Below are 72089 nucleotides of genomic sequence, written 5' to 3'. Positions count from 1 at the left end.
CACACTTACCAAGTACACCTTTACCAGAAATCAGCCTGCCCCACTCCACACTTACCAGATCCTTTCTGATACCATCAAAGTTGGCCTTTCTCCAATTTAGAATCTCAACCTGTGGACCAGACCTATCCTCTTGCACGTTTACTTTGAAACTAATGGTATTGTGGTCCCTTGATGCAAAGTGTTTCCCTACACAGACTTCTGTCACCTGCCCTGTCTCATTCCCTAATAGTAGATCCAGTATCGCACATTCTCCCACTGGGACTTCTGCACACTGATGAAGGAAACTTGCCTGAACACATTTGACAACATGACCCTCACAGTACTCGTTGGCTTGTCCAGGTGGGCGTAGACACGGTTCAGTAGGTAGACGATGGCATCCTCAACTCCTAGTCGGGGCTGGTAGGCGAACCGGAGGGGATCTAAATGTGGCCTGACCATAGGCTGGAGCAGCTCCAGAACATTTCCCATCTAGTCATTTTACAGTAGGGGATTCTCAATCAATATATGAAAAGTTAAAATCACCTACTATCACAACCTTATGTTTCTTGCAACAGTCTGCGATTTATCTACAAATGTTCCTCTAAATCCCCTGGACTGGTAGAAAGTTCAAAATTGAAAGCAAAATTCATGATCAGAGTACATGCATGTCACCATATACAACCCTGAGATCCTTTTTTTGTGGGCAGACTTAGCAAATCTATAGAACAGTAACTGTAAACTGTAAGCAAACTGTGCAAATGCAGATATAAATAAATAGCAATAAATAATGAGCATGAAATAACAATAAAACACAGACCTTAAATGGGTGCAGCAATCTGCTTTTGTTCAAGAACCTGATGGTTGAGGGGTAGTAACTGTTCTTGAACCTGGTGGTGTGAGTCCTGAGGCTCTTGCACCTTGTACCTGATGGAGCAGTGGCCTGGTTGGTGAGGATCTTTGATGATGGATGCTGCTTTTCTACGACAACGTTTCACATAGATGTGCTCAATGGTTGGGAGGGTTTTTACCCTTGATATACTGGGATGAATCCACCATATTTTGTAGGATTTTCCACTCTAAGGCATTGATGTTCCCATGCCAGGCTGTAATGCAGCCAGTCAACACTTCCCACCACACTTCTATAGAGGTTTGTCAAGGTTCTTGATGACGTGCCAAACGTCCACAGACTCCTGAGGAAGTAAAGGGCCGTCGTGCTTTCTTCACAATAAAATTTATATGATGGGTCCAGGACAGGTCCTCTGAGCCCCACTAATGTGGCCATACCTTTCTGATTTCTCAGTTCCACCCATAATGTCTCACTAAACAAGTTCTCCCGTCTGTCCTGACAGATCACTGCTGTGAAATTTTCTCTGACTAGAAATACCTTTAATCCCTCCCATTCTGTCACATCTAAAACAGTGTATCCCCAGAATATTGAGCTGCCAGTCCTGACCGTCCTGCAACCAAGTCTCACTAATGGCTACAACATCATAATTCCAAGTGTTGATCTAGGCCCTAAGCTCATCCACCTTTCCTATGATACTTCTTGCATTGAAATATATTCGGCTTAGGACACTAGTTGCACAGTGCTCAATCTTTTGATTCCAGACTCTGTCTGAGGTCTCCACAGCCTTTCCACTAATTGTTCTGGCACTCCAGTTCCTGTCCCCTGCAACTCTAGCCTAAACCCCACAGTGCAGCATTATCAACATTTCCCATTAGGATAATAGTCCTCTTCCAGTTCAGGTGCAAACCATCTATTCTGTACAGGTTCCACTTTCCCTGGAAGAGAGCCAAATATCTTATGCCCTCCCTCCTACACCAACTGCTTAGTCACGAGTTAAATTGCATAATCTTTTTTGTTCTGACCTCACTAGCACGTGGCATGGGTAGCAATCCTGAGATCACAACCCTGGATGTTCTGCCCTTTAACCTAGTACCTAATTCCTAGAACTCCCTTTGCAGAACCTCATCACTCCTTCTACCCATGTCATTGATACCTACATGGACCATGGCATCTGGCTGTCCACCCTTCCAGTTAAGAATGCTGAGGACCCAATCCAAATTGTTGAGGACCCTGACACCCAGGAGACAACATAGCATCCGGGAATCTCGTTCTCACCCACAGAACCTCCTTTCTGTTCCCCTGACTAACAAAGCCCCTATCATATCAGCTCACCACTTCTCCCCCGTTCCCCCCGAGTCACAAAGCCGGACTCACTTGCAGAGATCCAGCCGCTGTGACTTTTCCTTGCTAGGTCATCTCCCCCAACAGCATCTAAAATGCTATTAAGGGGATTGGCCACAGGGGTACTCAGCACTGATCTTCCCCTTCCTGACTGTCACCCAGTTCTCCATATCCTGCAACTTGAGTGTAACTGTAGGGTAATGTAATTGTTGGAAATGTATATAATTCACAACCAACAACATTGAGTTGGGGTTCACTTTAAGAGGCTGGTCTGACGTGACGACGTAATGACATAAAGGAATTTTACCCCGCTTTGTGTTCGGATTTTTGAAGTTCCGTAAATGAGTTTTATTTGTGAAAATCTACATTGGTGCCTTTGACGCTCCAGAATGATTCCAGGATTATTGAACACGTTGGCCAATGCAGTCGCTTTGAAACTGCCGGAGTTTTGGAGCAATATGTTGTCACTTGGTTTGAACAAGCCTAAGCCCAATTCATGCTGCGAGAAATCACCACTGAAAATACCAAATTTTACTTTTTGGTAGCCTCAATTGGAAACTCTGCAGCTGCAAGAGTGGTGAGTCTATAAGACATCCGCCTATACATGCTAAGTACCAACCACTGAAATCTCACCTCTAACAGACAACACTCACAACACGCTGGAGCCAATCCAAATTGTTTTCCAAATTCAATTCCAATCCTTTTACGGACTTTTGGACTATCAGAGTCTGAGCGCGGCAAACAGTTGCTCTCCTTGTCCGGACTCGGCGATGCTAGGCCATCAGAGCTAATGGACCATAAGCCGTCTCTCCTGGGAAATCACAATCCTCCTTTTATTTTAAAAGAAATCTCATGCAGTAAAAGCCTGATCAAGTTCACATAGCCCTCGCTAATGCACCCATGAAGGACAACAGGGAGCTTGCTAAAATGGCTGATGGTCTACACTCAGCCAGGCAGTGATGCATAATTCCTCCCCTTTTCCTTGCCTCAATAAGCCCAATCAGAAAGACTCCAACATAAACACGTGAAACAGACTACTAACTAATGTTGCAAAACAGACTACAGTACTATGCCAGGTCTGTGTTTTTACCATGCTCGCTTTGGTACGAATGCTAGGAAATGCTAACTGTCTTGCAACTTGGACAGTGTCAGCGCCTTGGGACATCAGATGTCTGTGAACTCCGTGGCTTCCAGCTGCCAGGGATGTCTACTGTTCATTATAAGTCAGATCAAGTCACTTGTTATTGTCATTTTGACCGTAACTGCTGGCACAGTACACAGTAAAAACGAGACAATGTTTTTCAGGACCATGGTGTTACATGAACAATACAAAAACTACACTGAACTACGTAAAACAACACAAAACTACACCAGACTACAGACCTACTCAGGACTGCATAAAGTGCACAAAACAGTGCAGGCATTACAATAAATAATAAACAAGACAATAGGCACAGTAGAGGGCAGTAGGTTAGTATCAGGTCAGGCTCTGGGTATTGAGGAATCTGATGATTTGGGGGAAGAAACTGTTACATATCAGGGTGATGCTTCCTGTGCGACACAGGTGCTTAAATTTAAGCGCTGCCAGCATTTCCTATTGATAAGAAGGCAAAGGGTGACAAAACTTCACTGGAGCCCACCAATGCCAGAAGGATTCACACTTACTGGACACAACGGGTGACACAAGTAGACATTACTCTGTGACTACAGACCTCAATGACTACAGACCGGTGGCATTGACCTCCCACATCACGAAGACCCTGGAGAGACTTGTTCTGGAGCTGCTCCGGCCTATGGTCAGGCCACACTTAGATCCCCTCCGGTTCGCCTACCAGCCCCGACTAGGAGTTGAGGATGCCATTGTCTACCTGCTGAACCGTGTCTACGCCCACCTGGACAAGCCAACGAGTACTGTGAGGGTCATATTTTTTAACTTCTCCAGTGCGTTCAACACCATCCGCCCTGCTCTGCTGGGGGAGAAGCTGACAGCAATGCAGGTGGATGCTTTCCTGGTATCATGGATTCTTGATTACCTGACTGGCAGACCACAGTACGTGTGCCTGCAACACTATGTGTCTGACAGAGTGATCAGCAGCACTGGGGCTCCACACGGGACTGTCTTGTCTCCCTTTCTCTTCACCATTTACACCTCGGACTTCAACTACTGCACAGAGTCTTGTCATCTTCAGAAGTTTTCGGATGACTCTGCCATAGTTGGATGCATCAGCAAGGGAGATGAGGCTGAGTACAGGGCTACAGTAGGAAACTTTGTCACATGGTGTGAGTGAATTATCTGCAGCTTAATGTGAAAAAGACAAAGGAGCTGGTGGTAGACCTGAGGAGAGCTAAGGTACCGGTGATGCCTGTTTCCATCCAGGGGGTCAGTGTGGACATGGTGGAGGATTACAAATACCTGGGGATACGAATTGACAATAAACTGGACTGGTCAAAGAACACTGGGGCTGTCTACAGGAAGGGTCAGAGCCGTCTCTATTTCCTGAGGAGACTGAAGTCCTTTAACATCTGCCGGACGATGTTGAGGATGTTCTATGAGTCTGTGGTGGCCAATGCTATCATGTTTGCTGTTGTGTGCTGGGGCAGCAGGCTGAGGGTAGCAGACACCAACAGAATCAACAAACTTATTTGTAAGGCTGGGGATGTTGTGGGGATGGAACTGGACTCTCTCACGGTGGTGTCTGAAAAGAGGATGCTGTCTAAGTTGCATGCCATCTTGGTCAATGTCTCCCATCCACTACATAATGTACTGGTTGGGCACAGGAGTACATTCAGCCAGAGACTCATTCCTCCAAGATACAGCACAGAGCGTCATAGGAAGTCATTCCTGCCTGTGTCCATCAAACTTTACAACTCCTCTCTTGGAGGGTCAGACACCCTGTGCCAATAGGCTGGTCCTGGACTTATTTCATAATTTACTGGCATAATTTACATATTACTATTTAACTATTTATGGTTCTATTACTATTAATTATTTATGGAGCAACTGTAACGAAAACCAATTTCCCCCTGGGATCAATAAAGTATGACTATGAATATGGCTATGACTATGACTATTACACATTGAACCTCTTCTCAGTGGAGATTTCTTATGTGCCTAAGGGCAATCAGTCCATCTTAAGAGCTGCTGGCTTGTGGATGTCAAGGACTTGGGGTCATTATCCTGCTCCCCCAGTAGCTTCCCCACAACGACTCTGTCAAGCGCATGCACCACCATATGTAAGTTTACTTGGTGCTGGGTGAATTCCCAAACCTCACCAAGCCAACATGCTTCACTAGTCACAAAACATCGGGTTGTGCTCCACATTCCCATAACTGGCCTGCCAGTCCATGCCTGCATGTGTAGACTACAACCAGAAAAGCTAGCAACAACCAGAAGTGCCACTGGCCTACCTATCTGAGTTCACAAATGATGTACTACATACCAAGGGGAAAATTAATGCAGTGGCTGATTGCTTGGCACAGCCTTAGAACAGAAGTGCATGATTGGAGAGCAGCCTGTGGGGAGCGCCAGAGGGCAAAAATTAATTGGCATATCTAGGCACTTTGACCATGACTGAAGGTTTGACCATGTTAATGTGGACTTTGTTGGTCCTCTTCACCCCTCCCGTGGTTTCACGCACATCCTTACCATGGTAGTCCGTACAGCTTGGTGGCTAGAAGTCATCCCTCTGGCATCAATGATGGCCACAGACGTGGCTTGGGCATTCGTCAGCACCTGGTTTGCTTGGTTTGGCACTACTTCTGATATTTCCTCTGACCGCTGTACCCAAATCCGTATCAAACCTTCAATAGCCCAGAACCTCAGCATTAGGCTACATCCCCCCCCACAACGTATTGCCTGCAGCCCAAAACCTGGCACCTATGAGCTACTGTGAGCCAGCAGCAGCAGCAGTAGAATTGTACTCAACCACAATTTATAACTTCATAACCCAGCGTATCCCCACTCTAACATTACCACCAAGCCAGGGGATCAACCCTGGTTCATTGAGGAGTGCAGGAGGGCATGCCGAGAACAACACCAGGCGTTCCTCGATGTGAGGCGCCACCCTGGTGCAGCCACAGTACAGGACTACTTGCATACCAAACACCAAAAGCAGCAAGTAATTGACAGAGCTGAGTGGTCCCACAACCAACTGATCAGACCTATGCTCTGTGGTCCTGTCACATCCAGCCGCGACTGGTGGTGGACAACCAAACAGCTCACTGGAGAAGGAGGCTGCACAAACATCCCCCATCCTCAACGATAGAGGAGCCCAGCACATCTGTGCAAAAGATAGGGCTGAGACATTTGCAACAATCTTCAGTCAGAAGTGCCGAGTAGATGATCCAGATCAGCCTCCTTCAGAAATCCCCAGCATCCCAGATGTCACTATTTAGCCAATCTGATTCACTCCATGTGATATCAAGAAATGGCTGAAAGCACTGGATACTGCAAAGGCTCTGGGCCCAGACAAAATCCCGCCAATTGTCCTGAAGACTTGTACTCCAGAAATTGCTTCCCCATTAGCCAAGCTGTTCCAGTACATCTACAACACTGGCATCTACCCGGCAATGTGGAAAATTGCCCAGGTATGTCCTGTACACGAAACAGGACAAGTCCAACCCAGTCAATTACCACTTAATCAACCTACTCTCAATCATCAGCAAAGTAATGAAAGGGGTCATCAACAGTGCTATCATGCAGCACCTACTCGGCAATAACCTGCTTACGAATGCCCAGCTCAGGCCACTCAGCTCCTGACCTCATCACCTCCTTGGTCCAAACATGGAGCAAGGAGCTAAATACCAGAGGTGAGGTGAGAGTGATAGGCTTTGACATCAAGTATGGTATCAAGGTGCCCTAGCTAAAATGGAGTCAATGGGAGTTAGGGGGAAAACTCTCTGCTGGTTGGAATCATACATGACACAAAGGAAGATGGTTGTTGTGGTTGGAGGTCAATCATTTCATCCTCAGGACATCAACTGCAGGAGTTCCTCAGGGAAGTGTCCAGGGACCAATCATCTTCAGCTGCTTCATCAATGACCTTCCCTCCATCATAAGGTCAGAAGTGTGGAGTTTCACAGATGACTGCACAATGTTCTGCACCATTTGTGACTCCTCAGATAGTGAAGCAGTTCATACCCAAATGCAGCAGGACCTGGACAATATCCAGGCTTGGACTAACAAATGGCAAGTAACATCCGAGCCACGCAGGTGTCAGGCAATGGCGATCTCCAACGAGAGAGACTCTAACCTTGACATTCACCTTGACATGCCGTGACATTCAATGGCATCACCATCACTGAATCCCCTACTTTCAACATCCTGGGGGTTACCATTGTCAGGAAACTGAACTTGTCTAGCCGTGGCTACCAGAGCAGGTCAAAGGCTAGGAGTGCTGCGGCATGTAACTTAACTCCTGATGCCCCAAATCCTGTCCACCATCTAGAAGAATCAGGTCAGAAATGTAGTGGAATGCTCACCGCTCGCCTGGCTGAGTGCAACTCCATCAACACTCAAGAAGCTTGATACCATCCAGTACAAGGCAGCCCACTTGATTGGTACCCCTTCCAAAAGCATCCAATCCCTCCAGCATCGATGAACAGTTGCAGCAGAGTGTACTATCTACAAGTTGCTCTGTAACAACACACTAAAGCTTCTAAGGCAGCACCTTCCAGACCCACGACCACTACCATCTAGAAGGATGAGAACATCGGATAGCTGGGAACACCACCACTTGGAAATTCCCTTCCAAATCACTCACCATTCTGACTTGGAAACATATCACCATTTCTTCATTGTAGCTGGATCAAAATCATGGAATTCCCTCCCTAACAGCACTGTGGGTGTACCTACACCTCAAGAACTTCAGCGGTTCAGGAAGGCAACTCATCACCACCTTCTCAAGGGCAACTAGGTATGGGGAATAAATGCTGGCTTAGCTGGCAACGCCCACATCCCGTAAAATGAATAAATTAAAAAAGAAGTCCAATGGCCTACACAGGCGGTTTTACCGCTCCTTAAAGACTGCTCTGAGGGCTTCCCTGACGGTTGAGAGTTGGTATGATCATCTCCTGCATGTCCTGCTGGCACTCAGAACAGCTCCAAAAGATGGCCTGCAGTCATGTACAGCTTAGTTGGTATACCGGCAGCTATTATGAGTGTAAAGTGATTGTATTCCTGACAGCACAACCTCTCAACCTCTCAACCTCTCAACAGTGTTCCACCCTCCTCAGTAAATTCAATTCCTTTGCACCTACCATCATGGCATTACAGAACTCTTGGGTTCCTGTTGACCTACATACTGTCTTGTTTGCTTTCATCTGCTATGATGCCCACCAGCATGCCCTTTGCCCCCTTATGATGGCCCATTCCACATTTTGGAATGGACAGAAAAGACCTTTATCATAGATAAGAGAGGTAAACCTGAATGTGTTTCATTAGGTCACCTTAGACCGATCGGTACATCCTCCAAAATTTGAAAGATTCCACTACCGTGCCTCTGCCGTCATGGTATGACCATGAGCACATCAACACACCTCTGGATGAACCAGAGGCACCTGCTGTTCCTCCACTCATGGTACATAGGAACTGAGCCGGGTGGCTCGTCCGAGCTCTGGACAGGCTCATAATGACAGCTTTAGTGAATTCTACAGGGGGCTGTTTAGGGTAATGTAATTGGTGGAAACATATACATAATTCACAACCACCAACATTGAGTTGAGGTTCACTTTAGGAGGCTGGTCTAATGTAATAATGCAATTATGTAAAGGACATTTACTGCGCATTGTGTTCAGTTTTTTGGAGTTCAATAAATGAGTTATTATGGTTTTTCTTAAACATAAAATGCCTCATTTCATTTTATTTACAAAAACTTACATAACTACCTCTCTATACGTCCTATGTATTATGCCCTCATTCTCCTGAATGATCCAGAGTACATCCAGTTCCAGCTCCAATTCCCTAACGTAGAGTGTTAGAATCTGCAGCTGGATGCACTTCTTGCAGGTGTAGTCATTAAGGGCGCTGGAGGTCTCCCTGTCTTCCCACACTCCCACAGCAGCAGCATTCTAATATGCTTCTTGGCATCATGGACCTTCAGTCTTGTATTCATCATCCTTTTAAATTTTGCCCTCATGTTATACTTTAGCTCATCCCACTGACTGCAACGTTGCCCAGTCATCTACCTGTTCTTCCTGACAGTCTCACTACACACTGCCTAAACTTGCATTCCACCTGTCCCAAATTATAAATGCCACTCCTTGTGTACAAGAGTTACCCCACAAATTCCTCTTAAAACTTTCACCTCTCACCTGAACTCTATGCCCTGAATTTCCTGATTTCCCCAAATGAGTGCATTTACTTTTTCTTACCCTTCATGATTTTGTACACCTCAATAAGATCAGCCCTCGGTCTCCTAAGCTCTAAGGAATGAAGTCCTATCCTGTTCAACCTCTCCCTTATAATCAACATCTTCAAGTCCATTCAGCATCATTGTAAGTCTTTGCTGTGCCCTGTAAAGTTCAATATCTTTCCTATAGCAGGGTGACCAAATCTAAGCACAGTTCTTGTCTGCTTCACCAGATTCTATACAACTGCACCGTGACCTGCCACCTATTATACTGAATGACTAAACCAATAAAGGCCCAATGGCCTCGAGCCTTTATCACCATCCTGTCTACCTTTGACTTATCTACAAATGAAGACGTGTGCTTATCCTCAAGGTTCCACTGTGCTACAACACTGCCCTTCCAACACAACTTGGATTTGACCTTCCAAAATGCAACACCACACCCTTATCTGAATTAAATTTCATTTGCCATACATTGGTGATCCGTTGAATCTAAAATTAGCCTGAATGCTTCTGTTAGTCTTGTGTTCCTTATGGCTTAGTGTCTCTGGTTGGGAAAAAAGAAAGTCAGATAAAGCACCAACCTGTGATTCTTATCCATTGAACTTTATTGGAAAACAGATGTTAGATGAACTGTCAGTTAGCCAGGCAATACACACAAGCAAGGCCAAAGCAGCAGAGAGTGGCCAAAACATGTGGAAACTTACTTCAACTGGAGGTCATCAGGGCTTTGCTGGGGGAAGGGCCTTAGGTTGAGGGCACCATAATCTTGTTTGGCTCCAATTCATACGATGACATTTGACTGGCCTTGTAGATGGATCATTGAGTGTGAAAGATAAGGGCTTGGGACCAGTGCAGGTCATATCAAGTGCAAGTTTCTGCTCTCAAATCTAATCACTCTGAAATACGGTGAAACATTATTAGGTAAATATCTCAGAAAACAACACCATTCTAAACATTCTTTCTTTACTCATTCATATTCTTCCCAACTTGCTCAAATCTTCATTCACTCCCTTCCAAGCAACTTACTTCCTCTTTCACTCTCCAAGATAATCTGACTTCCCTCTCACTTCATTTCTTGCAGTTCGCTGGTCCCTTTGCTCTCTGTTTTCATTGCCATTCTGCCTTCCTTACAGCAGTCTCTTTGCTTCAGTCATATTCATCACCAATCCCTTGCCTTCTGATACATTATGGGATCTGTAAATTGGTAAATAGGTTTATTATTGTGATATGTAGCAAGATAATCTGAAAAACTTGCCTGGCATACTTTTCGTACAGACCAATCCATTACAACAGTGCATTGAGGTAGTACAAGTTAAAAGAATAACAGTGCAGAATAATGTGCTACAGTTACAGAGAAAGCTGCTACTCATTCCATCTTCTTACCATTTTCTTGTTCATTGTCCAGACACTGCCCTTTGCCTCAGTAACCACAGCCTTGTTGTCTACATTTTCTTGGTAAGTTTGCCTTGGTCTTGCTGGGAATGGTTGAAACCATGGGGGTTTGGGTTGTAGATGGCTTTGACAGCGCTGAAGAACATGTATATGTCATTGGTATCAGTGTGTTTCTGAGTTTCTTGCACTCTTTCCCACCTATCATCTGCCCTCAACTTTTTGCTGAAGAATACAAGAACCTATACTCAACATCTCAAAAGCATAGGTTCTCTACCAACATACACCTGCTATAAAATACCATCCACTGACAATAAAGGTTCATAGTATCACCCTTGAAAATTTGTACAATTTCTCAAGAGCCACCTCTCAGAAAAGGTAAACAGTGATGTGAGATATAATATTGTCACCAATACACAGCTTTTGGTTCAAGGAAGAAAAGGTGTTTGACTATCAAGACCTCAGACCTAGCACAAAATGTGATCAACTGGGTGAAACTCTGCCACTCTCTGACCTGGATGAGCTACAATGGGCATCTCAAGGAAATAGAAAGATACCATCAACACAGTCTTCCTAAAATCATCAATTTCATTGGAAGTATAGGTGTTTCCTGAGTAACAAGTGACCTGACATATGGATATCTGACTTCTTGTGACTTCTCCCATGCAGTCTGAAAGCAGTCGTGAAGAAAGGTCTCGACCCGAAACGTTGACTATTCACTCTTATCCATAGATTCTGCCTGGCCTGCTGAGTTCCTCCAGTGTTTTGTGCGTGTTGCTTTGCCTTTCCAGCACCTGCAGACTTTCTCGAGTTTGAAAGCATTTTTCAGTCTTCCATAAATAATTAAAAATGTTCTCCTTTGTTAAGAATAACCTTTGAAGTAACCCTGTAGAATTCTGCCCAATATCTGTAGTTTTGTCCTCGAACACGCAGTAACAGATAAAAGTGACTGCTTTTATCCTTCATTTGTCACTAGATGTTTTACTCCCTTTTATTTGGAAAATGCTCAAAACACGCACAAATTATTCGCTATCAATTTCCACTACATTCTGCTACTCTTCAATCATATCTACATTTCCCATAAAGATTCGTGGATAAAGGAACAGCAGCTCCAAGCTTCAGCCGATAATAGTCAAGTAGAGATAGCTTGTACTGAAAAAAGTCAAAACAATTTTGGTAAATTAAACCTTCCTTGTTTTTGTTCTGAACACTATCATAGATGAGAGATATTAAAGGACCATAATTTATCATTTTGATTGCAAATGAGTGTGTCAAGAATTAATAGAAAGGTGCCATGCACAACAAATTCTTGAGAGAAGACTTCCACTTGAGAGTAAATGAGGGAGACTATCCCTTTATAATGAGTATTATAAAATGCATGTCAAATCAGATTATTTACTACATCAATGCCATTTTTATCAGCTGTTGAAGTAATTTGGAAAAAGATAATTTTTATTTAGTCTGTGTGTTTCCAATAGTTCAGTGTTCCACACATTGAATAAGTGATGTGCACAGACTAGGCCAGACCCCAATTCTGGCAGCTAGTAGTGTTATAGCTTCAAGCAAAAACAGCAAAAGCCAGAAAAATTCAGCAGGACTTGGGGCATCTGTGGAAAGAAAAACAGTCAATGTTGAATGAAGAGTGGTGTATACAAAACATTGACTGAATTTCAATCTCCATGGCTGCTGCCTGCCCTGCTGAAATCTTCCAACATTTTCTGTTTTAGTTTCAGATTTACAGCTCCTGCTGGTTTTTCCTTTTTTTTTCCACAACTGACTTGAGGTATATCAGAAGCAAGGTTCTGTCAAAGGTTAGTCCATGCCCTTGACTGTTTTGCAGTGATCCTAGTTTTACCTTTAAGGATGGTGTTGACTAGTCTTGGCTGAGGTTCCTTCTTTCTTGCAACTGTTAACACTACAGTTTTACATTTGCCAGGCACATTGTAGTGATCAGTTCAAGAGATAGAACATAGAACAGTACAGCACAGTGCAGGCCCTTTGGCCCACAATATTGTGCTGACCCTCAAACCCTGCCTCCCATAAAACCCCCTACCTTAAATTCCTCCATATACCTGTCTAGTAGTCTCTGAAATTTCACTAGTGTATCTGCCTCCACCACTGACACAGGCAGTCCATTCTACACACCAACCACTCTCTGAGTGAAAAACCTTCCTCTAATATCCCCCTTGGACTTCCCGCTTCTTACCTTAAAGCCATGTCCTCTTGTATTGAGCAGTGGTGCCCTAGGGAAGAGGTGCTGACTGTCCACTCTATCTATTCCTCTTAATATCTTGTATGCCTCTATCATGTCTCCTCTCATCCTCCTTCTCTCCAAAGAGTAAAGCCCTAGCTCCCTTAATCTCTGATCATAATCCATACTCTCTAAACCAGGCAGCATCCTGGTAAATCTCCTCTGTACCCTTTCCATTGCTTCCACATCCTTCCTATAGTGAGGCAACCAGAACTGGACACAGTACCCCAAGTGTGACCTAACCAGAGTTTTATAGAGCTGCATCATTACCTCGTGACTCTTAAACTCTATCCCTCGACTTATGAAAGCTAACACCCCATAAGCTTTCTAAACTACCCTATCTACCTGTGAGGCAACTTTCAGGGATCTGTGGACATGTACCCCGAGATCCCTCTGCTCCTCCACACTACCAAGTATCCTGCCATTTACTTTGTACTCTGCCTTGGAGTTTGTCCTTCCAAAGTGTACCACCTCACACTTCTCCAGGTTGAACTCCATCTGCCACTTCTCAGCCCACTTCTGCATCCTATCTATGTCTCTCTGCAATCTTCGATAATCATCTACAATATCCACAACACCACCAATCTTTGTGTCATCTGCAAACTTGCCAACCCACCCTTCTACCCCCACATCCAGGTTGTTAATAAAAATCACGAAAAGTAGAGGTCCCAGAACAGATCCTTGTGGGACACCACTAGTCACAACTCTCCAATCTGAATGTACTCCCTCCACCATGACCCTCTGCTTTCTGCAGGCAAGCCAATTCTGAATCCACCTGGCCAAACCTCCCTGGATCCCATGTCTTCTGACTTTCTGAATAAGCCTACTATGTGGAACCTTGTCAAATGCCTTACTAAAATCCATGTAGATCACCTCCACTGCACTACCTTCATCTATATGCCTGGTCACCTCCTCAAAGAACTCTATCAGACTTGTTAGACACAATATGCTCTTCTCAAAGCCGTGCTGACAGTCCCTGATCAGACCATGACTCTCTAAATGCCCATAGATCCTATCTCTAAGAATATTTTCCAACAGCTTTCCCACCACAGATGTAAGGCTCACTGGTCTATAATTACCCAGACTATCCCTACATAAAGGTCCTAGCCAGAGGCACAGCAATCTCTTCCCCCGCCTCGTGGAGCAGCCTTGGGAATATTCCGTCGGGTCCCAGGGACTTATCCGTCTTAATGTATCACCTCCTCACCCTTAAATTCACTTCCAAAATTTATTTGTGTGTTGTATGGCTACTCCACTATTGTGCTGTCAGAACCCAAACCAAATACAATACTATTACATAAAGAATACTGAAAAGTATATTTCCCCCCATAGCATTGGTGAATTTTGTCTTCTTTCTACGTAATGCACACCCCAAAAAATGACACAGTGTATTCTCACTGTGATCTGTGGGTTTGACACTAATTCAGTGTGGTGATCTCTATGTCTTCATTGATGCTTTTAGGCTTTTTTTAAAGATTTCCAGGCTTGTCCCAAAAATGTATTTGATCGTAATTAATGACAATATTGCTGCCAAAAGGGAAAGAGTAAGATTGCTTTTGTATAATTACAAGAACATGCACTGATTCAGTTTTAGCCCTTTAATACACCACTTCTCAATATATTGAATAAAAATCTGTCTTGGCAGCAATTTTTGCCTCTTCTGGAGGCTTTGTGTTTTGCTTGGAAGAGCAGCTTCTGGTTGCTTATGATCTTATAGGACATTTCATTTGGTCATATCCATGATCAGACATGTCTGGTTGCAGGCTTTATGAGTCACACGATATGCCCAAAGATCATACAATTCGTTCTGTGTCTACTGCCAATCACGGTCCAGAGATATATAATATACAATGGTATTAATTATTTATTTCAGGATGTCAATATAAGAAGCTAAGAAAAAGTAGCTTATGCTCTGAAAGCAGGACATGAGGGCCCTCAAGTCAATGCTAATTTTTAGTACCATGGCTGATCCTGTGCCTCAAGCTTGTTTCTCTTGGTGTCCAAAAATCTATTGATCTCAACCTTGAATATACTCAGTCACTGAGCAAGCACGGTTCACAGAAGCAAAGAATTCCAGTGATTTGAGTAAATAGACTGCAAAGGATCTCTGCTGTGGAGGGTGTGATAAACCATTCGCCCAACAATTTATTGCTTTGTTGCTGTGCATTTCAAGTGAGCCAGGAAAAGCACAGCATTCATTCAAGAACAGTCGCCATGGGTGTTTTTAGCATCCTTGTTGGCCCAGAGGTGCTATAGCCAATTCTAATACTCATTTTGCACCCTTGATCAAAGTCAGCAAACACTCAAAGGACATGGTTCTGCAAGTTTATACTCCTGCAGGAAAAGCAATGACATTGCGTCCAGAAACAAAAAGGTGGACGGGAAGACCTTACATTCAGAAAGCACTGACCACAAGCCAGTCTTAGACCTATCCTTATTCACATGTCAGCAAACAACTTCAAAGAAGAGTAATATTTAGTTTAAAGCCCCAAGCAAATGAAACCAGGGGTAGTTGTATTTTATCAGATTGTTTTGAATAGTCTTAAAGTAATTAACACTGCAAAACTCTGAAGTTCACTTGCTGTTAGAAACTAATAATAATAAATGAACTAGAATTAGGCAATAAAGCCAGTAATCTCACAAATGACTTGTACTTCAAGAGCATCTACAACACTAATATATTCTATGCTCATGCATAATTCTACACATGTACTTTTTTCCCTTTCCCTTCAATGTTCTTCCTTTGCCTTTTCTTTGTCTGAAGTGGTAATGTTTGCTGCCAAACTGACTTCATTCAAATGATCATTGATAATGTGTGAACCCAGACAATGAATATTAAGTTAGGTATCTCTCCCTAGAGACCATCATTATGGAAACATGCATCTGACCTCACATGATAGTCAGAAATATATTTTCCAGTCACTGGGAAATGATCAAAAGCCAAATCCCAATGTGCAATGAAGTAAATCAGGATGAGTATTATTCAAAGCAAAATGTTTTCTATCACAGGATAAAGTGACAAATGGTCGAAGACTGAGTGGCAAATAATTTAAATCCATATAGGACTATAAGACACAGGAGCAAAATTAGGCCATTCAGCCCATCCAGTCTGCTCTGCCATTCCTTCATGGCTGATCCTGGATCCCACTCAACCCCATACACCTGCCTTCTCACCATATCCTTTGATGCCCTGACTGATCAGGAAACTATCAACGCCCTACCTCCCCCCCGGTACCCCATCCATTATTTATTTTTATACATACATTCTTTCTCTCACTCTCCTTTTTCTCCCTCTGTTCCTCTGACTATACCCCTTGCTCATCCTCTGGGTTTCCCCACCCCCCTTGTCTTTCTCCCCGGACCTCTTGTCCCATGATCCTCTCATATCCCCTTTGCCAATCACCTGTCCAGTTCTTAGCTCCATTCCTCCCCCTCCTGTCTTCTCCTATTATTTTCGATCTCCCCCTCCCCTTCCCACTTTCAAATCTCTTACTAACTCTTCCTTCAGTTAGTCCTGACGAAGGGTCTCGGCCTGAAACGTCGACTGTACCTCTTCCTAGAGATGCTGCCTGGCCTGCTGCATTCACCAGCAACTTTGATGTGTGTTGCAGGAAACTATCAACTTCTGCATTAAGTATACCCACGGACTTATCTTCACCACAGTCTGTGGCAGAGCAGTTGACAGATGCACCACTCTCTGGCTAAAAAAATTCCTCCTTACCTCTGCTCTAAAAGGTCACTGCTCAATTTTGAGTTTGTGTCCTCTAGTTCTGGATACCCCCACCATAGGAAGCATCCTCTCCACATCCACCTTATCTAGTCCTTTCAACATTCAGTAGGCTTCAATGAGATTCCCCCAGTAGGCTTCTAAATTCCAATGATTACAGGCCCAAAGCTGCCAAACACTCCTCATATGTTAACCTCTTCATTACTGGAATCATCCTCGTGAATCTCCTCTGGATTCTATCCAATAACAACACATCCATTCTGAGCTATGGGGCCCAAAACTGTTGACAATACTCTAAGTACAACCTGACCAGTGTCTTATAAAGCCTCAGCATTATCTCCTTCCTATCTCATTATATTCTATTCCCCTTGAAATAAATACCAAAATTGCACTTGCCATCTTTACCACAGACTCAACCAGTAAATTAACCTTCCGGGAGTCTTGCACTAGGACTCCCAAGTCTCTCTGCACCTCTGATGTTCGAAACTTCTCCCATATAGATAAAAGTCTGCACTCCTGTTCCTTTTACCAAAATGCATTATCATACATTCCCAACACTGTATTCTATCTGCCACTTTTTCACCTGTTTTTAAGTCCTGTTGCAATTGCATTGCTTCCTCAACACTACCTACCCTTCCACCTATCTTCATATCATCTGCAAACTTTGCCATAAAGCCATCAATTCCACTATCTAAATAACTGACAAACAATGTGAAAATGAGTGGGCCCAATACTGACCCCTGAGGAACACCACTAGTCACTGCCAGCTAACTAGAGAATGCCCTCTTTACTCCTACTCACTGCTGCTTGCCTGTTAGCCATTCCTCTATCCATGCCAGTACCTTTCCTGTAACGCCATGGGTTTTTATCTTGTTAAGTGGCCTCACGTGTGTCACCTTATCAAATGCTTTCTGAAAATCCAAGTAATCTCCTCTGTCCACCCTGCTTGTTACTACCTCTAACAGATTTGTCAGGCAAGATTTCTTTTTACAGAAACCATGCTGACTTTGACTTATTTTATCATTAGTCTCCAAGTACCCCGAAACCTCGTTCTTAATAATAGACTGCAACACTTTCCCAACCACTGGGGTTAGGTTAACTGGCCTATAATCTCCTTTCTTTTGCCTTTCTTCCTTCTTAAAGAGTGAAATGATATTTGCAATCTTCCAGTCCTCTGGATCAAGCGAGACTCAAGTGATTCTTGAAAGGTCATGATTAATATATCTGTTATCTCTTCAGCAACCTCTCTCAGGACTTTGGGGTGTAGTCCATCTGGTCCAGCTGACATATCCACCTTAAGACCTTTGAGGTTGCCTAACACTTTTTCCTTTGTAATAGCAATGATACTCACTCCTGCTCCCTGACACTCACGGACCTCTGGCATGCAGCTTGTGTCTTCCACAATGAAGACTGATGCAAAGTACCCATTAAATTCAACTGCCATTTTTTGGCTCCCTCATTACTACCTCACCAACATCATTTTCCAGTGGTCCGATATAAACTCTCATCTCCCTTTTTATATAACTGAAAATGCTTCCAGTATTCTGCTGTATGTTATTGGCTAGTTTGCTCTCACATTTCATATTTTCCCTTCGTATAGCTTTTTTTAGTTGCCTTTTGTTGGATTTTAAAAGTTTCCCAATCTTCCCACTTCCCACTTACTTTTGCTATTTTATATGCCCTTTCCTTGGCTTTTATGCAGTCCCTAACTTCCCTTGTCAGCCACAGTTGCCTACTCCTGCCATTTGAGAACTTCTGCTGTGGGACATATATATTCTGCGCCTTGAGAACTATTCCCAGAAACATCAGCCATATCTGCTCTGCCATCATCCCCGCCAGTATCCTCCTCCAGTCCAGCTGGGCAAGCTCCTCTCTTATGTAATTGCCTTTATTCTATTGCGATACTGATACATGTGACTTATGCTTCTCTCTCTCAAACTGCAGTATGAACTCAATCATATTATGCCTCCTAATGGTTCTTTTACATTAAGCTCCTTAATAAGATCTGGGTTATTACACAACACCCAACCTAAGATAGCCTTTTCCTGAGTAGGCTCATGCATAAACTGCTCTAAAAAGCCCTCTCATAGGCATTCAACAAATCCCTGTCTTGTGATCCAACACCAACCTAATTTTCCAAATCCCCTTGCATATTGAAGTCCCCCATTACAATTGTTTTCTTATCCTTATTACATGCCTTTTCCAGCTTCCTTTGCGATACAACCCCATATCTTCCACATCTTGGCTGCTATTTGGAGGCCCATATATGATTCACGTAATGGTATTTTTACCCTTACAGTTTCTTAACTTCACCCACAAAGATTTGACATTCTCTGACCCTATGTCACCTATTTCAAAAGATGTAGTTCCATTTCTTACCAACAGAGCTGCACCACCACCTATGCCTCCCTGCCTGTCCTTTTGATACAAAGTATATCCTTTGATGTTAAACTCCCAATTATAGCCTTCTTTCAGCCACGACTCAGTGATGCCCACACGGTCATACCAACAAATCTTCGACTGTGCTCTTTTTCTAGATGTTGCCTGGCTTGCTGAGTTCCTCCAGCATTTTGTGTGTGTTGCTCGGATTTCCAGCATCCTCAAATTTTCTATTGTTTGTGAAGAGACCTTACATGTAAGTTTGTTAGTCCAGAGTTGATTTTACAAAGATACCATCAGAAAACTCACTCCATCTGTAGAAACATAGAATCTGCAGTATTTTCCTGAACCAACATATGGGAATATTGTACATCAAAAAAAATTGTTAGGGAGGGTCTTACTTTTATTAGCACTCTCTGTCATTCTGTTTTTGTGAGTTCACACTCCAAATGATCAGAGAAAACTCTTTCTATTTCTCTAAAGCCTGGTAAACTCCTAATCCTAAATTTGATGTATATCTGGCTATTTTTCCAATCGATGATGAAATGTGTTTGATGAAGATAACTTTCAACCATACTCTACAACAATTTGGTTCTTGAATCATCTGGCAAAACTAATCACCACTACAGTTTAGCATCACTATGACCACTCTGATCACTTTGCTCTAAAATGTACTTTGTCTTTATTTCTTGTAATTGTGTTTTCTTTTCTTGTAAAATTATGGATAATGCATGCTTAATTTATGTTTTTCTTGCAAGTGCCCTTATATGATGCTATGCACCTGTGATGCTGCTGTAAGCAGGATTTTCATTACAGTTGTGCATATATGTACCGGATAATATACAATAAACTTGATTTTGCTGTCATTGATTTTTAAAATTAGTCTAGCAGCCACTGCTTGTTGAAACTGCCCTTCAGTAAATTGGATTAGACACTTCTGTTGTAAACCTCCCTGGCATGTCTAAGAAAATAGGTCTATTATCTATTTCACAGACACACAGACACACACACACACACACACACACACACACACACACACAGAAACATTGTCAATGATGTTAACATATAATTACAGAAAAATTAGATATATTTAGGATTTTCATTCAGATTCTCTTATTTAAGCCTTGCCCACCTCACAATAGCAGCTTCTTGCAGAAATCATCACTGCTTTAGTGTCACTAGGAAAAGTCAGTCTCCATGGCAACTGCAGAATAGATATAGGAAAGGCTGTCTAGAAGAAAGACCAGGAGGTGGTGGGGGTGGGGGGGTGTGCGGTGTTTCCATATCATCAGTGTGTCTGACCACTTTTTCTCTCTACCCACAATCACATACATTAATCTAATTCCTTTCTCGCAGTTGACCCATGCTAATGTAAACCACAGGTTTATCGCTCCAGCAGATATCACAACATTGACTTTCCACTCAGAGATCTCTAGAAAGGCAGGAATAGTGGATGGGATATCTAGTGATGCCCTATCAGAAATGACAAGCGATAAAAACTGACGCAGAGTGAACAATACATTTGTGGAGCAGGTGGGGACCATTTTCTGGCAATCTGTTCCTTCTGTTACTACAAGAGAAAAACACAATTGTAAGGCACTCCTTTCAAATCCAGTTCCATCATTTCTCTTGGTAATCATGACCTGGATGGGATGGTTTAATTAATAGTACATCTGTCATAAGGAAAACATCAGGATGTGCTGGCATGTATTGTCATTTGAAGCAAATGATCTAACTTCCTATAGGGTAGAATTTCAGCAGGGTATGGTCATCAGCATAATTTCTATTGTAAGAAGAGGCATAGTAAATTTTTTCACAAAAAATACAAGAGATTGTGTGAGAGAGTTGCTGTAAATCTGGAGAAACACATGGAAAATGCTGGTAGAACTCAGCAAGTAAGGCTGCATCTATGGAGAGGAATGAACAGTTGACGTTTGGAGCTGAGATTCTGCAATGAAATAGAAAGGAAGGGGGCAGAAGCTAAAAATAAGATGAGGGGAGGAGAAAGAATACAAGCTAGGAGGTGTTAGGAGAATTCAGATGAGGGGTAAGGTGTTGGGTGGGAGAGTGGGATGAAGTACAAAGCTGTAAAGTGGTGGGTAGAAGAGGTAAATTGCTGCGGAAGAAGGAATCTAATAGGAGAGGATAGTGGACCATGGATGGAAAGGAAGGAGGAAGGGAACCAGAGGGCAATGATGATAGACGGGTGAGGAGAAGAGTAAGATGATAACCAAAATGGGGAATGGTAAAAGAGAGAATGGAGAAGAGGGGAGTAATTACTGAAGTTAGAAAAACAAAGCAACATTTTCTTCAATTTGCATGTAATGTTGTTTATCATCAATATCAATGATCTGGATGATAATGTGGTTAACTAAATCAGCAAATTTGTAGATGTCACTCAAGATTGTGGGTTGTAGTGGACAGCGAGGAACACTGTCAGAGCTTGCAGTGGGATCTGGACTAGAAGGCAAAATGGGCTGAAAAATGGCAGATGGAATTTAATGCAGACAAGTGTGAGGTGTTGCAGTTTGTTACAGTCACCACTGTAGGTCTTACACGATGAATGGGAGGGTACTCGGCAGTCCAGTAGATCAAAAGGATCTGTGAATACAGGTCCATAATTCATTGAAAGTGGCTTCACAGGAGTATAGGGTCATAAAGAAAGATTTTCTACGAGTCTGTTTGCTGTTGTGTGCTGGGGCAGCAGGCTGAGGGTAGAAGACACCAACAGAATCAACAAACTCATTCGTAAGGCCAGTGATGTGGTGGGGATGGAACTGGACTCTCTGACGGTGGTGTCTGAAAAGAGGATGCTGTCCAAGTTGCATGCTATCTTGGACAATGTCTCCCATCCACTACATAATGTACTGGGTGGGCACAGGAGTACATTCAACCAGAGACTCATTCCACCGAGATGTAACACAGAGCGTCATAGGAAGTCATTCCTGCCTGTGGCCATCAAACTTTACAACTCCTCCTTTGGAGGGTCAGATACTCTGAGCCAATAGGCTGGTCCTGGACTTATTTCCTGGCATAATTTACACATTACTATTTAACTATTTATGGTTTTATTACTACTTATTATTTATGGTGTAACTGTAACGAAAACCAATTTCCCCCGGGATCAATAAAGTATGACTATGACTATTTTGGCACATTGGCCTCCATAGATCAATGTAGTGAGTGCAGGATATGGGATGTTATGTTGTTTGTGAGGCCTAATTTGTAGTATTGTGTGCAGTTTTGGTCACCTACCTACAGGAAAGATGCACAATATGAGTTTGAAAGAGTACATGGAAAATTTACATAGATGTTGCCAGGACTGGAGGTTAGAACTTTATTCAATAGAATGTAGAAGACTGAGAGGAGATTTGATAGAGATGTAAATGCAAGCAGCCTTTTTCCACAGAAGTTGGGTTGGACTACAGCTAGAGAGCATGGGTTAAGGGTGAAAGGTGAAAAATTTAAGGGGAACATGAGGGGAAACTTCTTCATTCAGGATTGTGAAGAGTGTAGAACAAGGTGCCAGGGCAGGTCATGAGCTTGACTTCAACATTTAAGAGAAGTTTGGATATGTACATGAATGGGAGGGATATGATCCTGAAGTAGGTTGTTGGGAATAGGCAGAGTAAATAATTTGGCATGGACTAGATGGGCTGAAAGGCCTTTTTCTGTGCTGTGCTTTTCTGTAGCTCTTTAACTCTATAACAAATTTGCAAGGCTTTAGTATCTTTTCAAAATCATTAAATTGTTTTTGGCATATTTGATTTAAATATTGCATGTCAAATAAATTTACATACTAATAAGAATACAAACAAAAATTTGAAGAAATATAGAAACCATTTCCAAGGTATTCATTACGCTTTTAACTCATAATGAAGTATAATGGTTACATACAGGCATAATCTTATTAAATGACAAAATAGCCCTCAAGAGGCCATGTGACTTAATCTTGCTCATGATTTATGTGCTTGAAAGCAACATGTGGTTTGCAACTATTGTTCATTGAGTATCATTCATAGGTCAATATAAGAGTTCTGGCTTTCTCTCTTCGAATGTGGAGACATAATCTGACAGCTCTAAAAGACTTAAAAAATTGTTAAGTTTCAAAGAAAGCTTCCAGTTAACAATGCATTTATACAAATTGTGGACACGTGGCCAAGTGGTTAAGGCACTGGACTAGCGACCTGAAGGTCGTGAGTTTGAGCTCCAGCCGAGGCAACGTGTTGTGTCCTTGAGCAAAGCATTTAATCACACATTGCTCTGCGATGACACTGGTGCCAAGCTGTATGGGTCCTAATGCCCCTGGACAACATTGGTGTCATGGAGAGGGGAGACTTGCAGCATGGGTAACTGCTTGTCTTCCATACAACCTTGCCCAGGCCTGTGCCCTGGAGAGTGAAGACTTTTCAGGCGCGGAAGATCCATGGTCTCGCAAGACTAACGGATGCCTTATACAAATTGTGAAGAATGTCAGTACTTGAATGTCTCTGTCCCTCCCTTTGGAGTGTGTCCAGCAAAAACTAATGATATGGAAACCACACTGAAAATGAACTGAATATAGGATTTCATACCTTCCTAGTGTATACAATGCATAAATTTTTCTCAGGCTTTCATCCAGGTACAGGTGTCAATTTTAACCAATGTTTCAATGACAAACTTTGCCGTCAAGGAGGGTATATACACCACCGGATTAAACATGCCTAAGCATCATCCCTAATAAAGATCACAGAGTTTGTCATCGAAATGTGATTAAAATTGACACCTAATCCCGGCAGGAAGCCCAAGAAGAGCATATGAGCTGAATATAGTTTGCTTTTAGGTTAAGTGCAACAATATTTCTAAATAAATCTTCTAAAGGTTAAGACATGGAGTGAAGTGTTTACCTTTTATCAATTAGTGTAATACTTCAGCAGAAGGTTAACACCTCTAACACAACAGCTTCCCTGAAAACTAACCTTCACCAGCAACATAATTTATGTGCTCACGCTTTCAGAGACAGTGTCATAAATATTGCCTCTAAATCTGATAAAGAGCCTAAACCTGCTGCCAGCAATGAGCCTCTGCACACCTTAAAAGTAAGTACAAATTTCCGTGATGCAGAACTACCCTTCCAAGCTTGCTATCCAAAACAATCTGGATCCTAAAAGGATTTCATGTTTTGTATTTGCTTATGAGATAGAAGACTATTCAGCCCACTGAGTGTATACCGACTCTCACAGCAATACCATCATTTATTTTCTTCTACCTATTTTCCTGTTATCTATTCTTGTCAACTGCACAAAATCGCTATTGTGCCAGCATCCTTGCTTTCTTAGAAGGTTAATGAGGTTTGGCTTTTCAGTGAATACGCTGATAAACTTCTCCAGGGGCGCTGTTTAAAGTATCCTCACTGGTTGCAGCATGGTCTAGATGCATATTCAAATGTGCAGAAACCAAAAAAAGCTGCAGAAAGTGGAGTACTCAGCGCAATACATCATAGGCACATCCCTCTTTACCGCTGGTAGTATCTACATGAAGAGTTGCCTCAAGCAGGCAACATCTATCATCAAAAACCCCTATCATCCAGGCCATGCTATCTTCTCACAGCTACCATGAGGTGGAAGGTACAGAAGCCTGAAGTCCCACATCACCAGGTTTAAGAATATCTACATTTATTTCTTGATCCAACTTGCACAATCCTAATCACTACCTCAAGATAGAAACACTATGAGCAATTTATATGACAATGGACATTGCTTTCTTCACTTTTGCTTTGATTATGCTTTTTCTTGTATAATTTTGCATAATTTGTTTTGTTAATTTATGAATTGATTGAAAATATTCAAGCAAAACATAAATTGCTTGTGGCACTACAGTATTTAATATTTCAATAATATTTGAGTAATATTGTAACTATATTGTTTAAATAAGCATTCTTTGTTGTTAACATAATTCATGATGGGTTTTACTGTATGTACAAAGTACGTGAATGGTATACATCATGACGCCACCACGTCTTAAGTGACCACCTCACATATGGAGTAAACACATTTTCTCAGGCTCCTGTTTCTCCTGATTTGTTTCTGGAATTCAGAAAGTAATAGTGGGGACGAGGAAGTCTTAAAACCAACCTCAGATGATCTTTTGAGGTACAGCATTTTTTTTTCTTCAAAAGGGGAGAGAGGGATGTTTAAGTTTAAAAAATGCACAGCTCATGTTTCTTTGCAAGGTGAGAGAGAAACAGTCATGTTAAAAAAGGCAGAAGATGGACAAAATTCACTGTTTCATGAACAATAAGTATCAGGTGATAATACTAAGTTTTAAAAAAGCAGAACTGGCTGGCAACATCAGAAAGATAGATGTGTTTGATTGCACAACAGATTACTGGGTGATGTAGACTAAATGAACTGAGCTGTATCTCAAAACAAAAAGAATAGCTGATAAGAAATGAGTGCCAGTGTGTTAAGTATGATAGGTGGAAAAGCATACAGTTTGCTTAGAAGTTTAACTGCTCCAACTAAATCAGCTGAAGTGAACTTTGCTAAAATCATTATTGTAATGTAGGAACATATGGAACCAAAACTATCATTGATTGCAGAAGGCTTTAGGTTTCATAAGTGTAATCAAAAAGAAGAGCCGTCCATTTCAGCTTCATGGCTAAATTGAAAAAGTTCTCTGAGCATTGTCAATTTGGTGATGCACTGAGATATTGATTACTTTGTGTAGTCTTACAAGAAAGCATTCAAAATGGCACTAACAGAGGCACAATTCACACTTAAAACATCAGCTGAAATTGCTGTATCAATGGAAACAGCAGCCAGAGTTGCAGTCAAGAATGAAGGAGAACATGAACAAAATTGAAACATAAAAACAGAAACTTGCCTGGGCAAACAAATTGTGTTAACATTGTAGCTGGGATCCACAGACACCAGACCAATGTAGGTTTAAAGGTGAAACTTGCAGAGAATGCAACAAAGTAGGACAAATACAAGGAACATGACAAGCTGTCAAGAATAGATGGACTGCAGAGGGAACAGAAAAAGATAAAAATTCAAGTTGCCGTTTCAAAAGAAGCATTAATCTGTATGCTGTTGATGAAATACCTGATAATAATGACTAAATAGCCTTGAGATTTACAATGTTCAAGCTTGCAAGAGACAAGCAATATGGTTAACACCTGAAGCGAACAGCAAATTACTTCAAATTGAATTGGACACTGGCTCAGCTGTTTCAGCCATTCCACAAGATGAGTTTGAGTGGTATTTCAAAGATACTGAACTAAAGTCTGAAGAAATACTACAAAGAACTTACAGTAGAGGAAGGATAACTCCTGCGGAAATGACATTCGTTACAGTGAAATACAACAACTAACAAGCCACGCTGAGCTTTTATGTGGTAAAAACAGAAGGGTCAGCATCTTGGGGCTGTGATTGGTTGAGGCAACTACAACTTGACTGGAGATCCATCCACCATTTGCATGCCACATCCCTTGCAGAAGAGCCAACTGAAAGCAAGTTGAGAAAGGTACTCAGATGTGTTCAAGGGTGGCACTAGGAAATATTCCAATTGGAAAAGGAGGATATATTTGCAAACCTTCCAGCAAAGTTTCAGCAAAAATTTCAGTAAAGTGGGCTTAGCTGAGGCTAACCTACAGATGGAGATGGAAGAAGATTCCAAAATGTTTCTCACCATAAACGTTTATAATGGTTTCTTTCATCATTATCATAGGCTTACGTTTGGAGTGGCAACTGATCTTGCACTTTGGCAGAAAACTGCAAGGCTGCCCAAGCACTTAATGTTACCTATTTGACATTATTGCCACTGCTGAGGATGACAAGGAGCATCTCCACAATCGCAAGACTGTGTTAAAAAGATGAGAAGAATATGGGATGAGAGTATAATGCATCAAATGTGAATTCTATGAAGCAAGCATCACTTACTATGGTCACACCATTGATGCATAGGAACTACAGGGGTCTGCTAAAAATCAAGCAGTGGTGGATGCCTCAAGGCCAAACAACGTGCCACATTTGTGGTGCATTTTAGGATCTGTCAATTACTATAACAGGTTCCTGCCAAACATGGCTACTGTTATCTGCCCCAGGAACTCTTTACTACAGATCAGGAAGAAATGGCAATGGCAGTGTGAGGTGCCTTTCCAAAAAAACAAAGGAAATGGTGACATCTGACACTGTACTCACATTTTATTGCCCAGTGAAGCTTGCCTATGATGCCTCATTTTATGGTATAGGTGCAGTAATGTTGCACGTTATGAGTGAGGGAAGTGAATGCCCCTTAGCCTTAATGAAGCAGAGAAAAATTACTCTGCAGATTGACAGAGAGACCTTGGGTCTATTTGGGGTGCAAAACATTTCAACCAGTCATTTTACTGATCAACAACAATTACTGTCCATTTTCAACCCACAGAAGGGTGTTCCACTAACAGTAGCAGCTTGAATGCAGAGAGGAACTCTGTTTCTTGGGGGACGCAATTACAAGATTGAACTCAAGAAGACAACTAATCATGGAAATGCTGATGGTTTGTCTAGTGTACCCTTGGAAAAGGAAAACACCTGAAAAATTTACAAAACAGAACTTCCCTCTTGATGTTTTCTCCCTGACGTATATCAACAGTCTCCACATTCCAGCAGAGATGATTAAAAGGGAAACCAGAAAAGACCCCACTCTGTCTCAGTTCTACGTGGTAACCCAAAATGGCTGGAAAATGCAGTGGACATTCCAGTTCCCCCATCTTCACCAACAGCAGGATGAACTTGCCCTTGACGGAGGTTGCGATATGCACGGATTGAGAGTTGTCACAACATCCGAGCCAAGAGTGCTGGAGGAGCTACCTGCTGGCCAGCTTGAAACTTTATCTGGTGACCTGGGATAGATTAATAGATCGGGCAGCTTGCCACACACTGTTCAAGAAGCCAACCCATCCAGAAGATGCCCAAAGCAGCGCCTCTCAATCCCTGGGAATGGCCAGCATTGCCCTGGCAGAGGATTCATGTGGATTTTGCCAGACCATTCATGGGCACAAATTTCTTGGTAGTAGTGGATGCAGCTACAACGTGGCCATAAATGTGCCCAATAGCCTCCACTACCACCCTTACACTGTTGCTGCATTGAGAAGCCTCTTCTCAATTACTGGTGTTCCAGAACACTTAGTCAGTGACAATCAACCACAGTTTGTTGTGTCATTCAGTCATTGCAGAAAATGAATGGGATAAGACATATTTCAGCTGCACTGTACCACCATCTACAAGTGGCTTGGTGGAAAGATCTGTCCAGAGTCTAAAGAACATATTGCAATCAATGTTAGCTGAACACATTTCAGGGACACTGAATTAGAAGCTCACCAATTTCCTCCTTGCATATCACAATGCAGCACACTCCACACCCACTAGCTATGCTGTTCCTGGGTTGACTCTTGCATTCACGCTGGGATCTCCTCAAAGCCAATCTCAGAAAGAGTATGCAGTACAAGCAGCTGGGACAGACTGAGGGCTGCTCGAACAAGGAAGTTTGATGTTTCACTCTTGGACAACCAGTCCTGGCAAGGGACTACAGAGGTGATCAAACAGAACTGGACCACTCCCCTACTCAGTAGAGTTTGTGTCTAATGTCAGTTGAAGTTGCCACATTGATCAGTTGATGAGGGCAAAGTCAATTGCTTGAGAAGGAAGGTGTCCAGAGCTGTAAGAAGCACTTCCCGCAGTCCCAGAGGCAATTTCTACAGCCACCATGGAGGAGGCCGCAAAACCTGAGATTGTTTCACAGCCACATGTCTGATCTGCCAAGCAGAGTGATCCCTCTGTTAGCAAAGACATTATCCCACAAGAGTAAGAAACTTTCAACAACGTTTAAATCTTTTGGCCAGAATGGGACAGTTTAAAATTCACTATGCTGTGGAAATCTATATACTAGCTGTATTATATAGTGTTCTGTATATGTAAGATGACTAGAGAGCAATGCCTTACATATTTGAGTTGAGATGCATTCTGTATTGAGTTTGAGTTTATAGCTAAGCATGGAGGAGTGTAGTATATTCAATATTTCAGTGATATTGCAAATACTTTGTTTGATTAAGCATTCTTTGTTTACATAATTCATTATGGGTTATATGTATGAATGACATATGTCATTACGCCACCAGGTCACATGTGAGCTCCTCACTCAAGTAAAATGCAGCAGATACATTTTCCTGTGCTCCTATGTTTTTGTTTCGCTAAGTTTCTGGAGTTACAAAACATCACTGTAGTTTAGTAGTAAGCATGTTGTTACTACAGCTTGGGGCGTCGGAGTTTGGAGTTCAATTCCGGCACCATCTATACGTCCTTCCCATGGAGTGTGTGGGTTGTTCCCAGATACTCTAGCTTCCTCCCACAGTTTAAAGGTTCATTGCTCATTGTAGGCTAGGCTAGGTTTAATTGGAGTTGTCAGGAGTTGCTGGGGTGGTGTGGCTCTAAGCGACAGAAGGGGCTACTCTACACTGTGTTGATAAATTAGTAAATAAATATTGTACGGCTGATGCTATGTACCAAAGATTCTGCAGCAGTTGTTCCTCATTGGACCAAAGCATACATGTATATATATGACAATAAACTCATCTTTGACTTTGAAATCAACTCTACCTTGATTCTTTTATCGCTTGCTTACACCAGCAATTAGGCACAAAAGCTAACTGACCTACGGATAATGGACTCCACTTATTTAGGTAAACCTTGGGATATAACTTAATTTTGTTGGCTTTTTTTTCTACAGTTAAATATTTATCTGTCTGAATCCTAAGATTTCCTATTTTTTCAGTTTTCTTACATATCTAAATAATTGGAGATAGAAACAGAAAATGCTGAGAATACTCAGGAGGTCAGACATCATCTGCAGAGAGAGACCTAGAGTTAACATTTCGTGTATGCTTCCTTGTCAGAATTATGAATGAGAGAAAGCAAGCTAGTCCAGTGAAAGAGAGTTGGGGAGAAAAAAGAGAATATTTCTGACAGGATGAGAACAAACGTATTAATGAGGTAGTGAAAGGTAGCTTTTTTTCAAATTCAGGCTATACTACTAGAGAGAGAAGAAAGAGATAGAGGAAAATAAACAGGGTATTGAAGATATATAAACCAGATAGAATAGATGTGGTGGTGATGAAGGAAAGTTAAAAAAGTACAGCACAAGGCTTGATCAAAGAATGAATGACAGGATTCGTGAAGTTATTGGATGGAAGTGTCCTGGAAATAGCAGAGTACAAGAAGTGGCAGGAAACCTGTGATGAGGCTAAGTCAGTGGAACGATGAGATCAGAAGGGAAACTTCTGTAGAAATGAAAAGGTTGCCAAGAGATGAAGGGATAAGACCATGAAACATTATCTGTGGGAATTAAAATGCTGTGTTAAGAGATTGGGATAATAAGTGTGTTTGAAATATTCAGATAATGCAAGAGTTTTTGTTTCACTGTATATTCCTGAGAAATAGACATTGCTGACAGCCCATCATTTATTGACCATCCCATCCCAAATTGCTCACTGAATTGGATGGTTTTCTGGGTACTTTCAGAAGGCAGTCCTGAGACAACAATATGTGTGACTCTGGAACCATACAGTATATACAATAGGTCACAATGATAAGGACTAGATGCTACCTTCCCTTAACAGGCACAATATTAAATATTTAAACCACTTCACTAATGATCAGAGACACAAGTTCAAATTCTACGGTGACAGTAGGGAAATTTAAATAAATATCAAATTGATTAAGCAGTAATGGTAAATATTAACATTTCTTGTGGTAGAAATTCACTCTGGTCCAGTGATGTCCCTTTGGGAAAGAAGTAGACTATATGACAGTAAGAACATAAGGCATAGGAGCAGAATTAGATAATTCAGCCTATCAAGTCAACTCCAGCATTTGAATGTTGCTGATTTATTTTCCCTCTCAACTCCATTCTTCTATCTTCTCACCATAACCCTTGACACCCTGAATTATAAAAAATTTATCAACCTCCTCTTCAAATATATCCAATGACATATCCTGCACATTCATCTGTGGCAATGAAGTTCAACAGATTCACCACCCACTGGCTAAAGAAATTCCTCCTCATCTCTGTTCTAAAGGGAAGTCCTTCTACACTGAAGCTGTGCCCTCTGGTCCTGGACTTCTCCACTATAGAAAATATCCACTTCATGTCCACTCTATATAGGCCTTTCAATATTCAACAGATTTCATTGAGATTTCCCCTCATTCGTCTAAACTCGTGTGAGCACAGGGCCAGAGACACCAAACACTCCTCATGTGTTAACCTTTCCATTCCTGAGATCAATCTTGTGAAACTTCTCTGGATGCTTTCAAATGCCAGCAAATTCTTTCTCAGATGTAAGTCCCAAATTGCTCACAATACTCTGTGGCGTCTGACAAATGCCCTATAAAGCCTTAGCATTGCATTATTGTTTCTATATTATAGTCCTCTCGAAATTAATGCTAGCATTGCATTTCCCTTTCTTACTACCAAACCAACCTGTAAGTAAACATTTAGGGAATTCTGTACTAGAACTTCTGAATTTTCTCTCTGTGAAGAAAGTAGTCTATGCCTTTATTTGTTCTACCACAGTGCTTAACCATACACTTCCCTACACTGTATTCCACCTGTTAATGTTTTTCCCATTCTCTTAATGCATCCGATTCCCTCTGCAGACACCGGCTTCTTCAATACTGCATGCCCCTCCATCTACCTTTGTAGCAACTGCAAACTTGACTAATACACCATCAATTCTGTCATCCAGATCATTAACATATAACAAGAAAAGTAGCAGTCCCAATATCGACCCCAAGGCACTGGCATTTCCGTTCCTTTATTTCCACTCTTTGCCTCCTGCCAGTCAGCCGATCTTCTGTCCATTCTAATGCTTTTCCTTTAATACTATGGTTTTTATCTTGTTTAGCAGCCTCATGTGTGGTACTTTGTCAAAGGCCTTCTGCAAATCCAAATAAACAACATCCTCTATCAGGCAAGGTTACACCTTAAGGAAACATAGAACAGTACAGCCCCTTTGGCCCATGATGTTGTGCTGGCCCACTAAACCTACTTCAAGTTCAATCTAGCTCTTCCCTCCCACAAGGCCCTCCATTTTTCTCTCATACATGTGCTTATCTAAGTGTCTGTTAACCGTTTCTAAGGTGTCTGCCTCTACCACAACCTTTGGCTGCATATTCCACGCACCTGCGTATAAAAAGCTTACCTTTTTAAAAAACCTATCTTATATGCACCTCTGTAAAAAGCCAATCTCTGAAATCTTCCCCATAGTTTTCTCCAGACACCTTAAAATTAAGTCCCCTCATATTAGCTATTTGCACCTTGGGGAAAAAATGGTGCTGGCTGTACACTCTGTCTATGCTTCTTATCATCTTGTACAACTCTATCAAGTACCCTCTTATCTTTTTTTCCCAACAAAGAGAAAAGCCCTAGCTCCCTCAGCCTGTCATCATAAGAGATGCTCTCCAATCCAGGCAACATCCTGGCAAATATATCTGCACCCTCTCTGAAGATTCTACATCCCGCCATGTTGACTTCAGCCTATTTTATCATGTGCCTACAAATAACCAAAACCTCATCCTTAAAAATAGACTTTAACATTTTGTCAACCAATAGAGTCAAGATAATTGGTCTATAATGTCCTGTCTTTTGCTTCCCTCCCCTCTTGAAGAACCCACCAGAATCATTCCAGAAATCAATGATCCTTGAAAGATCACTACTTGAGTGGAGCACCAACACAAAGGTTGTGTACAAGAAGGGCCAGAGTCGCCTCTATTTCCTGAAGAGACTGAAGTCCTTTGGGGGAATGGGTCTCTTCTTAACATGTTCTACCAGTCTTTTGTCACCAGTACAATCTTCCATGCTGTGGTGTGCTGGGGCAATGGCATCAACACAGGTGAAGCCAACAGGCTCATTAAACTGATCAGAAAGGCTGGCTCTGTTACAGGAGTCAAACTAGACATACTGGAGGCTGTGGAAGAACAAAGGAAATTCTGGCAACTTTGAACAATGTTTTTCACCCTCTGCATGCCACTTCGACTGTGCTGAGGAGCACTTTTAGTAATAGACAAAGACAACTGTGCTGCTCCAAAGAGCACTGTACTCGCAACCATTATTAGGCTCTATAATGAGTTAACCTATAGCCGGGGAAGTGCCGACTCCCTCCTGTTAGACTATTTGAGGTAACCTATTTTTTTTATTCTTTCTTACTTCTCTTCTAATATTTGTATATCTGTGTGCTTGTAATGCTACTGTAATTTCCTTTGGGATCAATGAAGTTTCTATCTCTCTGTGTATTGCCTCTACAATCTCTTCATCTACCTCTTTCAGATCTCTAGGATGTCGTTCATCTGGTCCAGGTAAATCATCGACCTTCAAACCTTTCAACTTCCCAATCACCTCTCCTTAATAATAGCAACTACACACACTTCTGCCCCAGCACTTAAATTTCTGACAAGCTGCTGGTGTTTTCCACAGTGAAGACTGATGAAAAGTACTTACTCAGATCGTCCACCACTTCTTTGTTCCCCCATTACTACTTCTATAGCATTATTTTCTAGTGGTTCAATGCCTGCTCTTTCTTCCCTTTGTGTATCTGAAAAAAAATTAGTATCCTCTTTTACACTATTGGCTAACTTTCCTTTAGATTTCATCTTTTCTCTCCTTCTTGCTTGTTTAGTTGCCTTCTGCTGGTTTTTAAGAACTTCCCAATCCTCTAGCTTCCCACTAAATTTTGCTATATTGTTTGCTTTAATCATATCTTTGATTTCCTTTGTTAGCCACAGTTGCCTCATTCTGTCTTTAGAATGCTTTAATCTACTTTGGGATGAGCCAGTCATCTACCCTCTGCATTGCTGTCAGAAACTCCTGCTATTGCTGCTCTGTCATCATCCCTGCTACTGTCATTTCCAATTAACTTTAGTCAGCTCCTCTCTAATGCCTCTGTAAGTGTCTTTACTCCACTGTAATAATCTGATTTTACCCTTGCCCTCTCAGACTGCAGGGTGAGTTCTATCTTATTATGTTCACTGCCTCCTGAGGTTTCCTTTATCTTAAGCTACCTAATCAAATCTGATTCAGTACACAACTCTCAATCCAGAATTGCCTTTTCCTTTGTGGGCTCAACCACAAGCTGCACTAAAAATCTATCTCATAGACACTCTACAAATTCCTTCTCTTGAGATCCAGCTCCAACCAGATATTCCCAATAGGTCTGCATGTTCAATGATGCATATCCATGACCATCGTAACATTCCTCTTGTTACATGCCTTTTCTAAATCCTGTTGTAATTTGTACCTCACATCCTGGCTATTGTTTTGAAGCCTGTATATAACTCCCATCCACCTTTTTACCCTTGCATTTCCTTCATTCTATCCACGAGGATTTTATATCTTCAGATCCTTTGCCACTACTTTCTAAGAATTTGATTTTATTTTTTTGTCAGCAGAGCCACCGCACCCTTACTGCTCACCTGTCTGTCCTTTCAATATGATTTGTATCCTTGGATGTTTAGCTCCCAGCTATGATATTCTTTCAGCCATGACTTGGTGATGCTCACTCCATCATATCTGCTAATTTCTAACGATGCTTCATGATCTACTTTGTTACATATATTGTGTGCATTTAAACATACGCCTTCAGACCTGTATTTACCACCTTTTTAAATTTTTTCTTTATGTTACCTGAAGTTAAATTCTTATTCCTTTGTAATAATTTTGCATACTATACAAATTATATTGTACTTACACAGCCTGACCTTCAGATCAACAATTATCTAGAGAAAAGAAAGGCCAATTCATTCTAGTCTTGCCTGTGACACGATTATCCAGTGAATGAATGAAGAGAGGCACAGTAGCATAATGGTTAGCACAATGTTTTCCTACTGCTGCCTGTAAGGAGTTTGTATGTTCACCCCGTGACCACATGGATTTCCTCCGGGTACTCTGATTTCCTCCCACATTCCAAAGACGTACTGGCTGGTAAGTTAATTGGTCATTGCAAATAGTCCCGTGACTAGGCTTGGGTTAAATTGGAGGATTACTGGGCGGTGTGGCTCGAAGGCATTGTATGTCAATAAATAAAAAAGGTGCAGCCGAATTGGAATTGTGGATCAATAAGTAAAGTTGATGCGTAAAACCAAAAGGAAACAAAGGTTTTAGTAATAGACGAGTGTTGAGTGGACAGAGGTGGAGAGTTGAACATGAAGTCTGATTTCCACCTAACACCAGAACTGAAACGTTCCCAAGATTAGCAAAATACTCAGATCTCAGAATGAAATATACTGCTTTCTGACTTTGCTCATAAACTATTTCCTACATTGATTTGAAAAGTTTGCAGGTTCTTCAAGAAAAAAATCATTTCTGACAAGGCTAATAAATTGTACACAGAACTTCATCACATAAATTTCAACATGAGAGCTCCATGGAAGTACTGATGTGGATTCTCAAAGGAAGAATTTAGTCCTTGCATTGCATGAGATTGAAGAAGTGCTTGAAGTTGCAAATAATGTTCAAATGCATCCTGGTTTGAAAGTAACTGATCAATATGTGTAATTAAAGCACAGTTTTCTTTCCCCAAACCCTCAAGGTATAGTTAACCTTGGTTACTATTGCTGATTAGACCCCAGATACCACTTTGATACAGAGATAATGCTAAATCTCTGTACAATACTTTCACTACAGTCTGTCTCTTAGGTTTCCTTTGAATCGTGCATGAATTTAGTTTTAACCTCAGGGCTTTTCAATGAATGTTAATGGCAATTAACAGTACTTCAAAATATCAGCGCTGGCTTAGTACATGTCCTTGAACTATTAAAGTCTTCGATATTCTTTAAATAAGAAAGTCAGCACCATTAAAATCCAGTTTGCAATTTGAATATACGTTCCAACCCCTAATCCCATTCTACCTCCACTGTTGAATACATATTTGAAAAGGCAAAAGAATGTCAGTATGGGAGAATAATCCAATGCATCAAACTCCATCTCTCAGGTATTCTATCTGTATCAAACTACATTTAGAACAGTCGTAATCCATCTACTGTCTACCACTATATCAGATACTTTATCTCAAAAATCTCAGAACTCTTGAATAAAATTCAATGCATCGTTAGTTTTAAATGTAATATGTAATAGCATTAACTTATTGATTTTTGTTTCAAAAATTAATTCTACATACTTCCATTGTACCTCCAATACAAATGCAAAGGTTGAGTGCATCTCTGGATATGTGCTGGAAACTCCATGGTATTTGCCAGCAAGGAAAAATGTCTTAAAAATGATCTGTGGATACAATTAATAGGTGGAATGAAGACAGTTGAAATTAAACTGAAAAAATTGAGAGTTATATAAAGGAATAAGGACACAAGAATGGCAAAGGAAAGAGAAAGGTGTTTTCTCATTGAATGGATATTGCAGGAAGTAGGCCAGTTTGAGGATTTTGCACTGAGTTGAAAATGAGGATTATACAACTACAGTTGTTACACCCTTGACTAAGGTCAATGCGTTTGTTCCCCTTTATAGATGGCCTGAATAACTACCAAACTGTCTTGTGATTCTTGAAGTATTAATTTTCTTCAGTTAGCTTATCAGTCAATAACTGCCTTTAGAAAATAAGAGTAGAGCTGACTGCATCATGTAAATAGGGCATGTTCATACTTCATACAGGCTCATACGTCAGCCATAGTGATTGTAGCAGGGGGCGGGATCCAGTTCTCCTACTGTTTTTCACAAGAACACAAGGATACAAGTAAATAGGAACAGGAGTTAACTACTTGGCTCTTGGCTCCTCTATCTTGCCCTGCAACTCAATATGGCTGATCTACACTGATTTCAACACCCTTTATATACCAGTTATATATTCAAATTGCATAGTCCTCAATCTTTCAAAAATGTATCTACCTCCACCTTAAACACCTCTAATGATCTAGCTCCACAAACTTCTGGGATAGAGAATTCCAAAGTTTCACCATCCTCTGTGAAAATAAGCTTCATGCACTTTCATTTTAAATGACCAGCCCTTGTGAATCTATTCCCTTGTTTGAGACTCTTTCACTAATGAAATCATCTCAATATCTACCTTGTTAATGTCCCCTCTAGGATTCATATGCCTTAATGAGATCAGCCCTCATTCCTCTAAACTTCAAAGAGAACTAAACATGTTTAGCCCCTCTTAATAGGTGATTATCTTCTTGATAATCTTCACATCCCAGGAGTTAGCCTGCACATTCTACTTTGAACTGTTTCCATTGTTACTATATTGTTTATTTAAATAAAGGGACCAAAACTATGTGCAGTATTCCAAGTGTGACCTCAACAATACCATTCGTTATTGTAATGAAACTTCCCTATTTCCCTTTTGGCCAACATAACCCCAAACAAAGCCTTCATGTGCAGCCTCTCTCCGTTTAGAAAATGATATCTCTTTTGATACCCTGTACCTCGCTCATTCCCACAATGAACCCCAATTTTTTAAGTTTTTGAGGGGACAATAAATCTAGCCATATTCTATTGCAAGATACAGTATCCGAATCATAATTATAGGTCCACCCACCTATTTCTATGTCATTGGCAAACTTGTACGGCTTATATTTTGACCTCCCTTCCAGGTTGTTACTTTGGAACCACAAATCTCCTAATTTCTGTGACCCTGGATGGAAATTGGAGGATACTTATCTGATTACCAAGCTGATTGGACCTTGAACTACTAGCTTCAATACATCATGATCTGTTGATAGTTCTAACAACATTATTTGCCTTTACCAACAGCAACACTAAAGATCTTACAGAGAGTACACCACCAAAGATTCTGGAATCTAATGCAGTGTTGCTAAGCCCTCAGAATTGCCCAAGTCTTGCCCTGAACCAAGAGTACAACCCTGTGAGTGATCTAGTTCAAAATGCAACTGATTTTTTTCTTTAAATGTATGTATTTTTTCATATCCATGCATTTATTAGTTATAAACCAATTGGAAAATTGAAGTTCTGTGTGTGGCCGTGGTTGATGGTAGTGAAAGTCATTAAAGTGAAGTTCCCACAATCCATCCAATAAGAGTTGTAAACCCAACAGCAAGTCACAATGAGCAGAATCTTTGGAGAAGGAATTCTGTTAGGAGTTGCTTTATAGTTGTGTTGCCAGGTACTCCCAGCTGTTTTTAAACTATCCTGGATTTGATAGATTAACAAAACTTGCTCTCTGGAATTGAGAGCCAGGGATTCTTTATCTTTTCCTTTGAATGAGATGTTAAACTAAAATCTTAAATGCTGACTTGGAACTGGCAGTGAATCGGGTTTGGGCAAATCCCCAGAGAGGTGAGAGGAAGGGAAAGACAATGTATAAAATATCCCATCTGTTGAGAATATGAATGAAATTGTCCACTCACACAACACCTTACTTCTTGATTTGTCATTCTTAATATGGAAATAGCTAAAGGCTAGGAGAAACTGGATCATTAACCCAGCTTTGCTCTTCATGTTTGCACAGATACAGTGTACTTCTGCATTTACTTTCATATTGAATTCTGCTTTGCATTTCTTCCAAAGAATTGATGCTGCAGACTGTGTGCTGCAAAACAAAGCATATTTCTCTTTGTATTCCTGTACATCAGAAATACATATTCTAAGTTAAAGGCTAGTTATTTTAGCAAGGACAGGGTCAGCAATTTTAAATTCCTCATTGGTATCATTTCAGAGGATCTGTCCTGGGTTCTGCACATGTGCCGTTATGAAGAAAGCACAGCAGTGCCTCTACTTTCTTAGAAACTTATAAAAGTTTGGTATGTCATCTAAAACTTTGACAAGCTTCTGTAGATGTGTGGTGGAGAGTGTATTGACTGGCTGCATCACAGCCTGCTATGGAAACACCAATGCCTTTGAACAGAAAAGCCTACTTAAAGTTGTGGATATGGTCCAGTCCTCCCCACCAACGAGCACATCTAGATGGAGCGCTGTTGCAGGAAAGCAGCATCCATCATCAAGGACCCCTACAATCCAGGCCATGCTCTCATCATGGAGAAGGTACAGGAGCCTTAGGACCCACACCAACAGCTCAGGAATAGTTATTACCCTCTTAACCATCAGGTTCTTGAACCAGAGGGGTTAATTTCACTCAGCTTTACTCTCCTCATCGTTGAACTGTTCCCACAACCTATAGACTCACTTTCAAGGACTCTTCACCTCATGATATCAATGTTTATTGTTTTTTTTTTGCAGTTTGTTCTTTTTCCACATTGGTTGTTTGTCCATTCTGTTGGCTGTGTTTTTTCATTGATTTTATTGTGTTTCTTGTATTTACTGTGAATACCTGCAAGAAAATGAATCTTGAATCTTGTATATGTACTTTGATAATAAATTTACTTTGAACTTTGTACTTTGAAGGAACAGAGAGCACTAAGAAGATTGTCTATTTGGAAGTGAAATGAATTGGATTCATCACTTTAAATAATGAAAAAGAAATAAAATAAAGAAAGAAACTTAAAGGAGAATCTTGCAGAATTAAATTGATCCAAATTTTTCTGTTCAAAATGAGGAAAGTTGTAGAATAAATGGAAAGCATGTAATTCTCTAAGAACAAAGGGATAAACCTGGTCAGCTTATAATGGATTTCTAATAGTTGGACACCCAACTCAAATGTCATATGCAGACTCAGAATAAATATGTCAGATTTGGTAACACTGTCAGCATTCTACTTCGTAATTTTGTCCGCTCATTTGCATGAATCCTGCCAGCTCTCTTAGGTATTACCACCACCTTCATGAGGCATGTGTGTTATCTCCTGCCAGACTGGTGGTCTGCTCAAGTGCAGAGGTCCATTGGAGTATGTTAACAGGTCAGTAGAAAGGTTCTCTTCTCAGCATAGTATGTATTTGGTGAGAATGGATAGAACAGAAATGGTGAGAATCTATCAAAAAGGGCCAAAAGCATTGCAATTGAAAGATTTTTAAAGAATTTTTAGTCCACCCTCTCTAACTGAACAGGCTCTTTGCTGTGAGCCATTCTGCAGCATACCAACCTGATGAGTCCAGTTCAATTAATATCACTTTGATCACTTTTGACTTGTTCCACTTTAGAAAGCTCTGTCCTGTACATTCTAAAGCAAGTTAGTGTCAACACAGTGAGAACTTAATTATAATCAAATTAATGTCCAGGTGTCAATTTACAAGCAACACTATAAGTTGTACTATAAAGTAAGCACTTAAACTCAGTTCCTACAAGGAGATTTAATGTGAGGAAAAGCACTATGCATCTCTAATAAATAACCACTAATTTAAATTCAATCAAAATGAAAAGGCTATAGCACTATTAACACAATTAAACAGGAATTAATTAACATCAAAATGATTCAAACTGACTTTGGCTTCCATCTGAGACTCCTTTCAGGTTTAGCATCAAGGATTTCAATGGAGGAGAATTATGTATTAAATAGAGCAGCCTGCTTGTGACCACATTAGCATATTGCTGTTGTCAAAGAGTGCTACAGGAAAGGAAGACGAAATTCATTTTCCTTTTTAACCTGTTTTTCTCTTGGTATTGTTGGCTATCACCAAAATACAGTTCTTTGAGTGTTCGTTTGGATAACAGTGTCATATCCAATTCACCTCTTACTGTATCTGATTCCATACACCCTTCTTTGAACATATGTACATCACGGAGCATTATTTGGTTTCATACTTGATGTACTTTTTGCAAAGAAAATTAAAAACAATGAAAATCATTTTAAAAAATCATTCATCTACTCAAAGGATCTGATAAAGTTTCATGAGATCAACACTTCATGCAGTTTTAATCCATGTGTCTTATACCCAATGATAATCCATCCATTGTTTTATTGACATGCATTGGGATGGGGGTCTTGTTTGGCCCCCCACACTTCTTTAATGCCTTTCATTTGTCCCTCGTCTACTTCGAGTGCGGTCCTGGATTTAGTCTGTCCTGATGAAGTGTCTTGGCCCGAAACACCGACTGTTTACTCTTTTCCATAAACGTTACCTGGCCTGCTGAGTTCCCCCAGCATTTTGTGTGCATTACTTTGATTTCTAGCATCTGCAGATTTTCTCTTGTTTGTGTTCTGGATTTAGTCTGACCCACTTTTACTTGGTATGTAAAATGTCTATATCAGCTTCGTATGCAAAGCAAGCACTGATAGCCTACCTTACCTGTCTTTGTAAGGGTAGAGTGCACCATTACAATGCATTAAACAGTTCCTTGATACACCTGAGTGTTATGCATTGGGAAAGCCTGTCTACCAGGAGCCACATTCAAGCCTGGCCAGCAGATCTTCTTCTGCAAAAGGTCATTTGTAAACCAATTAAGTTTCTATGTCAATCCAATTAGTTCATGGCTGCCATTGATAGTGACAGCAACAGGTTTTCATTACAACTTTATTTAATCAACAGTAAGCTCCGCAGCTTTCAAATCATTGATCTAGAACTCTTTATTGCTAGATCAGCACCAGAACCACTATGCTACAGTACCCCCTACAGGAGATGGCTACATTGCCAGTAAGTCTACTTGCCCAAATGTAACAAACATCATGTATTTGGTAAAAGATCAATAATGAACTATCTTGACAACTGGATATGCCAGCTGGTTTAAAGCTGTTCATTATAGTTGCAAGGTCTATAAGAACTCTCTCCCACTGTGCCTAATTGCTTTGCTCCCCACAGATCTCCATCTGAAGGAATATCACATCATTACTCTTTGAGTTATCTGTGTATCAAACCTCTCTTTGAAAAAGCAGATGTTAACTGCAGACGGTAATGCTTGCTAAAGTGGCAGGAGAAATTTTAATAATAACTTTAGAAAGAATGTATACTTGAAGGGAAATTGCACTGTTGTAGGGAACAAGCTGAAGTGTGGTGTTAATTGGAACAGCTTTTTTAAAGAGCTTGGAGAGTCATCATCAGCTGAAGGCTTCCGTGCTGTGGAATTCTGTGTTTTCTGTGTTGTGATGAAATGAGATGAAACAGAACTGCTGCCTATTTCTTCCTCCCGAGATGCTACCTAATCACTGAGTATATAAAATATTTTGTATTTTAATTTTAGGTTTCAACAATGTTTTTCTTTTGGAACAATGGGGCCAGGGCAATTAAGGTAACCTGACTTTATAATAAATGATTAAAAAAAAAACATGCAGTGGGTGAAAGAGATCTGTGGGAAACAGTTAAAGATTTCGGGTTAATGTTTCATCGGAATCTTAGAAAGACCAGATTTTTATTTGCCTTGTAGCTTTTACCAGTCCTAATAAATAATCGCATGTCTGAAGTGTAGATCGGCTCCACAAATGCTATCGGATCGGCTGAACAGTTGCAGCATTTTCTATTTACATTTCACATTGCTGGGATTTATTGGGTTTCTCTCTAATATTGTTGTAGTCAGAGCTTTGTGGTTACAAACAGTTTTTAGCAAAATATTAAAATGCAATGTTTGATCTACAGGTTGATAGTTAATTAACTTAAGGTCACTGCTGATTTTGAGAAGGGGGTGGGAATTACTAGAACATGGAGAAATCAATGTTCATGTCAGCAGTTTGGAGGTAACCTAGACTGAATATGAGGTGTTGCTGCTCCAACCTGAGAATGGCCTTATCATGAGAGTAGAGGAGGCCATGGACTGAGTTGTCGGAATGGGATTGAGTATTTGATGTTTTCTACAATTGACTAGTCTGCTGTTACTAGTTTATTACTTTCCTGCTGAGAACTTACTTACTTACTGCTCGTTACACCGCTGGCGTTTTGGGCAGCAATGCAGGTCCTCCATTTCTGGTACTGTTCAGGGCTTCCTTCATCGAGTCAGCAGCTTCCTCTGCTTTCACTACAGTCAGCATTGCAGATCCTGGGTGGATACTCAGGAACACCATCACACTCAGATGTAGAAAGATGCTTTACTGCTGTTTGTGTAACAATTTTGTTTCACCAGTCAGGGTTGTTAGCCCTGAGCTGAACTCTGGAACCTTGATGACTGGTGGATCGCTCTTAGTCTGGTCACAACCCTTTGACCTTGGTGACTCTACCAAGAGCCGAAGCTTAAACCCCTGATCCAACCAATGTAGCTCTCAAGATCATTAAGGCATGCAAGCCTCTAAACCATGACAAGGTTGTGGTCCTCTTGGAGTTTCCTGCTGAGAAGGTTGGCTGTAATCTTGACAAAAGGTTTCAGCTCTTGTGCAGTAACCTCAGATACTTAGGACATCAGTATCTATAGAAAGTACCCTATCTGTGATGGAAGATTTTGGCCTGCCACAGTTTTATTCACTGTTCTTCCTCCCTATAGTGAAGATATTTATTGTCTGTGGACATTTTTTGTATTGATACAAGCTCCACCATGGCACCAAGTGATTATGTTTTACATGTGAGAGAGACAGAGAGTGTTTGTAGATTGCTCAATTATAAGAGGAATTAGTACTCTGTCTTGAACCTCTAGGAATAGTCACTGCATTTGCTAATCACGTGGACATCTGTAAATAGTAGTTGTATTATGTGGTATATTGCATATACAGTTGAGATGCATTCTCTTTTGAGTTGGAGTTTATAGATAACAGGGAGGAGTATTGTGTATTTAATAATTCAGTAATATCTGTGTAATATTGCAAATATATTGTTTGAGTGCATATAAATTAATTGTTAAATAATTCATTATAGGTTATATGTAAAAACAAGTAAATTCTGTTGTGTTCCTTGCATTTACTGTGATTGCTCACAAGAATGAATCTCAAGGTTGTATATTGTGACATATATGTACTCTAATAATATTTACTTTGAACTTTGAACATTGAAGCTGAACTTTGAAGCTTGATGACCACAAGCTGTCCTCCTGGCCATGACAACAACATTCCCCAAAAGGGGACCCTCATTATGATTTTCCCATTCTGATCTGCCTTTCTCATGCAACCCTTCTTTCTTCTGCAACTCCCTGTAACCAGCTGTGATTCTGAACATACCAGCACTGTTCAAGTGTTTCCTTAATTAGCAAAAACGTATCCTTTATCATACAGAGGTATGTGCCACTGGTGTGGCAGCTGCAGACATTACCATTGACTCAGTCAGTCCTCACCAACAATGATTGGTAATGGAGTGTTGCCAGTATTGTCACTACTGAGCTGCCCAACAGATGACCATTTTAGCAGATAAGTGATATAATAAAACATGGAGAAGGGCTTTGCCTGTGATGGACTGAACATCTATCATGAAAGATCCTCACTATCCAGGCCATGCCATCTTCTTGCAGCCACCAGCAGGCTGGAAATGCAGAGACCTGAAGTCTCATGACACCAAGTTCAAGAACATCAACTTTAATTCAACTATTCAGTTCTTGAACCAACCAGGAAAACCCTAATCACTGCAGTTTAACAACACAATGAACACTTTGACCACTTTGCACTAATATGGATTTGGTGTGGGGTTTTTTTTGTTCCAATTGGGGTTTCTTGTACAAAATTGTGTATAATTTATGTCTAATATATGTTTTTGTGAATGCTGTTTAGATGATACTACCAAATGTCCCTTTGCTGCTTCTGCAAGTAAGCTTTTCATTGCACCTATGTATGCATGTACTTCTGAATTTGACAATGAACTTATCTTTGACTTTAACCTTAATATAACAAGATAAGTATTACCACTATCTTGGGGTTATTTAAAAGTGGCCAACAAATGTTGATCTTGCATGGTGGAAGTCCGAATATTGTTATGATACAGAGGAAGCCACGCAACTTGTTGTTCATGCCAGATTCTTACAGAGAACTTATTCCATCTCATGACCTTCATGTGGTAATCACCTTCTCTCTCTCTTGAAAGCCCTGTTTGACTCTATCCTTACAGGCACTAAGTTTATGATGATCATCACCATTTGCTCAAGACAGGTATTTTCTCACAGTGTGGGAATAACTTTTACCCTCTCCATTAAAAACTATCCTTCTATCAAAGCACCATCAACTTATGAGAGAATTAAAGAAAAACAAATACAGCATCTTTCTACTTCCCTGCTAACCATGCTGTTGTCTTTATGTAAGATTGCTAATTTGGTATCAAACTGTCGGCAGTTTTGTCCTGCAGTCCCAACTCACTGGGGACTGGGTTGACTAATAACAAAATTAAAAAGCACTACACTTGCAGAATAGTCATGATTATGATGAATAAATCTGTGTACACTGCTGTTTCATAATCAAAATGTCTTGAATTCCATTCACTGGCATAATTCATAAACTATATAAAATAGTGGAAAAGCTGATGAAGCAGGCAACCTCAACAATTCATGCAGAGAAACGCCAAACAAGTAAACCATTTATTATATAAAATTGGCAGCAGTGAGAAATCTTCCAATTAGAAAGCAGCAATAAATTTCTAACTTCTGTGCTATTGTCTGTGAGAAGCCACAGCTTGCAATCTGTGAATGTTTAAAACATTACTTTTTCTGCAAGGCAGCTAAGAAGTAGGTCAGTAGCCAATGGAGAGAAGAAAATAATTGGATGCTGGAAGCCAAGAAGTAACTAGATCTGGAAGAGATATATAAAATGTGCAAAGTCCTTAGGTGGGAAACAAAGCTGCGGTGGTACTGTACCTTGGATTAAGGTGGTTTATGTACATGCTCATGGGAGTGGATCAGCTTTTGTCTCTATGTTATTACCATCACCACAGCTGTCAATTCTCTCAGCATTTCTCCACAGCTTCAGGCAAGCCATTCAATAGCCTCTTGCATCCCCTGCACCCACCATGAGTTACACTTCCTGCACCTACACTGTTGCTTTGACCAGCTGCTTCTCTCCTAGAATGTCAAAAGCAATAACTCTGTTCAAGAGCCAAACTTGGCCATAAAGCAGAGAGTTATTGAGCATGGAAGGAGTTAAAGATAAAAATTAGCTTTATTTGTCACATGTATATCGAGACATTCAAACTTACGGCAAAATGCATTATTTGCATCAATGACCAACATTGTTCAAATATTCAGTGGCCACTTTATTAGGTACAGGGGTGAAACCCAGTGTTGTTATCTGTTACTGTAGCCCATCCACTTCAAGGTTTGATGTGTTGTGCATTCAAAGATGTTCTTCTGCACACCACTGTTGTAAGGCATGGCTATTTGACTTATTGTTGCCTTTCCGTCAGCTTGAACCCAGTCTGGTCATTCCCCTCTGACCTCTCTCATTAAAAAGGCATTTTTGCCCATGGAATGGTCACTCACTGTATGTTTTCTGTTTAGTTTTTGTATCATTTTCTGTAAACTGACTGTGCATGAAAATCCCAGGAGATCGGCAGATTCTGAGGTGCTCAAACCACCATGTCTGGCACCAATAATCATTTCACAGTCAAAGTCACTTAGATCACATTTCTTCCCCATTCCAATATTTGGTCTGAAAAACAACTGACCTTCTTGACCATGTCTGCATGTTTTTATGCATTAAGTTGCTGCCACATGAATGGTTGATTAGATATTTGCATTATCAAGCTGGTGTAGAAGTGTTCCTAATAAAGTGGCCACTGAGTGAAGCATACCCTTCACCCTACCAAATCCTTGCCAACCATCAAGCATCTACTACACTAATCCAAAACTAATCACATTTTTATAATCCATGCATTCCCATCAACTGCCCCCAGATCCTAGCACTCTCCTACAGAATAGTGGGAATCTATAATGGGCAATTAATTTACCAGCCTATCTTTGGTATGCAAGCACAAAAAGAGAAATAATGTATGAGATAATGAAAAGGCAACGTGACTTCATTAGACATGTGATTAGGAAAGAGGAGTTAGAATGCACAGAAATTATGGGAAAGATTGAAGAGAAGAAAGCAAGAGGAAGGCAAAGACAAATGATGATGGAGACAGCAGCCAGGGAACTGGAAATGAATACCAATGAATTGATCCACTTGACCCGAAACAGGAGTGTGTGGGCCATGGCAGTCAAAGTTGAACTGGACATGGCACCTGAAGATGATGATGAAGATGATCTTTGGTATGTAGGATGAAACCAATACACCTGGATAAAATACAGGAAGAACATGAAAACTCCACACAGACAGGATCAAAGGTTAGGAATGAACCCAGATCACTGGAGATCTCAGACAGCAGCTCTGCCTGCAGTGTCACTGTGCTGCCTGTGGCAGTACTTGACAGCAAACTTTATCTTGTCTAATTCTGAATAGGAATGAATATACTCTGCATTTGTGCTGGGATCTTTGCCCATGTTCTGAGATTTGTCTTACTGATTATAGGGATTAATAAGCCTTGATTAAATCAGAAGTTCACAGCCGCTGCAAACTGAGCAATGGGGAGGGATTAACTTTTAAAATCCTATCCATGAGTTTCAGGGGAAAGAACAATCCATCTACTGCTTTGATACCATCAATTTAGTAACCTTTATTTCCTTCTCAAAAACCACACGTATTTCTACTTTGCTCTGGAGTATACTGATGGGATCTGCATATAGAAGAGCTAAGATCAACATTGTGCATTAACCTGTGGTTCTAAGTGGGGAGTTTTTGAGTTGCTGGGACCTGTTTGGAGAATTTGACTGAGCATATAGATGTGTGGTGGTGCAGATTTAATTTCCTTAATTTCCCTTTAATTTTCTTCCCTCTCATCCTGATAAATGAGCCATACATAACAAATTTTCCATTGGTTCCAAGTAATCTAATACTCTCCCGTACCTGTCCCAGGTAGGTCATTCTTTATGTCACAGAGAGGACCATAACATCTCAGACATAATGGGCCCATCAAACACTGGACACCAAACTGGAAGTCCATTTGTCAAGCTGGATTAGATCTAGAAATATCTACGTAGATCTATCCGGAGGATAGTTCTACCCTCTCAGGCCACACTACACCAGATAATACCTCTACATTACACAAGATTGATGGTCTAGCACAAAAACAGAAACTTCTGAAAATACTCAGGCCACATTATTGGGAAGAGAAATAGGTCAACGCTTCATGTTGAAGAGCTTTCTGTTGCTTGGTGTTATATCTCTTGTGTTTCAGTCTCCTGAATGGAGAATCTCCCTTTAAAAAGTCCTTCCTTGAAAAGTCTTCACCAGCATCATATTCCCCTCTCTTCTAATCTAGAGCAACTTCACCACTGCTTGCAATGGGACCCCTGAAAAGGCATTTGAAAGGACTGCAGGTAGAATGATATGGCAGGTTAAAGTGTAGCTTTTCTGCTAATCTGTCAGTGAAAGAAAATTAAGCGTAACATATATTAAACAGAGTGAAATAAATCACGAATAGCAATAGTGCAGAGAAAGAACATTGTTATGGTGCCCAAAGAATCACCTCCTCTTGCACGATTATTTTGCCCTTTCACTACTCTTACATCCATCTCCACCATCTTTCCCAGTCTCTGCACCTTTCTCCCAATCTCTCTCTCCCTCCCTCTGTGAATTTCTATATCTATCCATTTGCCTACTTCCTTTATTTTGTTCAGACCATCCTCTGTGTCTTCCTGCTCCCCTCCCTCCTCTCTTTCTTATTCTTCCATCAAATGATGTCTTGACACATAGATTCATTACGACTGAATAAGTAAAACTCTGTCTCTAAAACCGTTTTCCACAAATGCTTTCTACTGCATTTTTGAGAATTGTTTTTCTGTAATTCCATTCATTCGGTGTATTTTGTACTGCTCTCGTAGTTGTCCTATAAGTTTCATCAACTTCCAGAACTCTATCCTGTAACATTTTGTCCTTGTCCAGACAATGAACATTTCAGGCCAATGACTTCTCATTGGGTCAGATCAGGTTATTGATCTGAAACAGTAGGTCTCTCTCCCCATTGATGCTGCTTGACCTGCCAAGTAATCCCAGAAATCTCTGTGCACCTTCCAGACTTCCAGAATTATCTGAACTTATTTTTGTAGTGGGCTCAGGGATAGGGACAGCTGATGATGCATCATGTAGACAGCGTTCCAGTTATGATCAAATGCATAAATAGCGATAAAGACGCTTTATACCTCTGGCAGACTTCACGGCCCACAGTGAGCCCTCTCCAGGGGAGGAGTAACCTTCACAGAATTGTGAAGAACAGGTACACATCCTCAATGTGCTCAGGGAGGGGATCTGATGGAAGATGGTTCTGAAGACATATCCCACCAGATATTAACACACAAACACAAAACCCTGCACCTTGATATATCTATAAACATGCAGCTGAATGAGCCTATCTTCACAGATCACTAAAGTTGCATTCACTAAAAAAAACATTCTGTACCAGTTCTGGATTCCATAAAGCAACAGTAAGAGCAAAGTACCATACGTGGAAGGTATCAGTTGAGGCATACTAGATGTAGCTTGTGGGTTGGTGTTTGAGAGTGACAGTAACCTTGATTTTGACGTGGGGAGCAGTTGCAGACACTTGCAGTAGTTCACGCTGGAGGATTTCTTGGAAAACAAATGTGAGTAAAACCACTTTGTGGAAGAATAACAAAACTAACACTTGTTATCAAAATGGAGAGTCTCAGAGTGCATTTGGAAAAAAAGAATTATGGGAGCGGAATAAGCTGTATGAAGTGTACCTAATGGAATGGCCACAGGAGCAGAGTCGGTGTGGTCTTTTGCTGCAGTAGCCCATCCACTTCAAGATTCAATGTATTGTGCATTCAGAGATGCTTTTCAGCACACCACTGTTGTAATGTGTGGTTATTTGATTTAATGTTGCCTTCCTGTCAACTTGAGCCGGTCTGGCCATTCTCCTTTGATCTCTCTTATGAACAAAGCATTTTTGCCCAAAGAACTGCTGCTGACTGGATTTATGTTTGTTTTTGTATTTGCACAATTTTCTGTGAATTCTAGAGACTGTAATGCAAGAAAATCCCAGGAGATAAACAGTTTCTGAGATACTCAACCTTCCCCATCTGGCACCAACAATCATTTCATGGTCAAAGGCACTTAGATCACATTTCTTCCCCATTCTGAACTGAATTTCTTGACCCTATCTGCATGATTTTATGTATTGAGTTGCTGTCATATGATTGGCTGTTTAGATATTTGCATTAACGTGCAGGTGTACTTAATAATGTGGCCAATGAGTATATAGTAAAAACATGCAATAATGCATTATTTTGTTGTAAGCAGTTAATATTTCAGTGAGAATATAATTTCTGAAGTTCGACTGCTTATTTAGTACCAAGTGAAAGCTGAACGATATTTTAAGCCTTGAAAACTTGTGCTTTCCTGAATCCTTCCTCTTTACATTTCTCCCACATGAACTGTTGGCATGAAACTGGATGGATGGATAATAGGAAAATATGTTGAGTCCCACCTCATTAGTCAGAGACTTGACTCCTTTTTGTTTTGTTACTTACTTCTCACCTGCTGATGTGAAACCACTTTTCCTTTTGAGAGATTCCTATTAGCACTCTGACCAGGAAACTTTGAGGGGGAACTAGCTGAAGCTATTTGGAAGTCTGATGATTGGTCTCCCAGTTTCAGCCAGTTTAGTTGAGATTTAGTTTCCGGAGAGCTGTAGAGCAGTCTGTCAGGGACTATTGGATAAATGTGCCTAACTATTTAAATAATATTGTTATCAAGCCCTCACCATGAGCAAAAATCTTCTGTAAATGGACAGCAGAAGTCATTATTTGGACCAATGCAGCTGAAATTCTCACTGGAAACACATTTTGGGTGGTGCACTGTTTGAGTTGAACACCAGAAAAACAGTTTTCAGTTATGAGAAAATCTAATACAAATAAAGAATATGTCATACTTAAAGTTAGCATTAACTCACTCAGAAGCATGAGCACAATTGCTTAACATCAATTCAACATAATTTCCCGTAGTCCAAAAATTTTTCGTGCTTTGGTAATATGCAGAGATGAATTTCCAGGCAAGTAGGCTAGAAGACACTTGGAAACAAAATACAAGGATAGGAAATTTAGAACTAAAAATGAAGATGACGGGCTGAAAACAGGAAATAATGGAGAATTATGGGTAGGATAAGCAAGATAAATATTCCAGCTTTAAGTAAAAAAAAATGTTTTATTTATAAGCAGTTAATATTGCGGTAGGACCACATTTTCTGGTGAGTGAGTGGATTTTACTGTAAAATTACTATTTGTTTAATGTCAAGTGAAAGCTGAAGAAGGATAGTGAGTTTAGGAAGACTGACGTCTCCTTCAACCCGTTCGCAATTTGGGAAAATATGAAATATCAGTTTACTTGCCACTGCAGCAGTTGACCTACACAAATCAATCCTGACTTAGTCACCTATGAATCAGCGATCACACTCTACTGAAATACAACACAGCTTGGATCCCTTATGTCTTTTATATCCTTCTAAAAATACCATGCTGACTTAATTCGGGAAAATAACACAACAGCGTGACTACGCTTGTGGATTAGACCCTGAAGGGACTAAATCTAATTTATAATTTAGTCTCAGGCAATGCATCCAAGTTCTCAGTAAAGCTTTTATGACACTTAAGGTTTAGCAGTGCTCTTCAGAAATTACTAGCACAAAATTTTAAATTAACTGTAAATAAACTAAATGTACCGTAGTTAATAACAGTCCTGCTTCCCCATAATTCTCATCCCCTTTCCACCCATGAACACTTTTATTCCAATTTAATTTTATTGAGAATCTTTAATTTCATATCCAATGTTCAATTCATCATACATGATCTAAAATAGTAAAGGAAGACTGTTTAACTATGTAGGATATTGTAGTCAGATCTGGACACCTATAATTTTATTTATTCAGTGATACTGAAGGCCTTTCTGGCCTTTCAATCCCAGCGACCCACCGGCTTAAACCTAACCTAATCATGGGACAATTCACAACGACCAATTAACCTACTAACTTGTACATCTTTGGACTGTGGGAGGAAGCAGAAGCATCCAGAGGAAATAGGCACGCACATAGGAAGAAATGTACAAACTTGCTTACAGATGGTGCCGGAACTGAACTCCAGCCCCGCCCCCCCACCACCACCCCAGCTGTAAGAGAGTCCTACTAACTGCTACACTTCAACCCATTTGATTTGTGTTAAGACTTTCTAATGTTAAGTGAAGTTGACAATGACCAAAGTACTGTGGCCTCATGTGGAAAGTTTGAAGTAGTATGAGGGACAGTCTTGTTTTATTTTGTTGGATTTATAATGCTGAACCTCCGATGTAAATGCAAAGCATTTATTGTCATATGCGGTAGCAACTTCAGGGTCTCAGTGCATGTGTATCTAAATGTTGAAGTATTCCAGCTGGCCAAACTTTCCTCATTCACATTCAGATTTATTTCTCACAGGTACATGGAAACGTATAGTGAAATGTTAACAACCAGCACACCCACGTGTATGCTGGGAGCAGCCTGCAAGTGTCTCCACATGTTCCAGCACCAACATAGCATGCCCACCATGTTCACCACAGCAGCAGCGCACACAACAAACAGAGCACAGCAAGCCAGAATACAACAGTAAAAGCAGCCCCACTCCTCCCTACCACACACCCATCCGCACAAATATACAGTCCTCCAATCCCGGGATGAGCTACCTTCAGCCTCCAACCTCCAACGGACTCTGACTCATACACATCGGGTTTTCGGCTTCCCTAGTGGACTGGCAAAGATTCACAGTCGCCCACACCTATATCTTCCCACCCCGTATAAGGAGGTCATTCGTTCCATCGAATCTATGCCAGTTCTCACAATATTCCCGTCAGTCTCATTTCCCAACTTTTCACTGTATTCCTATTCCATCTCAACTGCATATCAACCTCTCCCTCCCTCAGTTCCTGTCATCTAGTACAGTTAAGGGCACTGATTCAATGAAGAGTGGAGAAGACATTATAAAGAACAACCGCAGAATGCACCTAAAATGAGGTTCCAAACTGGTGAGCTTGTAGTCAGGACTATATGTGAGTTAATAACAAAAACAACAAGCAATAGATGGTCTAATATATTCCATAGCAATGTCTAGCAGTCCTACCACATCATGTTGGGAATGGAGATAGACAATTAAACTACTAACAAGTAGAGGAGTTACTAAACACATCACCATCCCCCACCATGGTAGAACCCATTCTGCTATGTGGAGTGGACAATTCATCTCATCCTCACTAGTCAATGTGATTCACCTCAATTGATCTCAAAAGATGTCTGAGTGCATGCGATAAAAAAGATGTCTACTGGACCAGACAAATCCCACTGCAATGCTGAAGAATACAGCACGTTGCACCTAATGGCCTCTGTAGTCAATCTGTTCTCGTGTGACTCCAACACTGATATCAACCCAACAGCATAGCCTAGCACATCATGTTCACAAAATGTAGGAGAAATCCGAACATTCGCTTTATTCTAAGTTATTAACTAAAAAATATTATCACTGTTGCTATCAAGAGGCTTTCATGCTTCAATAACCTGCTCTCATATGTTCTGTTTGGCGTCCACTCCATACCTTCACAATCTTGAACGTTACATGAACAAGAGTTGAATTCCAAGGGTGAGATATGAGTGATTGACTGAGTCTTGATAGCATTTGGCCAACAGGCATCAAACTGAAAATACTACCTGCTGGAGAGATATTTCCAGGTCAATCCTCCCACAGCCCTAGGACAATGTTGCTGGAGTTCACTGGGATAGCATCTCAGATTTAATTATCAACTGCTGCTTCATCCATGACCTTCCTTCTATCATAAGGCCAGAAGTGAGGATATTTGCTGATGACTTCATAATGTTAAATTCCATATGTGAATTCTCAGCAAATGAAGCAGTCCATGCCTACGTGCTGCAAGACCTGGACAACAAGCAAGCTTGGTATCATGATAAAAGGCATGTAACACAGTTGCAAGTACCAAACAATGATCACCTCCAACAGGAGAAACTAACCAAATATTTAAAAAGAAAATTTTGGAATTACTCAGCAAGCCAAGCACAATGGAGAAAAGTTAACATTTCTGATCAATGTGCTTCCACCAGAACTGTTGATGAGATGTCAAGGGTCTGAAGTATTTGGTTATGTTGGATCTCGGGAAAGATCCCACTTTCCACAGTTGGATGTATAGCGCTGCTGGATGAAAGGGATGGTCAATAGTTTCTGGAAGTATGTGATGAATTTAGGGATGCATATTACACATTTTGCTTACTTTCATAGGAGAGGATATAGAATATAAAAGTTGAGACATCATGGTGCAATGTTAAAACATAGTGGCTAAACTACAGTTGGAGCATTTTGTGTAACTCTGGTTGCTACACTTTAAGAAGATGTAAATGTGCTGGAGGGATTACAAAAGAAATTACACATTGGTGCCTGGATTGGAGGACTTCAATTATTGGGAAAGATTGGATATGCTGGGCTTGTTTTCCTTGGAGGAAAGGACACTGAGGGATGATCTGATAGAAATATACAAAATTACAAGAGATGTAGATAGGGTAGGTAGTCAGAAAAAGTTTTCCCATGTTAGAGGTATCAAAAATAAGAGGGCTAGGGTTTAAAGTGAAAGGAAGCTGTCTTAAAGGGGATTTGAGGGATTTTTTTTCACAGAGAGTAGTTGATATCTGGAACACTGCCAAATGAGGAGATGGAATCAAATACAACCATTGCATTTAAGAAACATTTAAACAAACACTTAAGTATGTAAGGCATAGAAGGATATGGAGCCAATGAGGGTAAAAACTTCAGCATAGATGTGATAGGTGAAACACCCATTTCGGTGCTAAATATCACTATGACTGTGACACTAAAATTTACCATAAAATAACAGTGAGTGTAAGCAAAAATAAAAAAGGGCAAGAAATATTATGAAAAGCAATGTCTTTGTGCATTATATGAAAGAATTTATTCTAATTGCCAATCACAAATGTTTTAACATTTATATTGTTAGAGTGATTTTGGGAGTTAGCATACTTAAGTTTAGCAAAATGACTTTGCCTACCAGACTTCACTACTGAATATGTATTGTGTATTGAATTTAACATAGACCGTAGAACATAGAATAGTACAGCACAGTACAGGGCCTTCGGCCCACAATGTTGTGCCGAACCTCAAACCCTGCCTCCCATATAACCCCCCACCTTAAATTCCTCCATATACCCATCTAGTAGTCTCTTAAACTTCACAAGTGTATCTGCCTCCACCACTGACTCAGGCAGTGCATTCCATGCACCAACCACTCTCTGAGTAAAAAACCTTCCTCTAATATCCCCCTTGAACTTCCCACCCCTTACCTTAAAGCCATGTCCTCTTGTATTGAGCAGTGGTGCCCTGGGGAAGAGGCGCTGGCTATCCACTCTATCTATTCCTCTTATTATCTTGTACACATCTATCATGTCTCCTCGCATCCTCCTTCTCTCCAAAGCTCCCTTAATCTCTGATCATAATGCATACTCTCTAAACCAGGCAGCATCCTGGTAAATCTCCTCTGTACTCTTTCCAATACTTCCGCATCCTTCCTATAGCGAGGTGACGAGAACTGGACACAGTACTCCAATTGTGGCTTAACCAGAGTTTTATAGGGCTGCATCATTACATCATGACCCTTAAACTCTATCCCTCGATTTATGAAAGCTAACACCCCATAAGCTTTCTTAACTACCCTATCCACCTGTGAGGCAACTTTCAGGGATCTGTGGACATGTACCCCGAGATCCCTCTGCTCCTCCACACTGCCAACTATCCTGCCATTTACTTTGTACTCTGCCTTGGAGTTTGTCCTTCCAAAGTGTACAACCTCACACTTCTCCGGGTTGAACTCCAACTGCCACTTCTCAGCCCACTTCTGCATCCTATCAATGTCTCTCTGCAATCTTCGACAATCCTCTACACTATCTACAACACCACCAACCTTTGTGTCATCTGCAAACTTGCCAACCCACCCCTCTACCCCCACATCCAGGTCGTTTATAAAAATCACGAACAGTAGAGGACCCAGAACAGATCCTTGTGGGACACCACTAGTCACAATCCTCCAGTCTGAATGAACTCCGTCCACCATGACCCTCTGCCTTCTGCAGGCAAGCCAATTCTGAATCCACCTGGCCAAACTTCCCTGGATCCCATGCCTTCTGACTTTCTGAATAAGCCTACTGTGTGGAACCTTGTCAAATGCCTTACTAAAATCCATATAGATCACATCCACTGCACTACCCTCATTTATATGCCTGGTCACCTCCTCAAAGAACTCTATCAGGCTTGGTAGACACAATCTGTCCTTCACAAAGCCATGCTGACAGTCCCTGATCAGACCATGATTCTCTAAATGCCTATAGATCCTATCTCTAAGAATCTTTTCCAACAGCTTTCCCACCACAGACATAAGGCTCACTGGTCTATAATTACCCGGACTATCCCTACTACCTTTTTTGAACAAGGGGACAATATTTGCCTCCCTCCAATCCTCCAGTACCATTCCCGTGGACAACGAGGATATAAAGATCCTAGCCAGAGGCTCAGCAATCTCTTCCCTCGCCTCATGGAGAAGCCTGGGGAATATTCCGTCAGGTCCCGGGGACTTATCCGTCTTAACATATATTAACAACTCCAACACCTCCTCTCCCTTAATATCAACATGCTCCAGAACATCAACCTCATTCATATTGTCCTCACCATCATCAAGTTCCCTCACATTGGTGAATACCGAAGAGAAGTATTCATTGAGGACATCGCTCACTTCCACAGCCTCCAAGCACATCTTCCTACCTTCATCTCTAATTGGTCCTACCTTCTCTCCTGTCATCCTTTTGTTCTTCACGTAATTGAAGAATGCCTTGGGGTTTTCCTTTACCCTACTTGCCAAGGCCTTCTCATGCCCCCTTTTTGCTCTTCTCAGCCCCTTCTTAAGCTTCTTTCTTGTTTCCCTATATTCCTCAATAGACCCATCTGATCCTTGCTTCCTAAACCTCTTGTATGCTGCCTTCTTCCACCTGACTAGATTTTCCACCTCACTTGTCACCTATTGTTCCTTCACCCTACCATTCTTTATCTTCCTCACTGGGACAAATTTATCCCTAACATCCTGCAAGAGATCTCAAACATCGACCGCATGTCCATAATACATTTCCCTGCAAAAACATCATCCCAATTCACACCCGCAAGTTCTAGCCTAATAGCCTCATAATTTGCCCTTCCCCAATTAAAAATTTTCCTGTCCTCTCTGATTCTATCCTTTTCCATGATAATGCTAAAGGCCAGGGAGTGGTGGTCATTCTTCCCCAAATGCTCACCCACTGAGAGATCTGTGACCTGACCCTGACTAGATCTAGTATGGCATTCCCCCTAGTCAGCCTGTCCACGTACTGTGACAGGAATCCATCCTGGACACACTTAACAAACTCTGCCCCATCTAAACCCTTGGAACTAATCAGGTGCCAATCAATATTAGGGAAGTTCAAGTCACCCATGTTAACAACCCTGTTATTTTTGCAGTTTTCCAAAATCTGCCTCCCAATCTGCTCCTCTGTATCTCTGCTGCTACCAGGGGGCCTATAGAATGCCCCTAATAGAGTAACTGCTCCCTTCCTGTTCCTGACTTCAACCCATACTGACTCAAAAGAGGATCCTGCTACATTACCCACCCTTTCTGTAGCTGTAATAGTATCCCTGACCAGTAATGCCACCCCTCCTCCACTTTCCCCCCCTCTCTATCCCTTTTAAAGCACTGAAATCCAGGAATATTGAGAATCCATTCCTGCCATGGTGCCAGCCAAGTCTCTGTAATGGCCACTACATCATAATTCCATGTATGTATCCAAGCTCTCAGTTCATCACCTTTGTTCCTGATGCTTCTTGCATTGAGGTACACACATTTCAGACCTACTACCTTACTACCTTTTCACTGTTTATTCTTCTTCTCTTTCCTAAAAGCCTCTGTATATGTTAGATCTGGCTTTACTCCATGCACTTCTTTCACTGCTCTATCGCTCTGGGTCCCATCCCCCTTGCAAATTAGTTTAAACCCTCCCGAACCATGCTAGCAAACCTACCTGCAAGGATATTGCTCCCCCTCGAGTTCAGGTGCAACCCATCCAATCTGTACAGGTCCCACCTTCCCCAGAAGAGATCCCAATGATCCAAAAATCTGAAACCCTGCTCCCTGCACCAACTCCTCAGCCACGCATTCAACTGCCATCTCCTCCAATTCTTACCATCACTGTCACATAGCACTGGCAGCAATCCTGAGAATGCTATGCTTGAGGTCCTGTTCTTCAGCCTTCTGCCTAGTTCCCGAATCTCCCAAATTTGGAGTGCAGCTCTGTACAATGGGTTCCTAAAAGCCATGAATCCCAGACCAGACAATGCTGATTAAAATTCATTTGGCTGTCTGTGGTGTGGGTGCGAATCAAAAGGTGTGAAAGTTGTATGTAGTTTCAAAGGAAAATTATCCATACATTGTAAATATGGAATTGTCCTTTGATGTTCAGCACATAAAATATTAAGCCCCACGCTGGGCTAGCAAGTCCTTTCAACCAATAGCATCTCCATATGATGCCTGCTGAGTCTCGTTTTGTCGAATAAAGAAGCTGCTTCCTACCCACCAGTACTTCTTTCCGGTGATTTTATTCACGCAACAATATGAACGTATCATATGAATTTTGACCTGGAATATGCTATTAGTCGAATAAGATTGCTCTACTATTTAATTTAATCATGGCTGATCTAACCACAACCACTATTCATCTATTTTTTTTAGAGGGCAGCACTTAACTTTCAATGAGTATCCATGGATTTAGCAAGTATATGGACAGAGGCTACTGAGCACGTGCAGAGAGTTCAGCAGACAAGCAAATTCTGTCTTAATGTCACTTTCACTCGAGGAGGGTACTGGCCATTCGTGCAAGTCCTAACTGGAGTGTTAAAGCCCCCAATGCCATTAGTTAAAAGGGTCCACTCTACTTGCCCAATGATCGATGTTTCTCAGTCAACTGGGAAACTTTGAACTGTAGGCAGGTGGGTCCTCTATGAAAACTTTGGTAATCTTTTTTCATCCTCTCTACCAATAGTCCTCTCTCATGACTCCTTGCACCCAAATGCATGTCTGACACTTCTTCCATCCGTCATATCCTTTCTCCACCCGCTCATATTGCCCTTTCTTCAATGTTACTCTTTTCTTGATCCCAGTCATGGTCCTCTTTATCTTCCTGCTACCTGGTCCTCTTGTAGTAACTCCTCCCCACCCTCCCCCCCACACAGAAATACCCAACTGGAACCTTGACTGAAGGAAGGCCTCTGGTGCGTATTTGTGCAGGACGACTGGCTCCATAATCAATAATGCATTGGCTGCCACACTAGTCCCTGTTCTTTCTGTCCACAGCCAGATGGCATGGTACACTTGCAACTGTTACTGTCTGCAATGTTTCTGCAAAGCCAGAATAGTTTTAAAACTCCTTGTGGCATTTGTTATATCATCGCTGTTGTCTGGTTCATAGATCAGGCACTAATTTTTATATCATTCAAGCCAGTGCACATAATCACTTCTGCTGTCATCTGACTGGTCAACTGTTAGAAACCCATCTGCAAATTTACTGAGTTCCAAGTCAGAAAGTTTTGAAACTGTCAAAAACAGCAATTTTATATTTTTTATCACCTTAACTGTAAAAATAAGTCCCAAGACACATCCCAGCAAAATGAAGGAAATTAATGGCCAGGCGCTGAGGGAGGTGTTTGGATCTTGAACAGAATGCAAGACTTTGAAGAGGTTTAAAGGGATAGAGAAAGACATGAGGAGATTGGAATTTGTGTTCAGCCTTTGGTGGCTGAAGAGAGATATTTTGACAATGGTAGAAGAGAGAGAAAGATGCACAAAAGCTAAAAGTGGAAGATTCAAATTGGCAACAGGTTTTATAAGTGTGTGCATCTGTTGGAGTAGAGAAGAGAGAAGATTTGACTGAGTCATATAGGATCCCAAGGGATAGGATGGAGAGTGTGTTTACTCCTTACGGGAAAATGTAGAACCAGGGGTCACTATTTCTAAAGAAAGGAGTCACACATTTCACATGGATGAGGACACACTATTCTCGTAGAGGCTCAAGAATCTTTGGAAATCTCTTAACTTAAAGCGTTGTGGGAGCTGAATGTTTAGATATTTTATGGACTGTTAAATAGAAACTTGATAAGCAACGAGGACATTGAGAAGTTTCCAATGGTAGGCAGGAGTGGCAGAGCCAATTTGATGGGCCGCGTTGTCTACTTTTGCTTCTACTTAGAACATTTATGCTGTTGTATGCTGTATGACCAAAAGGGTAACGTTAACGAAGCCAATTTTCCCTCGGGATTAATAAAGTATGTCTATCTATCTAAGTGTGATGGGGACAATGTGGGAGTGTTCATCCGTAGGTGGGAGAAAATAGTTCACAATTTGTGGGGCTTTGAAACAACTTTGACATGTCCCTAACACTTCTTGTGAAAGAACAGGAACTGAGGTATCCAGTTCACTGAATCATGCCATTAATTTTCCATGTGTAATGCCATGGTAACAATGACATTCTTCAACAATGCTCTTGTTGTTTTGCAAATTCTTGCAGATCTCAGTACATGGCCCAGCAGGTGCAATCCTGACATACCGCATAGAAAAGGATGCACTAAAGCAGCATCAGCACTCTACCCATTACAGGTGAAGTAGAACTTGCAATAACGTGAGGAAGGAGGAACAGTCTTGATATGCTGGTGTCTGCAGTAGGCACCTTCTTTGTGAAATGTGGTCACCAAGATCTTTCAGGACTACGTTCAGTTGCTCCAGGTAAGAGGTTGCCAGAGACAATTCTGTCAGCATGTGAGTGCAGTTTTGGTACACTTGCATACTGGAGAACACAGTTTTACCTTTTCTACCTGCTCCTATGTCCTGAAGGGAAAACTGGTGTAGTGACCTCAGTGAGTATAGAAGCAACATAAACAAAATGCTGGTGAACACAGCAGGCCAGACAGCACCCATAGGAAGAAGCACAGTTGACATTTTGGGCTGAAACCCTTTGTCAGGACTAACTGAAAGAAGAGATCGTAAGAGATTTGAAAGTGGGAGAGGGAGAGGGAGATCCGAAATGATAGGAGAAGGCAGGAGGGGAAGGAATAGAGCTAAGAGCTGGAAAGTTGATTGACAAAAGGGATACAAGGCTGGAGAAGGGAGAGGATCATGGGACAGGAAGCCTAGGGAGAAAGAAAGGGGGAGGGGAGCCCAGAAGAAGATGGAGAGCAGGCAAGAAGTTATTGTGAGAGGACCAGAGAGAGAAAAAAGAGATAGAAAAAATAAGGAAAAAGTAAAAAATAATAAATAAATAAGGGATGGAGTAAGAATGGGAGGAGGGGCATTAACTGAAGTTAGAGAAGTCAATGTTCATGCCATCAGGTTGGAGGCTACCCAGATGGAATATAAGGTGTTCTTCCTCCAACCTGAGTAGCCTATTTATTTATTATTTTTGACTTTTTCCTTTTTTTTCTCTCTCTGTCCCTCTCACAATAACTCCTTACCTGCTCTCCATCTTCCTCTGGCACTCCCCTCCCCCTTTCTTTCTCCCTAGGCCTCCCATTCCATAATTCTTTCCCTTCTCCAGCTCTATATCCCTTTTGCCAACCAAATTTCCAGCTCTTAGCTCTATCCCTCCCTCTCTTGTCTTCTCCTATCTTTTCGGATCTCCCACTCACCCTCCCACTTTCAAATTTCTTGCTATCTCTTCTTTCAGTTAGTCCTGACGAAGGATCTCAGCCCGAAACATCGACTGCACTTCTTCCTATAGACGCTGCCTGGCCTGCTGCGTTCCACCAGCATTTTGTGTGTGCTGCTTGAATTTCCAGTATCAGCAGATTTCCTCGTGTTTGCATTCAGTGAGTATAGAGTTCGGGTGACCTCTCCAATGAGATGTGCCAAAGATGAACAGCAGCCTCGAATGATCCTGAGGCTAGGAACTGAAAGGGACTGGGACCCTAACCTCCGTGAGCCAAACAGTCAAGACATGTTCTTGCCGGTATCTGAGGTCACAGGAGGTCAGAGACCTCAATGAAAACAAAGGATGAAGTTAGACTGTTGTCCCTTTAAATAGTGTGATTTCAGGGGAAGCAGTTTTGATTGTATTTTTCAGTAAATAATGCTAGTAAGGTTGAGAATCTCACTACAGAAGACAACATTGATGCTGATGTCGCTTGGGAGAGCAATCCAAAAACAAAAAAATCTCACCAAGAAATTAGAAGAGAAATTTCCATTAGACAGCCAGAAATGTGCACTGATTTGTATTACTGTGTTAACCTGATTTTCACCAGTACTGCAATGTTTTCTTCCTGGGCTTACGCTAACAAATATATTGGCTCCAGTGTTTAAGAAAGTGTGTCGGCTGGAGAGGATATGACTCAGCCATTCAGCGAACTTAGAATTCCAGGTATTCTAACAAATTAAATTATTATGATCTACAGAACCTAATTTCATTACAGACACTGTAACTATTATATTTGATCATTTGCAGAATTAGCTACATTGCTCAGGAGGGAGGGAACATAGTAACTTGGAGAGTGGATTCTACTGATGCCTCATTGCATTTTATGCAAAGAGTATAAGATTTTCAAGGGAGGACTCATGTCTCTGCTGACAGGTAGAAGGGAGAAACAGAATTAGATTCAATTTTATTATCACTGACGTTTGGTTGTGAAATTTGTTTTGCGGTAAGATTTTAAATTTACTATAAGTTGCATAAATAAATAAACAAACAAACAAATAAATAGTGTGAAAGAGGAATGATGAGGTAGAGTTCATGGGTCCATGGGCATTCAAAAATTAGACCGTGGAGGGGAAGAAGCTGTTCTTCAAACATTGAGTGTGGGTCTTCAGGCTCCTGTACTTTTGCCCCCATGGCAGTAATGCAAAGTGAGTGTGTCTCTGATGGCAAAGTTCTTTAATGATTGATACCAACTTCTTAAGGCATTAGCTCTTGAAGATGTCCTCAGTGATTGGGAGGGTTATGCTGATGTTAGAACTGGCTGAATCTACCCTCTGCAGCCTCTTGCAATCCTTTACATTTCAGCCTCCATAGCAAGCAGTGATGCAACCTGTCAGAATGCTCCCACTGTACATCTGTAGCAATTTGCATGAATCTTTCAGGAAATACCAAATCTCCTCAAACTCCGAATGAAGTAAAGTCACTGGAAAGCTTTCTTCATAATGGCATCAATGTGTTCGGCCCAGAATTGATTGACCAACATATTAACTCCCAGGAACTTGAAATCACTCATCCTTTCCACCGATGATGAATGGTGTGTGATCTCCCGCCTTCCCCTTTGTGAAGTCGAAAACCAATTCCTTGAAGTCGCTGACAAATGAGTGCGAGCTGTTTTCACAATATCACTCAACCAACCAATCTATCTCACTCCTGCATGGCTCCTCATTGTATCTGAAATTTTACCAAAACATTGGCAAATTTATAGATGGCATTTGAGCTGTGCCATAGTCATGAGTGTAGAGAGAGTAGAGCAGTGTGCTAAGCACACATTCTTATAGTGTGGAGTGCGTTTGTGTTAATTGTCAGTGAGAAGGAGATATTATTACCAATCCACATTGATGGCGGTCTCCTCATAGGGATTCAAGGATTCAGTTACAGAGGGAGGAACGGAGGTCCAGATTTTCAAGCTTATTGATTATTACAGAGGGGATGATTGTTGGCAAACAGCAACCTAATGTATGTTATGCTAATGTCTATGTGATCCAAAGCCAAGTGGAGAGACAGTGAGATTATCCGTGTCTAGAAAGTGTCTTTGTCAGTATAGAGATGGAAACTACAAACGTTTGTAGTAAGTTATTTGCTGTTTGTTCTCCTCCATAGATGCTGCCTGAATTGCTAAATTCCTCTAGCATTTAGTGTGTGTTGCTCAGGATTTCCTGCATCATCAGAATCTCCTGTGTTTCTGGTAGGTGGTAGAGCATAGAACACAGAGCACAAAACATAGAAATCTACAACACATTACAGGCCCTTCTGCCCACAATGTTGTGCCGACCATGTAACCTACTCTAAAAACTGTCTGGAATTTCCCTACCACACAGCACCTCTACTTTTCTAAGCTCCATGTACCTACCTAGTAGTCTCTTAAAAGACACTATTGTATCTTAAAAGACCTTACTGTGATAGGTCGGACCAGATGAGGGGCTGGGGAGTGTGTTTACTTGAACCTTATTTTCTTCTGTTCCTAACCTGTTGGGTTCTTCCAGCATTTCTGTTTTCTATTCCAGATTCTAGCATCTGTTTTCATCTTCGTACTCACATGTCTGATTAATGGTACCAACTGAATGTCTACAAATACATACTGCAGATTTTTAATATCCTTACTTTGAATTTTTTCAATAGGACTTTCAGCAGAGGACAACTAGACCTCCTAGCTGGAAAGCACTGTCTCTGAAGGAGGAGCAGCAGAGAGTCCAGATAGCAGATATTTGGTTTTCACATGATGTCTGACACCTCACAGGTGAGCAAGAGGAGATGGTGAAGACAGAGATGGGAACAAGAAGCCTGCACTGGTGGGAAGGTGTGCTTTCCAAACTCCACCTAACCAGAAGCATAGGCTGTGTCTCTTGAGTTAGATAACCCTGGATCAGCAGCAACCGTGTGTGTGAGGCATTGACAGATGCCTGGGCTAAGCTGTCCGCTCTGGCGAAGGGACCAGAGGTGCAGTGACAAACAGATGGTAAGAGGCCATCTCCTTTCATCCGTGGAAAGATTGCCAACTGCACACAGGAGTTGGACCTGATAATCCAGTGAGTAGATGCAGACTCTCACCAAGGACAAGATGAATGTCACTAGAAGCAGTCCTGACTGACCTACAATAAAGTACTCAGCAGCCCATTCTTACCTGGTTGGGGCTCGAGGGCCGTGAGTGATTCAATCAGCGGGACCACAGAAGTGGGGAGCCTGATCTGATTTCTTCCCTTTCTTAGCCACTGCTTCACTTCATTGAAGTCCACAGTCTGAATGACGTTTTCCACTGTACTGTACCTGTACCTTGTGACAATAAACTCCACTCCACACCTTCATCTTTCCCATGCACTGATCACTGTAACTCCCTCCGAGCAGGGCTGGCTAAAGGGTGGCAGAGCCAAATTTACACATTAGGGATGATAAGGGTCAGTCTCAATCACACTGGTAGCTATACATCTCAAGAGTTATTCTGGTGCTAGGAAAGGAAAGTGTAAAAGTTCACAGTATAACCCCATAGATGTTAACATAATGAATGTTAAGTTTTCACGTTCCAAAAGATATAGAAGTTTTATGTTACATCTTTTGGGACTGCAGCGAATTGTACTTGTTGGGTGGCAGGTTGCCCTATACATCTGGTGCCCTGTCACTTGGGCTCCACACAGAGCTCACCTACCGCCGAGTGATCCTACCCAATGGAGTTTAGACAAGTCACAGGAGTTAATTGTTGGTGAAAGTGCTCATGTGTGTAAGCTGGACTGCAGCAGCAGTGGTGTTGGAGGTTGACAGCTGACAATGTGTTCTAGCACAACATGCACAACTGTGTACTGCTCCTGCAATTTTTCCGTTTCCTGCTCTGCTTCTCATTTATGGAGGCAGTGTGTCCTTTGCCGTGTGCATCCAACTCATGCAGCTGCACTATGGAGCTCAGTGCACTCTGGACCATCCCGTTGCCAACAGCCTGGCTCGTTGATATTGAAAAGGAAGCTCCATTCTGTAGGCTGGCCTGATAACGTTCCTATTAAGACACCTTCAGCTGAAGCGTACCTCGGTCTCACCAGGTTGCTTCTCACTGGGTTCACCAGCCATATTTTCTTATGGCCTCAAGTGGCCAAGCCCTAATCTTCTTAGAGGGCTGAATGCATGATAACCTGCCACTTCACCCCCACCCCACCCCGGATGAAGGAATCCTTTAGGAATCCGGGATGAAAAAAGGTTCCCTCCTACTTTTCACAACTCTTGTTATGGATGTGATGAACTGAATATTAATAGAAGAGAAGCCTATTCAATTAATGATTACTTTAGGTTGGACTGAAAATGGTTTCCTAGCAACATGTGCAGTTGTAGAGGCTCTGAAACTCTGTAATCCAGTCAGAGCCATAAAGCCCAAGCATCCACTCGCTAACACTGGCCCCATCTGGCACGAGACACCAATTCTTGCATCTGTTACCTGACTATTACACTCATGGGTAACCCACAAAAAAATTCTATGTATGTCAGAACCAAGGAAAGATTCTCAAGGAGTAGAAGGCAAGATTGTGATCACTGTTGCAGCTTCCAGCACTGTGTGTCTAGCAGTTTGAGCAGGAAGCAGAGATGCTCCATCAGCACTATGATAGCCTGGGAAAGAGACACTTACTCCTGGGAAAGGGAATCGCATTCAGCAAGCTGCCCCTGCTGTGTACAGCTATAGATTGATCAGGAGCAGGCAGCTGCTGTTGATGAGGCTCCTGTGAGTCCATGTTCTTCCTTCCATTGGCCACACTCTATCACAGTGTGAGCAGCAGCTATCACGTTGCCTTAGAAGAGGAAGCAAGTGGGCAGGTGGAACGAAGTTACCAGCAGGAAATAGCTAGGCCTGGAAGGCACTGCCAAAAATGGAAGCAGATTCAGTTGTAGCTTTTACAGGGAAGCAGAGGAGGTATATGAAAGGAGAGAAGCTGCAGGACTATAGGAGGAGGGTGAGAAGGGGTATTGATTGTGACAAGCTGAATTGATTTGATGTACAGCTATTAGAGACTCAATGGGCTGAATGGTCTCCATTCTGTGATACGAAATTTCCTTCAGTGTTTGCTGAGGAAAGATCTAGAATGCGCCTTTCATTCAGGAGAAGGAAGGTGAGTTGACTGCATTTAATATCAGCTCCCCAGACTCCATCCACTACCACTCTGAGGCATTTGAATTGAAATGCAGAGACAGTGGCTAACTGTTAGTAAAATAATCAAAAAACTAACTTAAATTGGCAACTAGTCTCTTAGGGAAGAGGTGGGGATTGTGTTCCAATACTGCCTTATTTCACATAGGTTAACTCTGGAAGCTGGCAGACTTAGCAATGATCCTGCTTTCAAAGTTAAACATTTCACCCTCCGAGCTGCTAACAGAAATAGGCTGCTTTATTTTACATAGCGGCATTGATAGAGACTGGGGAAGGGAAGTCTTGGGTGATTGGAAGATTAACGAAAGGGAGCGTGTTCAGCATCCCTTTTCAGGCATGATCATAGCTTACCCAATGATGCTAACCAGAAGTTTGAACCAATTCAGTGTTCTGGCCTTATCTGCATCATACCAGTCAGCTGCAAGCTTTCATCAGACCCAGTGCTATGGGTCAACATGGATGGTTTTTCGGAATAAGGGGTGGGAGGCATTATTCAGGATTTCCAGATATTTTTCAATGGAAACTACCTGGAGGTATTTCCCACAGGGAGGAAATCACCCTGGAGTGGTTAACAAACAGGTGGTAGCAGCTGGGTAGAATAATTTAGATGGTTAATTGCCTTGTCCGAGGCCTAGTTCTTGCATTGAAACACGTTACAACTAGAGAAAAATATTTATTCCTCACGCAGGGGCTTGCGCAGGGCAACAATAAAGAAAATAGGTTCTGAAATGGAGAACTCCACCTGTTCCACGTTAATGTCTTGAAAGACAAGGTTGCTAAAATATTGAGGGAGGATTTAAACTAATGCAATGCAGCATGATAGTGGTTTAAGACTGGCTTAAAGTCGTTGGACTAGGGCCAGAAATCTTAATTGAAAGAGAAAGAAAAGTATACCAGAGGGTAGATGGAAAAGATGATGCTAGAAAGCAGAATTAATTAAAAATAATTCTGTAGAAAGATAATAGATACATAATAAAATACCAGAATGTGAAACAAATGGATCAAGATTATAAAAAGATGGAATGAAAATTGTGCTTGTGAAAGAAAAAATGCCTTCAATACAAGATGGCAGACTGAGGCCATTAAATGCTTGGAGAGTTGTGGTAGTATAACCATAAAAGAGCTGTTACTTATCTTTGAAGAAGTTTGGGAAGTTATTGTTTCCTGTTATATTAGCTGTAGGAAGGAAATTTAAGCTGCAGTAAGTGATGATACCAGTAAATACTTTGATCACAGCAGGACATAGTAATAACATCTAAGAGAATTGTGTCAGCAGAATATATATAGATGAAATTAAGCAAGAGAAACAAAAACTGATCAATTCTTGGTGTGTATAAGTGGGTATCATACATTAAAGACTTAAAGTTGATGATCTCCAGATAGCATAAAATGTATAATTCTTTTTAAAGTAATGATAATGGGGGGATGAATTATTAAGTGCCCAATAGAGGCCGGAATAGATGAACGGATTGTGGATTCTTGCTTTTAAGAAGTGCATATACTGTTTCCTACCTCAATATGAATTTTGTTGTTAAAAAAAGAGAAGTTTTACTTTTGAGAAATGAAAGTGGGATAAGTACCAGAGTAAGTAACACAGACCTGTCACATTTACTGTAGGAAAAGAAACTTGTTCTTTTGAGTAAAAAGAAAAGGATTTTGGGCAAAGGAAAGGTACAGTTTGACGAGCCCTAAGTGAACAGATTTGGAGGTTAGCAGGTTATGTATCCTTAGATAAGGCAAGGATGGAGCACAAAATAATCATATTCCTAAAAGTTAAATACACCAAAAAAAGATTTAATCGTAAAGTGTCTCAGCTCCTGCGAGTCACAATATCAAACAAATCTGACACTGAGTCATATGAGGAAATAGGACTGTTGACAAAGATGATCAAAGATGTAAGCTTTTTGGCAGGTTCTAAGGACATGAAGATTCAAAGAGCCTCATGAAGGGAGGTTCAAATCTGAGTGCTCAAGAGGCCAAATGCATGTCCATCAAGAAGGGTCAATTATAATTGAAGATAAAGACAAGGCTGGACTTTGAGGAGGGCAGCATGTTTATTAGTAAGAATATATTGCATTTCAGAGATAAGGAAGAACATATCCATGGGGGAGAGGGTGGGGTTTGAAAGGATGGATATAAATTTTGCAATTAATTATTGACTTACCAGGATAAGTGTAGATCACCAAGAACAGGGTTAACGGTTGAATGGTGTGGGTTACAAGATTGAGCATATAGTTTTGGATGAACTAACGACCATGGTAATGTTAACATATATATCAAATCGGTTTCCATATGCTAAACCATCAAGACTCATGAAAAGCTAAACTAAATTTATGTGAAGCTTTGAAGTAGTTTTAAACACCAAAAATACTCATGAACATTATAGATGGAGTCATAAGAAGTTAAGGTGTATAATTAGAAGGCGAGAGTGGAAGTTCAAAAATATAGTTGGCAGATAATATAAAAACATGCAGTTTTAATAAGTGGTTTAAAGACGAGAGAATGATTAAATAAATGATAGAAGCACTTAATGATGAAAAAGGTACTCTAATCATGGAAAAGGAAAGTATGGTGGGGATGTAAAATAATTACTTGAATCAGTTTTATAAATGCTGGAGCTAGTAGACTGTAGTTTTAATGGACTTGGAAAATGAACAAGTATTAGAGCTCATGGTCAGGTCTCATGCCGTATGAGATGTCGGCTCCAATGATGAAGGCACAGCAGGGACAACAAAGACTCCAATCAAAAGCCATTAATGTTATTATCCTAAATTTGACTTAGTTGGACAAATCTATGATGTGGATTTGATTTTGAAAGCTCAGCTCAGACTCGAGTAGGATTACTGTGTTAGAAACTGTATTGCTCAACTTAAGGCAGTGGCCATGGGGGAATGGAATTAATGACAAAGAAATGCTTTTTTTCTTTTGCTGGAGCCAAGGGTTATGGGAGCAGCACTGATTAATTAAGTATCAAAGAGCCATAAGTCATATTTTGGAGAGATACAAGAATTAGGACTCTGGAAAACAGAGTAGAATGATTATTTCAGAATCGATTCAACTAAAGGTTCAAAGCAATTTTAGGATGAGTTCAACAAAGTTTACAATGATGCAAAACCTAACGTGCAAGTAGAAATAGATCAATTTGAGTCATCAGATAATTGTATAACCCATCAGATATTACATATCGTATAATATACAAAATCAACCTTGTGAAACATGATGCACCTATTTCTTTCTGGTGAGTTAAATTAACAATGCCCCCAAATTACAAAGACAGGTAAGGACCTTAAATGCTCTGGGTCTAGTAAACCATTATAGCAAATCACTCTGACTGATATAAGAAACCATAATCCCAGCAGAAATATAATCCAGATAGTTGTATAATGTAAATGCAGAGCCACACGCTATTGCAGTCTCCTGCCTAACTTGTGGCAACTTTGTGAAGTATTTCATTCATAGACCACTTTGGGATGTACAACGGCCATGAAAGATGTCATAGAAAGAGCATATTCCATCAGACTCAAGAAATGTTTCTACCCTACTTTTATCAGACCCTTGAACTGACGTCACATACAGTAGGCTAAAAGATGAAATCTTGAACTCTTGACCTCTCAATCTTTCTGTTGTGTATTCAATACTGCAGTAATATTTGAGTAACATCGTAAGTATATTGTTTCACTAAACATTCCTTATTGTTTACCTAATTCATTACGGGTTACATACAAAAGTATGTGAATGACAGATGTTATTACACCACAATGTCATACGCGAATGCCTCACTAAAGTGAAATGAAGTAGACGCCCACCTCTTGACTCCTGTGATTTTCTTTGAACTAGTTTATGGAGTTACAAAACATAAAACTATCTCAATTCAAGATTCAAGATTGTTTATTTTCATTCTTCAGTACACAAGTGTAAAGGACAATGCAATGCAGCCCTTGCACTTCATTTGTCTATCTGCTCTATGCTTTCTCTGTAGCTGCAACGATTTATTCTGATTTTAATTTTCTTTATACTACCATAACAGCATGATCTTTTTGAATGGCATTGAAGAAAAAGCTTTTCAATTTATCTCCTTATATGTGACAATAATAAATCAATATCAGTACAATTACGCAAGTGTTTATCTTTAGTGCAGTGTGTCATACAAGCGTGGAGGAAGATCAGTGCTTATTATGATAAAATTCTTTCGTAATTAATTTTAGTGTTACTTTATCTTGCTAACTAGATGCATTCAGCTGACACAGCTTTCCAACTTGTCTCTTTTGGTGCTTACTGAAAGTATACAGTTTATTTAATAATAACTGTTGATTGGATGACTTCTCATTTCCTTCATTTGGACTATTATTCAGAGGATGGCAATGACAGGTCATGGACTTATCTTTACTGCATCATTCTGAATACTTGTATGAATGGCAACTAAACTACTGCAAAGTCCAAATATTATTATTATACTATAATAGTGATCTGAATTTCAGAATATTATTCAGTTAAAATACTTCAGATCTATCTTACTTTTATGACTTCAAATCTATCTTACTTTTTCTTCTTCTATAGGGTTAAAATACTACTTTGGTCTATGTATCGTTGGTAGATGAGTACTGGACAGAAAGCATAGGTTTCTATTGAATTTGATGAAAGGTGGCATTGTAAACCTTGGGTTTCCTGTTTGATCATTAGCCTGACTGAGTATCTATCCCATGGGACAGAATTTCCAACTAATTATTGGGAAGATGACAGTCATGGACTGTCCTGTCACAATCTCTATTTGCCAGGAAGGCACAGTCAGTCAAGAGGGAGTCTCAGCAGTAAATTGGCTGGGTAGACCTCAAACAGTTCCCAGAGAGCATAAGGTAGTTAGTGGCAGTATTAGATGTTGGACAAGCAGTGCGACAAATCAAAGACTGTGAAAGTATAACAGATATATTAGCCTCATCTTTCATAGAGACAAGCCAGAAATTCTAAAGTACTCTCAATCTAGTTATTGCATTTTGTTTCATTAATTTTAGTGTGGCACAGTAATTGAATGTGGAACTTAAATGCTGATAACCCCAAGTTATTCAAAATGATCAGTACTCTTCCTGGTTTGGAGAC

The sequence above is a fragment of the Mobula birostris genome, chromosome 26 (assembly GCF_030028105.1).
Source record: "Mobula birostris isolate sMobBir1 chromosome 26, sMobBir1.hap1, whole genome shotgun sequence".
Classification (NCBI taxonomy): Eukaryota; Metazoa; Chordata; class Chondrichthyes; order Myliobatiformes; family Myliobatidae; genus Mobula; species Mobula birostris.
The sequence above is the reverse complement of the archived record's forward strand: the minus strand, read 5'-3'. Positions refer to the sequence as shown.